General features: G+C 45.7%; 1 non-coding gene and 2 pseudogenes across 1 annotated transcript; all 3 read left to right on the plus strand.

Moving 5' to 3' along the window:
* The first annotated feature begins 4,646 nt into the window (after nt 1-4,646).
* On the plus strand, nt 4,647-10,454 carry LOC127755672 (uncharacterized; annotated as a pseudogene).
* A 6,705-nt stretch (nt 10,455-17,159) lies between these two features.
* On the plus strand, nt 17,160-48,707 carry LOC127755673 (uncharacterized; annotated as a pseudogene).
* Nucleotides 48,708-61,764: 13,057 nt separating this feature from the next.
* LOC127756092 (small nucleolar RNA R71) lies at nt 61,765-61,871 on the plus strand. Its single transcript, XR_008013134.1, has one exon. It is a non-coding gene; the product is annotated as a small nucleolar RNA R71 (small nucleolar RNA).
* The last annotated feature ends 10,218 nt before the right edge of the window (nt 61,872-72,089 follow it).

The following is a 72,089-nucleotide window of genomic DNA, read 5'->3' on the forward strand; positions in this document are numbered from 1 at the left end:
AAAGATCATAAATGTCCGTCCTGAAAATTCTATTGAATTGATATTTTACTATTTTCCCCTCCACTCCCCATCCACCAGTGTTAAACGGCTCCTCTTCTCCTGCCTTCGCTGCTCTCTCCACACCGCCGCTTTTGCATCCCCTCGCCGCCTGCAGCCGCCGCCTCTGACTCCTATCCATCGCGCCTTGGCAGCAGGCTCCTCGTCTCCCTAGCCGTACTGCATCCCCATCCAAACCGCACCGCGTCCCCCGTCGGACCCAGACGCGCGGAGCTCAAGGGCGCTAGACTCGACTAGGCTCACAACGTCTCACCGCCTCAGCCCACTCGCCCACAAGCTCCGACGCTGCCTCCTCCCCATCTGAACCGCAGCTATCTCATCTCATCTTACACCTACAGCCTCTCTCCTCATTGACATCAATGGCACTGCTTCGCGATCCGGACGATTTCTCATCCTAATGATTACTATGCAAGAGGGTTTCTTGAAGAGACCGAGGAATTAGTGCATACTAGTCACCAACCCGTGCGTTGCACGGGCTATTATTATTAATATTATAATATTTTAGATTCTACTTATAGAAAATTTACTAGTTATTTTTTAATTATATCGGTTTAAACTTAAAGATATATAAATCAGATGTCAATTACAACATGGATAGTATAAACTGAAGAATCGAAAGTATTTTCAGTAGTCTGTTATTAACTACAATAGCCTATTGTTAATTAGGGCATTGTCATTTAATTTTTAATCGTACCTATGGTCATGATAATACGATCCAAGTAAGTACTGACCAGATTTATAATTAATGTGGGAGCTCCCAACGAGTGCTCTATTAGTTTGGTACACTACTACGAAAACCATCTTTCGTGGTGGTCATTTTGGGTTTCCACAGGCAGAAATCTCAGCCGCCCCAAAGCAAAGGCTAGTAAAAATGTCGATCTTAGCTAGCGGTTATTTATTGCTAGCCAAAATGCATCTTCGCTGGCGGCCGAGAAAGGAACGCCCGCCAGCAAACAGAACTCTTCGCTGGCGGTAGCCTTAGGACGGCCGCCAGCGAAGCGAGCGAAGACAGGTCTTTGCTGGCGGCGAACATAACGCAACCGCTAGCAAAGAATATCTCCACTTGCGGTAGCCTTAGGTCGGCCGCCAGCGAACATAATTCTTTGCTGGCGGCTCACAGTATTTTAGGACACGTGGCACGCTAGGAAAAATGAACTAAGGCTTTTGTGGATGAACACGTGGCCCGATAGCGAAGATATGGACCGTCCTAGTTCTGACACGTGGCCCGCCAGTGAAGATGCAATTTTTTTAAATAAAAATTTAAAACATTATTATATATACTATTTTTTCTTTTGTTTGTGCGCGTATTTCAGAGTCACACGTGGTTGATATAACTAATTGAGCTATCGATAGAGTATGTTCTCTTTCGCGTATTTTAGAACCACGCATTGAATATGAAGCAGAATAATATGCATATATATAATTCAGAAGCACCTATATATATCTACATTGACAAATTAAATTTGACCGACATCATAACATTTACAAGTATTTTGAATGAATAACAAAACCCTAGCTATATTATACGCATAGTCCAGTTAAACAGGGATTCGTTCTCCGGCAGGGCTAAGACTCTTTCGTTGTTGAAAAACTGCCCAAGCTGATGTGCGCACTCACGGTGGACGAAGTAGCACATGTCCGCCTGAATGTTCTGAATGGAAGTATCATCGAGCTCTCTTTCAGACTTGGGGAATTTTGGAAGCTGCATTAGATCATGACAGAATTAAGGAAATTAATTATTCACAATAATACAAGTTAGCGACTAATTTAACAAGTGTGTATTACTTACCTCGTCGTAATTCGCACAATATTTTCCATTAACCCTTAGGAACTCACAACAGTAATATCCGCATAGTACTGTTCCCATCGGTTGCTTGTGAAACTTTCAACATCAAAATAATTATAAGGTATATTAGGTTATTAAATGGAAACACACAAGCATTTATGAAAATTAAGTAGTACTGTTTGGCATCCATATGTACTTACCGGCCACTTATTGCGGACAGATATGCGTTCTCTTGAGTTTTTGCGTTGTCCGCCTCGCTCGTAAAACCTTTTAAATGCACTATTTGCATATATAATTAATCTACATTCGTCAGAGGTTAAAACACGTCATGCTAATATATAACTTACATATCGATAATTCTTAGAAATTCCTGATAGGTGTCGCTATCATTGTCGAGAGAATCCAAGACGATGACATCATTGTACTTTGGATAGAGAAGAAAAATTATCCAATGGTCGCTGCAAATGAAATTGTTAGTCGAGCCATAATTATAAGTATATACTTTTAGTGCATATTAGAACTTACTTGTTACGCCCAGAAATTCACAAGTCATTTCCAAACTAATTTGTGCATTAAATCCTCGTCCAGGAATCAGCTGAGGTATACAAATTGACAATTTAATATACAGATTCATCATAATAATAACGTTACATACTTACAAAAGAAAAGAGAAAAACAGCAGCGGAATTACGGTCTAGCGAAGCTCCGGCTCCACTCCCACAGGCAGCTCAACTGGGGTATAAGCCAAACGTCTTCTCCTCCTGGATCCTTCTCTTTAACTGAGGTTTGATTGATTATTGCAGGTGAGCATATGACATACTCAGCAAGCCACACAGCAAATATGCAAGTGCACAAGGATACCAAAAGGATGGCATAATATAGGGCTCATTTGCAAAAGCAGCATTTAGCAAACATTTGAGAATTGTAAAACAGTAGAGTAATTAATCATTAATTTTAATCAACACTGAACAGCACACCCATGCTGCTCAGGCCCAACCATCCTGACCTACCATACCCGGCTGCACAGATCTATCTCCAAACCAGGAATGTACCATTCCAAACCAGGAGCTAAATTAATTACCATCAATTACCACATTATTATTAATGAGTAGTGTGGGACTAATCACGAAAGACATTATTCGACCCGCCCATAACCGCGGACACGGCTATTCGAATAGTTTTACTCTGGCCAAAGGTGTACCACTGTACCCACAAGACACAACCCACCGTCATGTCACCGCGTCCGCGCAGACACGTCACCATGGCGAGTGATTGTGACAAGACCCCTCGCATAACTCAACTCAAAGCAGTGCGCGGTTCCTGGATCATAGTCACCCCCTCAAAAAACCAGAGGCATGGACTCCCCAGTGACCCCCGTGGGCTTATCTCTGCCACTTCTCAGTCTGGCACTCCACAATGAGCCTTGCTATACAAAGTGTCCAGCCGTTGCCCATTCTGGCTTGTGGTTGGCACGGTTAATGTTTCACAACCGAATCTCGCGAACCGGTCCTTAATTGTCATGAGCACTACCATCAAAACCATGTGCTCACAACCCACCATTATCAAGTTTTAGTTGGCACATTAATTAATTAACCAATCACGATTAACCATCGTGAGCTATGATTAAATATCCAGCATTAAGTAATAGTGAAACATTAGTTATCCCCAATTGTGTGCTAATGTTTCTAAGCATGGCTAAGCAATTATGTCTAACATCTAGCTGAACCAATATATAAAGCTCAACTAGTCAAATTATAATAACCCAAGGTAATCAAGAAATAGAGTAATCAATGCAAATTGGCCATAACAAAGGAATAAGTTCACACCACCCGGTGATATTCAGAAATAAATGCACAGTTGAAATAAATAGAGAATTTAAATATAGGATCAACATGCTCAAAGGAATTGTGTTTGGGATCTGTGTGACTTGCCATGCAATAATCGATCTTCAATTAATCTTCTTGAACACTTCCAACGCACTCACGAACCTTCGAAACGACGGAAACAACAAGCTAACACACAAAACGAGGAAAAATACTAATAAAAACCAAATAAACAATACATATAAAGTAAACAAACATGTAGATCATGATTTTAGATAAATTATGAGACTTGAACGGCCTCATTCTGACTTCATATGAATTAATTACGAATTTTACAAGATTTAATCTAACTAAAGCCCATTTAAAACGAATTAAATAAATTTAATTCAATTTATGGATAATTTTAATATGTAGACCTTTATTTTATACAACTTTTGCAACTTGAACCACATTAAACCGAGTTACCATGAATTAGTTAAGAATTTTTAAAGATTAAACCGGATTAAAGCATTTATATGGATTTTAATTGAATTATGACGCAATAAAGAATTATTTTTGAAAGGAAAAAGGGATTTATTGCGTCATCGAAGACGGTCCACGGTAGACCGGGTGCACAGAGGCGGTCTACGAAACCAACGGCCGAGATCTAATCTAACCAAAACGGACGGCCGAGATCGATCTAAACCACCACGGGTCTACGGCTGACGTGGCGCTGACGTCGACGATGATGTCATCACCGGCGGCGGCTCTGGCACCCCATGCTCGACGGCGAACGGTGGCGAGGCAGCGCAAACGGAGGGCACCAACGGGAAGAGGGCAACGCGGTGAACTTACCGAGCACTAGGACGACGGCAAACGACGACGGATGACGACGGCGGCGAGGTTGAAGCGGCGGCGGTCTTCGGGTCGGCGGTGATGGCGGTGCTCCGGTGATCTGCGGCGGTGGCGAAGCGGTGGACGAGAACGGCGACGACCTCGCGATGCTGATGAAGGAGACGGTGTTCGACGGCGATGACCGAAGCGACGGCGGCACCCGACTGGACACCCGCCGGCGGCGGCGACGCAAAGAAGCACGCGGCGGTGGTGCTAGAGAAGGCGACAAGCTAGGGCGAAGGTGGCGGCGAAAAGAGGAGGTCCCAGGGGTCCTTTTATAAGGGCTAGGAGTCGGCGATGGAGGCCCATGGCCGGCGGCAAGGAGATGGAAAGCTCTAGGGTTAGAGGAGAGAGATGATCCGAATCGAGATCGAATCCACCGATTTCCAAACAAAATTAGCTCGGTATTCCTAAAGAGAAAAGGAAGAGGAGATCGAGGAGATTATTTCCCCTCAATCAATTTGATCGGAGAAGGAAAGGGGCGGCCGGATTTTGGAAGGATATTGGCGGCGCGCGGCAAGGCTGGGGCGGCTGGAGGTTGAAGACAACTGATAGGTGGAACCGTTCCACCTGTCAGTGACTGAGAGAGAGTGGAGGGAGGGGTGACGGACTGGGCCGGCTTGGGCCGGGCGCGAGCAAGCTGAGGAGAGGGAGAGAGAGAGAGACTTGGCCGACTTTCGGCCCAAAGCCAAAAGGGAGATTTTAAAACCTTTTTCTATTTGAATTATTCATGAAATGATATTCCATTGATTAAAAATACTTCCTTGGCTCAAATAAATCCTAGAAAATTCTAGGAACTATAGAAACAAGAGAAGTATTTAACACAATTTTATCTAGCCCACTTTTATATTGAGATTTAGCAAATTAAAATTAGATCTTCTCTTTTAGGCTTTTAAGATCATTTCTAATAATTCCTTTTAAACAACAATTTATAATTTAAGGATTTTTAAACAAGAAAAGCACTTAACATTATAATTAGATCATTAATTGATTAACTAATTACTGAACTGTTCTTTGTATCATTTAGGAATTGAGCTCTGAAAAATCCGAGAAAATTTCAGAGAGTATAATTAATCATGGAGAATTTAATTAAATCCATCCATGCTTTAAATTTAGGAAATTTTATTTCCCACATTTAACTTCACTTGTAAATTAATGAACATTTAATATAAATTCTATTAATAATTTATAAATCCTAAAACGAAAATCAGGCTGTGACATTACTCAAAGGCATATGGGACATAAACACACTCCTTGTCCTGCGTAGATTCAAGCGCCATAGCTACGTATGTAGCGACATCGAGCACCTTTTGTAACACCCCAGGTAACCACGTACCTAGAGTGCCACACCAAAATACACTCAAGCCACTAACTCCAAAATTATTAGAAATTTCGGCAAAGTCTCCCCTATAATATGAACATCCACAACAGGAAATTATAGATTAAACTAATAATAACATCATTCCCACAGTGCTATCCATCCGTATAATCCATGAAAAGATATCTAAAAGATTATTATAAGGCTGGACCATGATATAGTTTAAGTGTCATTATGGACCTAGACAATATAGTTTGATATTGTGCAGATAAATGTGTATATAAGGGAGCTACTTCCTGCCCATGCATGTCAGTCTCAATGCGTACCTAAAACCAAATAAAACGCAAGAGTGAGTATAAAAATACTCAGCAAGTACAATATGGAACAAGAAAACACATATAAACAACATTGGCAATAAAGCATGAAGAGAAGGCTTTCTTTCTTTGATAGGAAACACATTTTCAAACACCAAGTCAAAGAAGATAGCAGTTCCCATATCGGGCATGCATGAATTAAAATAGTGGTTTCTATCCTGGACAATAGTGAATACATCCTAGCATTTGCCGGCAAAACCGAGTAAGTGTGATCAGCGCTTACCCACAGGAACATGAATAAAGATCCAAATTGCACTCCCATGACTACGCATGGTCCTTGAATAATTGAAAACCAAAATCAAAGAACCAAGTTGAAACCATATTGCACATCCATGGCAAGCATGGAACTTGAATTATTTACCCAGAACCAGAATCCGGAATATTGAAACAAGAATAATGTCATAAACATAGGATAAACATGAAAACCTAAATGGCGTGAACAACAATATGAATATAAGCGGTCACATGTCACATAGAAATATATCGGAAATAAATAGATAGAGCAAACAATTCATGAATCACACAATTAGTTCGTTATGCACTTGCTTCCAATCAAGGGTTGGTATCATGCACGATCTGAAGGACCTTGAATACATATTATAATTAGTGAAATGGGTCCCCTCTGTCTTTTGTGATTATTTTGCTCGTTTTTGGATTCTTCATGCATCCGTCATTTCATTCATATGCATTAAAACTAGCTTGGAATAATTTTAATAATTAATTTGTGTGTGCAAAAATCCTGGAAAAATTCACAAAATTAGCATACATTATTGAACACACTCAGTTAAATTGGCACTATTTTATCAGCTCATTTGGTACCTCAAATTATTTAGTCAAACCAGTCAAAAACTGGAATTAAAACATATCACTTAGTCCTCTTTCAAAATCTACCACAGTAAAACCATAACTCTTCTTCCCTTGCTTTTCTGCCATATAGATCATCATGAGCTCCTCTACTGACAGTATTTTTGCCAAAATTTTCACCTCAGTGTATCCGACTAAAAACGACCGGTCAAAGAGGCAATGTGAGTATGTGATTTAAATGTGAGAAAATTCAACTTGACCTTCTCTCACCCTACCCTATTTCACTTCCACTGGATCCAGCCTTCCTTGGCCCCGCTAACCAGCCAGTAGGGAAGCCTAGGTCAGCACCCAGCCTTCCCACCTTCTCTTCCTCTCTCCCTGTCCTTGTAGGCATTTCGTCGAACACGTGGCATGCGTCTTCTTTTGGAGTGGAGAACAACACCACCCAGCTTTCCTCCACGCCAAGCCGATCCTTCTCCGTGAAGCCTAGCCGTTAGAAGTCGCTGCAGGTGGGCCTAGACACCGTGTCTCCGTACCCATCGTCCACCTCGCGCCATCCTCCCCAATCGACGCGTGAGTACGCCGCCATTGAGAGTAGACGAAGTCGTTCCAGCCAAATCTCCGCGCCCCGACCAAATCTCCTCCTCCATTACTCTTTCTGGACAGGAAGCAAAGCTCCTAACACGCCCAGCTGACCCGTTCCATCGCCGCGCTGCTCAAGAACGGAGAGACAGAGACAAGGCCATAGACCAAGCTCACGAGCACCGCGTCCCAACTCCACCTTTAAGCCTACCCTTGCGCCAACACTCTCTCCAAGCTCGCCTCTTCACGTTCCAAGCAAACCCAGGGAAGGAAGTCCCTTAGGACAGCCGTAACACGAGCGCCCGCGTTGGCCCCGGCGAGCCCACGACGCTACTGACTTCCCTCTGGTGAGCCTCGCGAGAAACCGTTCGCGTCATCTTTCTTAGCATCCCTCACTGAACCCATTTTACCCTTCTCCTCAGACAAAACGCCGCCGGACAGAGACGCCTCTCCGTGGTCCTTCGCGTCGGCCAGAATACCGCTGCCGCTGCCCTCACCATCGATCCGCTGCCTTGGTGAGCTATAGCTCTATCCCTCGCGCCACCACACTCCTAGGACTACCATAAGACTTTCCCCCTCAACTTTCCACAGGTTCCATCGTTGGAGAAGCCCCGCCGATGACGCCACTCGCCGTCGGAGCAGAACACCGTCCCCGGAGCTCCCCTCACTGCTTCCACCCAAACCATGCCCGGGGCGAGCTTTCTCATCTGCTATAGGCTCCATTCAGAGGATTGGTTAAGGACGAAGTCGCTGCAGCCGCTTCGCCCGCTGCATGTGAGACCTCCCATGCCAGCCATGTTTCTTGTACCGATCTGTTTGTAGGAAGAAGACGATGACCTATTTGTAATTCTTAAAACACGCAGGGATACCAATGCATATTTGCTGTGAGGAGATTTGATCTGAAAAGGACCCATCCGTTAATAGCTCTAACTGGGGGGCCTTTCTGCATTATGCATATCTCACACGTTAAGCTCCACCCGACATGTAGGCCCCACTGTCAAATAAAGGAAAAACCTGAAAAATGATTTTCGAGATTTATTTTTACACAGTAAGATGCTGAATCTTTGAAAAATCATAGGGAACTCATTTTAACTCCGATTTGAATGAACCAAATTTCAGTATGATCCCCATGTTATTGTCTTTAAATGGTTAGTAAAATACTGCACAAATATCACGCAGATGTACAGCTAAATTCGAGTTTTCAAACAGTGAGTAGTCTTTGCAATTTCAGGATTTTGAACTTTGAAAGCTTATATCTAAGGCATACGAACTCGGATTTAAATAATTCTTTCACCTAAATTCATATAAAATCATCCCCCATCTACTGTACCAGAACCATGCATATTTGAGCATTTTTATGTTTTGGTGATTATTTGGTGTTCATTCGAATTTCGTTTAAATTTGAATAGACAACGAAGTTGCAGTCATAGAGGAGTGTGAGCAGTAACCTGAGACTTGTGAGGAGTTCACTGAGAAAGGCAAGTCCTATTTAATTCCTCCTTCGAACATGTTGAACCCTTTATTTTTGCAAATGCTATATTGTTTATAAGTTGCATGCGACATTGCAAAATGTGGGATCTTGATAGAAACTCCTATTTGCTGCACTTATCCTCCTTGATTATTGATTACCTTACTGTTGATACATCTAGGAATGGCTGTGGTACTGTCCAAATGCCAATTTGGGTATATTCGCGCTACTAATATAGCTATTGCTTAGCCATGCTTAGAGTTTCGTATGTTTCAAACGGTGGATCATTCACTCTTCAAAATTTGGGCAGAGGTGTCGCCTCTGTTATTTGTGAAGTTAAAAACTGAAAAGTGATGATTTTAGACTTGGGCGGCAAATGGTGTGCATATGGTGGTAGTTGCATACCGATAGGGGGAGTGTTCGCCCGAGTCGATTAAGGACCGAGCTATGTGTCACCAACTAAGATTTACAGTGCAACCACATGTGTTATTTATGGGGTAACCTTAGTTATGAAGTTGCTTAATGTCTAACCTTGCATTGGGAGGCCGTAGTAGTATGGACTAGTCGGAATGATGGTTTATAGGAGCTACCTAGTACGGTTTGTGCCTAGGCGTCTAAGCGTATCCAATATAATGGTTAAGTGCCTCGTTGAGGGAACAGATGATTCGCTTCACGGCGCTAGGACCAGCGAGGGCCCCCTAGACTAGCGGCACTAGGGTTGCTCCTAGTGTGGGTAAACACTTGGCGTGCTCATGCAAGGTTAGGCTTGAGTAACGTAGTAACTTCGTCATATGCTAGCAAATCGGGTACTGTTTGGTATCGCGTGACATGTTGCTAGTTTGTGTCATGTGGGTACAGAGCACAGCCTTTGCAGGGTGTTGAACTAATCGATTAGCCGTGCCCACGGTCATGAGCGACTTGGTGAAATGATACAAGTATAGTGTTGGTGGTTTAATAAATGTTTTGTGAAATTGGCATGGTGGGAAATTGGTGATGACTTTGCCCGGTGTGGGCTGAAAGTAAAATGGTTACTTGCTGCCATGGAGGGCACAAGGATGATATTAATATGATGCTTATGTTACTACTACTATTGTTTACTTATTGCTTTACAAATTTTGTTGCAATCTATTTACTACTTACTATTGTGAATCAAAATTTGCTTTATGCTGAAATTTAGTCCACAAACATAGCCTCATTTGATCTCAGCTTGCAATAGACATAGGCTTCCCAAGGTTTGGGTAAGACTTGCAATACGTTTGTATTGACCCACCTCTTGTTGTTGTTTTTAGACATTGATGCAGGAAATGAGATGCCTAGTGATGAGTACTTTGCACCGGGTACCGGAGGTTTTGAGGATGGTTCTTTCTAGGGTGATTCCTAGTCGGTTGCTTGTGGTGGTTTGGTAGATAGGCATACCGAAGAACTTATATATTTTTCTACTCTTATTACGCTACGTTTAAACTCTTTTATTTGGCCGGTCGGCCCTATCTATGTTGTATGACTTGTGCACTCGCTAAGTTATGTGAACCATGTTATCTATTTGTATGTGTATATTGTATGGATGTGATGACAAGGTTGTGGATGTGATGAGGACATTACTAGCTCGGATATAACCATACTTACTTATGTATTAATCAACCAAAGGTGCATATGTTCTATATTAGATTTACTTGTAATATATTTGAACAAACGTTTCGTGTGTTTTTGTTTGTAGAGGTACTTGCTTGGGCGAAGGAAAAGAGACCGAGCATAACGAATGCATAGATGATCAAAGAAGTTGATTGGGGACCAAACTACGACCTTCTCCAAGTCTACTTATACTTCACCACGTCACTTTTGGGCCATAGAAGACAAGCGATAAAGTTCTACACGTTTTGGGTTCGGATTCGGGCCATCTGACAGCATTAAATTCAAATGAACCTAGCCACTGATCTAGAAGGAATATCAGGGCCCATGAGTACTTGTTGGAAAGCTTATGGAGTCTACTTTCAGTTAGTTTTGGTCCAACCTTAAAATTCCTACCGAGCTGCCGGGAATCTGCAAAACAAGCCACGTATCTCATCCAGTCCGAATCTGATTTATATTTTGGGCCTTGTAATTGTGTCGTGGGCTTAGAACAAGGGGGTGTGCGCCCTAGGGCAACCCTAGAACGTCCCTAATCGTACTAACTCAGTAGCCGTCATCGTTTAGAGTCGGGTTTTGCTTAGATTATTCTGTCAAGAATAGTTTTGCCGCTAGATCGGTTCGTGGAAACCCCAAATTCGAGTGCTTAATCATTCATATGCAATTTGGTTACAATCTATCTTGTTCTTGCTTGTGTTCTTCGATTCGCATGTAGGGATTAGCCTTCTCGGTGAGGTCAATCGGGTTTCGTCACGGTTGATAACCAGAGGAGACGTGGTGCTGCGATTGCGGGGCTCAATAGCGTGTTCATTCAGAAGCCGGATCGAGTTGTGTCACGACTCCGCCCAAATTGTTGTTTATCAATACCTATCGGAAGATCGGGACCTAACATCCCTCATTAGTTGGTATCAGAGCACGGTTGCCTGTTAGGTAATTTATCTTCCTATAACCAGAAAATTACCACACAAAAATATTTATTCTTTACCTAGACAATTTGAGCCGTTGCATTTTTCTATCAGATTTTGCTTTGTTGAATTCTAGATTGCATCGTCGTGTCGAGTGCTGGTTTAGTTTTAGATTTAATTTTTAGTTTTGAGTATTGCATCTGTTCATCACTTAGGTCTAGGGTTTGTCACTCAAGTGTGTGAGTTGTATGTCAGTTTTGGGTCCAGTTTTTTATCTCGTCACTTGTTGCCGGGACCTTGAAAAATTGAATCGTCTCGTCGTCGGGTTTCCGTTTTTGTGATTTGGAGTAATTTTTATCAAATGGTTTTGGAGTTGCCGTACTGTGCACGTGTACTGTGCGCATGAGGGGAGTACTGTGTGCGCGCGAGGAGAGACTCTATATCAGATCAGATCTATCGGTGACTATCCATATTTTCCTCTTTATAGAATTGTTAAGTAGCGGATTTGACATATTTTTATAAAAACGGAACCTACATGACATGAGCAATCCATTTTTGAGATGATCCAATTTTAGTTTTGCACTTTGTGTTTGAGTCCCTGTAATATTCATATTTACATTTGAGTCCCTATTGGAGATCAGTGGTTAGTTTTTGTTGAAAAAAAAGTAAAAAGAAGAATAAAGAAAGAAAGAAAAGGCAGAAACGTGCAAAGAAAAAAAAGAAAAAAGCCGCACCTAAAAAAAGAAAAAAAAGGCAGAAAGGTGCTTAAAAAAAAGCTGCACCAAGAAAGAAAAAAATCATTCATCTTTTGAGTATGTTTTCAGAGTGCAGAGTCGTGCATTGATTCATATCTAGTCCTTAGTGTTGTCGGGTGCTTGCTTGAGCTAGAGTTGAGTCTAAGCTAGGCCAGCACATTGACTAGAACTTTGAACTATTATTCAACTTTGCATTTTCTGATTAGCATAATTGCGTTCCTTTGCTACTATATATTGTGCCTCCCAAGCTCCACATATATACTTCTGGTCAGCACCGCTTTGATCCTTGCAATTGCCACATCACATCCTTCAAGGTGTCACGAACCAGCCACCGGTTATACCGTCCTTAGCATTGCTGGTACGACACTTGTAAGAGCTTGGTAAGGTGCTCCATTTGGCTGAGTTGTGGAGGGGCACCACTACACCGTGTAGCAGATTATTAGGGATAACCTTCATTATTTGTTGTTGTTTTTGTGTTTGCAATGACAGGTATGAGTGGCGCTCAAAATCAGCGATACCAACAAGGTGCACGTGATGACAGTACTTTGGTGCAACGAGTGCTACGTTCTCAAATGGAGAAAGCGGAGCAATGGCAGTACCACAAATTATTTGAAACAAAGTTTGTGGTTAAGGATAGAGCATGTCGTACTATAATCGATAGTGAGAGTTGTAATAACTTGGTGAGTTCAGATTTGGTTAAGAAACTTGAGTTGCCTACACAACCGCATCCTCATCCATATTACATCAAATGGTTCAACTCTTGTGGTAAGTTCAAGGTAAATAGAATTGTGAGAATAAACTTTTCGATTGGAAATTACCATGATACTGCCAATCTGATCTTGTCCCTATGCAAGCATGTTCTTTGTTGTTTGGTCAACCATGGGTATATCATAATAATGGTTCGGATAATTTCGTTGCTAACACATACACATTTAGACATAATGGTCAGAAAATGAAATTGTTTCCCATGAGTTTTACTGAAATTTTCGAAGATAATCTTCAAAGGATGAAGAATGGAATCGATGCGATTTTCAGAGATACCAAGAAAGATGCTATTGTGATATCTTCAACTAAGTCTGAATTACAAAACAAACGTAATGTTGTGCCTATTGTTTTGGATACTAATATTTTGCAGGCATCTGAGAACAACCAAGGTAATGAGGAAGAGAAGAAAGACGAAGAGGAAAAAGATCTATATATAGCTCCATGTATGCTTGAAGAATGTTCAATTGACCAAACGACTATAATTTCTGAAGATGAGAAAAAAGGTAATGATAATGGTGCTACAGCTACTCAAGGTATGCATATTTATGATATGCCAACTATGTCCACTACTTATGCTACATTAGAGTAACCCATAGTGGAAACAATTGCTGAAATACATTTGTCACAAAATAATTTGTTTGATATTTCTTATGATAAAGAAGAGTTGTGCGATGCTTCACTTATATCCATGCCACAACTAGTGAATGAACATGTTAGTTCCATAGTACAGCCACTATGTGTTGAGTTTAAACATGTTATTCACATTGCTAGCGAGAATGAAGATCTTAAATTGCTATCTTCCTTAAATACTTGAGGGTTATATTCAATTTGATGATCTTTGTCCACTCAACTCGGTAGGAATTTTAATGTGGGACCAAAACCTACTGAAAGTAGACTCCATAAGCTTTCCAACAAGTACTCATGGGCCCCAAAATTCCTTCTAGATCAGCGGCTAGGTTCGTTTGAATTTGATGCTGTCAGGAGGCCCGAATCCGAACCCAAAACGTTTAGAACTTTATCGCTTGTCTTCTATGGCCCAAAAGTGATGTGGTGAAGTATAAGTAGACTTGGAGAAGGTCTTAGTTTGGTCCCCAGTCAACTTCTTTTATCATCCATGCATTCGTTACGCTCGGACTCTTTTCTTCGTCCAAGCAAGTACCTCTACAAACAAAAACACACGAAACTCATTGTGTAGTAACGTTTGTTCAAATATATAACAAGTAAGTCTAGTATAGAACATATGCACCCTTGATTAATTAATACATAAGGAAGTCATAGTTATATCCGAGCTAGTAATGTCGTCATCAGGATGCGTGTACTAGCCACTGATCATGGGACTAGTACGGTGTACGCTTCAGGTATCCAGGAATTCCATCCCCAGGTGCCAACAGCTTTGGTATCAGAGCCATACTGACTGTAGGAAGCCCTAGATAGAATGGTCATTAGAATAAGGTCTCGATTGTGAAACCTTCCATTTTCAGTTATCAAATGTATTTGTGAAAATAAAATAGCTTGCTGTTACTCTTTCCTCCTCTTAGGAATTTGCTTTCACCAAAAATCATTCCTTCGATTTAAAATTTACTTCCAGTCTTCAAAATGATTGTTAGCCTTTGCAAATGAACTTTCCTGTAAGTGAACAATTGAATACTCTCTTTTCTACTCCAAAATCGTACCAAAATTATTTAATTTGATTTGGAAAACCATCTGTGAAAGCTTCCCAAATACCAACAAAAACCATTGCAAAAACATATTTCTATAGCTAGCCAGAAGCAAGGTTTTGAAAATCCTTTCATAAACCAAATTTCTTGAAAATATTAATCTCAACCCTTAACCTTACCTCTGATGCATCATAATTTGAATAGTGATCCTCAGTTTCAAATTTTTAAACCTTCAAACGAAATAGTTGTCGCGTAGGCGAAACAACGGTAGTTTGGGGCAGGAGCCGGGTTGTGATTTTATTGTTGGTGCTCTGTTGCTGTGAAAATTCCACCAAAATTTGGGTAGCTTCTAGACTTAACTTAGAATACTCTGGTAATTTTTCGTGAATTTAGCATCCCTGCAGCATGATCTAAAAATTCACATAACCCCAGCCTTATGCATTGACAAATCTGGTTCAGTCGTATTGAATAATTTCTCTAGAAAAAAAAAGTTGTTCATATAAAAGTTGTGAAATGCTTACAGTAGCTAATAAACATCATTAGATATCTAAATATAAGAATTTTAATGTGATTGTGTACCTCTTGCTTGCTCGTTGGGTTCTGTTCTTGGGTGGGAAACGTGTAAGGCAGATTTCGGTAGTCCCAGTAGTTTCTTAATTCTAGTGCATTCTAAATCCCAATTAAGGTCACTAACTAGATCATCTTCCTCACTTTGTAGATGGTCAATTGGGTACCTTCCTGCTACACCGGTGGCTATGTTCCACACACGTTTTCGCACTCTCTATGGTTGATGATGCGCCAGGTCAACTTCACCCAACCAGCTGAATACAACATTTTCACGTGCCAAGAAAGCTCCCCTCTCACGGCCTTTTTCGCTGAGGTTCTCATTCGAGGAAGGACCGAGAATGAGGCTCCAATCCGTTGTCTTGGTCAGGGATGGAATGCTCTCTCAGCTACCGATGAAGCCGCTTACCAAGCTATCACTCTTCTCCGTCATCAGCTACCAGAGATGGTAATTCATTTCCGTTACTTCCCTGCTCGACTGCCACATGCCACCCATAGGAATTACCCTGGGTTTCCAAATCATGTGCACAGAGAGCCCAATATTCCACTCCTTCATCTTACAGAGTTGGTGATGTCCTTGGACAAGCACCTTGCACTTCTCCATGAGCAGCTCTTTCTAGCACGTGGGAGGATTGTCATGCTTGATCAAGTTATGGCGTCACTAGCTCCCATGGTGCATTTTTCTCCTGAGATACTCTATGGGGGGATTCCATGCTCGCCCCCGTGGAGGACCTACCACACCCTACAGGTCGCTATGAGCGTGTGGAGTCCATGCCACCCGCAAGAGTGGGATCTCGTCGCCACCGTCGCATGATGGCTGCTCCTGCTCGCATTGGTGATGCTGTGATGTATGGACCAGCACATGAATACTTTTGGGGGGGATTCTACTATCACTTGGTCATGGCTACACCGGAGCCCTCCCCACGTGCATCCGCTACACCTTCGCCCAATCAATCCGGTGATGCCAAGATTCAGCAACTATTAGTGGGAGCGGAAGTGCTCACTTGTAGGCTGGTTAGTGTGAGCTATATTTATGTACTTTTGATGCGCTCCTAAGTATGAGAACGTTGTGATGTAATGCTTGGATATTGGCTCTTATGGTTCTTTTGCTTGTATGACTTTGTGGGTTGATGGATTATGCAAACTATGTTTATTTAACGCCTTTCGTTATAATTTTCATGCTTGCTATCCTTGTGGGAATTAAAATGCACAAACTCAGTTTCAGATCATTGTCTAGACATATTATATCACGTCCAATAGCTGGGATATCCATCTTATGCTAACCTTCATCATCTCACGTTACCCCATCAAAATCTTTTGATGTCATGGCAGGATACCTAACACCCGTTCCATGAACGCAAACACCACAAGAGGTACCGGTACAAGCCAACATGGAGCTGCACATGAGGAGTCACGTGAGGAACCTACCATGGCTCAAGTTCTCGCCGTGCAAAATCGTCTTTTTGAAAGGACGGCTCAGAACACCGAGAATCTTGGTGCCGCTCTCCTCAACAACGCGGGTCAGGCCCAACCAAAGTTGGGGGAAGTGCAGCGCACACACCATCCAAACTTCTCTTCGGCGGCTGATCCTTCGGACGCCGATGATTGGCTCCGTGACATCGAAGGCAAGCTGAACCTTTGTCGCTGCAATGACGAAGAAAAGGCGGCCTATGCTGCCTAATACCTCCAAGGTGCAGCAGCGGCATGGTGGGAAAGCTACAAATCTGTCCTTCCACAAGGTGTACCCGTCACTTGGAATGTTTTCAAGGAGGCGTTCCGCACTGCTCACATCCTGGAGGGTATCATGGAGATCAAGAGGAAGGAGTTCCGCAACTTGCAGCAAAACAACATGTCATTCATGGACTTTCTCAACAAGTTCAACTATCTTTCTCGATATGTGCCCGAGGAGATGACAACCGAAGCTAGGAAAGTGAATCTTTGCCGGGAGATCCTGAACCTTAAAATAAAGCATCAACTCTCAGCTCATGACATCCCCACCATGAAGTCCCTCGTGGACAGAGGAAAGTGCTAAAGAGGTGATCGTAGATCGCAAACGCAAGTGGGTTGCACAAAATTCTACAAGCAGTGGTTCGTCTCGACCACGTACTTGGCAGCCGACGGGCGCTCGTCCTTTAGCACCATCTCCTGCTAGGCCACAAGTGCAAGCCCCACGTCCTCGCCAAGCTGCAGTTCAGCCATATAACCGCATGGCACAGCCGTCCGGTGCTCAGGACCGGGCTACAAACATCGAATGCTTCAATTGCGGCTTGTTTGGCCACTACTCCAATAAATGCCCATATCCGAAGAAAATGGCACCACCACCACAAGCACAAGTTGCTCAGCAGCAACCACGTGGTCCTGTTCGTGGCCGTGTGGTGCAGCAAGGAAACCACGTGGTCCCAAGCTAAGGCATGGTTTTGGTCGTGGTCGTCTTAATCATGCCACCGCGGAGGAGGCCGACAACGCACCCGATGTGGTGTTGGGTATTTTTATCGTTCACTCGGCCCCTACATTGGTTTTATTTGATTCTGGAGCATCTCATTCCTTCTTATCCACTAGGTTTGCTGAACAACAAAATCTTAGAGCTCACTTGTTAGATAAGGCCATGTTAATTCAATCACCGGGATCTACAATTAAAACTGAGCGAATATGCCTAGGAGTTGGGATTGTTATCAATGGGGTAAAATTCAAAGCTGACCTTATCCAAATAAATTCCCTAGGTTTAGATATTATTCTTGGTATGGATTGGCTGTCCAAACATAGAGTTAATATTGATTGTGCCAATAGAGCCATCTCTCTAGTCAATACCGATGGAAAGGTTGTCAACTTCACTTCCGACCGTGCCTCCACTTCAAAGCAGCCCTCACTCCAATCCCTCTCTGTTCCGGAGCTAAATTTAGTGCCCATTGTGTATGAATATCCAGATGTGTTCCCCGATGAATTACCAGGCATGCCACCTGATCGTGATATTGAATTTGTGATCAATCTAGTACCCGGAACATCACCTATCGCTAAACGGCCATACCGTATGACATCTGAGAATCTAGTAGAACTTAAGAAACAAATCGATGAACAATCAGAAAAGGGATTCATCCGTCCTAGCTCATCACCTTGGGGTTGTCCGATGCTGTTCGCGCCCAAGAGAGACGGTACCATGCGTATGTGTGTGGATTACCGGCCTTTAAATGAAGCCACTATTAAAAACAAGTATCCACTTCCTAGAATAGATGACCTCTTTGATCAGCTAACCGGTGCTCGAATCTTTTCTAAGATTGATTTAAGGCTAGGCTACTTCCAGCTCAAAATTCGACAGGAGGACATACCAAAAACTGCATTCACCACCCGCTACGGTTTGTATGAATACACCGTGGTTTCTTTTGGACTAACCAATGCTCCTGCAACTTTTATGAACTTGATGAACAAGGTATTCATGGAGTATTTGGATCAGTTCGTGGTGGTATTTATCGATGATATCCTGATATATTCCAACAGTGAAGGAGAGCACGCGCAGCACTTGCCTATGGTGCTTGACAAGTTTCGTGAACACCGCTTGTATGCGAAGTTTTCCAAATGTGAGTTTTGGTTGAAGGAAGTCGCCTTCCTAGGCCATGTACTCTCTGAAGGAGGAATTTCCGTTGACTCAAGCAAGGTGAAAGATGTGCTCAACTGGAAGCAACCCCGATTTGTCCCGGAGATTCAAAGTTTTCTCGGTCTAGCCGGTTACTATCGGTGGTTCATTGATAATTTCTCCAAAATTGCTAGACCAATGACCCAACTTCTGAAGAAAGAGCAAAAGTTTGTGTGGTCAGCAGCCTGTGAGGCGAGTTTCCAAGAGTTGAAGAAAAGGCTCACAACAGCCCCAGTGCTTGTGATGCCCGATACTCGCAAAAGCTTTGATATCTATTGCGATGCATCACACCATGGCCTCGGATGTGTGCTAATACAAGAGGGCAAAGTTGTGGCTTATGCCTCACATCAGCTACGGCATCATGAAGTCAATTATCCTACACATGACTTGGAATTGGCAGCCGTGGTTCATGCTCTGAAAATTTGGCGCCATTACTTGATCGGTAACCGGTGTGAAATTTACACTGACAATAAAAGTTTGAAATATTTCTTCACTCAACCTGATCTGAACTTGAGGCAAAGATGATGGCTTGAGCTCATCAAAGATTATGATCTTGGCATCCATTACCACCCGGGTAAAGCCAACATTGTAGCTGATGGTCTCAGCCGGAAGCTTCATCATATCATTGTTTCTTTCTTGGCCAACCAACCGGCGTTATACGAAGAATTTCAGAAGCTGAACCTAGAAGTGGTTAAGGATGGTTTTCTCGCAGCCCTAGCGCTGCAACCAACCCTCAAATCTCATATTAAGGCTGCTCAACTCACTGACAAACGAGTGGCTGAAATTAAGGCTCAAATAAGAGAAGGTCTTACTTCTAGTTTCTCTGAGAATCCCGATGGAATCATCATGCACAGGCAGCAGCTCTATGTCCCAAATGATCCAAGAATTAGAAAGCTCATCCTTAAAGAGGCACATGAATCTCCACTTTCCATCCACCCCGGCTGCACCAAAATGTATCAAGATCTCTGCACTTGTTATTGGTGGCCTAGCATGAGGCGCGACATCGCCGCCTATGTTGCTATATGTGATGTGTGCCAACGCATCAAGGCGGAACACCAGCGACTAGCGGGATTACTCCAACCTTTGAAAGTCCACGAGTGGAAGTTTTATGAGGTTGGGATGGATTTCATCACTGGTCTTCCAAGAACACCGAACGTGCATGACTCTATATGGGTTATTGTCGACCGTTTAACCAAGGTGGCTCATTTTATTCCTGTGCGTGTGTCCTACAGTGGAGCAAAGCTCGATGAGCTCTACATGACTCGCATTGTTCGCTTGCACGGAGTGCCAAAGATCATTGTTTCAGATCGTGGCCCTCAATTCACTTCACGGTTTTTGGAAAGTTTGCATGAGCTACTTGGAACCGAGCTATTTCTTAGCACCGCTTTTCACCCTCAAACCGGAGGCCAAACTGAACGTACAAATCAGATTTTGGAGGATATGCTTAGAGCTTATGTGCTGTCCTACACCACCAATTGGGAGAAATGCTTGGCATTTGCTGAGTTTTCCTATAATAATAGCAAGCCTCCAAATGTCTCCTTTTGAAGCTCTTTATGGGAGAAGGTGTAGAACACCTTTGTACTGGTCTAAAGTAGGCGAAAGGCAATTCTTTGGACTAGCCCTTATCAAAGAAGCGGAAGAAAATGTTGAATTGATTCGCAAACGGCTCAAAGAAGCGCAATTGCGTCAAAAGAGCTATGCTGATCATCGCCGCTGCGAACTGAGCTTTGAGGTGGGTGACTTTGTCTATCTCAAGGTCTCGCCGCTGCGAGGCACTCGCCGCCTCCAAGTGCATGGCAAGTTGGCTCCCCAATACATCGGTTCATACCGTATTCTTGCTCGACGGGGCGAAGTAGCATATCAATTGGGATTATTTTGCTCGTTTTTGGATTTTTCATGCATCCGTCATTTCATTCATATGAATTAAAACTAGATTGGAATAATTTTAATAATTAATTTGTGTGTGCAAAAATCCTGGAAAAATTCAAAAAATTAGTATACATTATGGAACACACTCAGTTAAATTGGCACTATTTTATCAGCTCATTTGGTACCTCAAATTATTTAGTCAAACCAGTCAAAAACTGGAATTAAAACATATCACTTAGTCCTCTTTCAAAATCTACCACAGTAAAACCATAACTCCTCTGCCCTTGCTTTTCTGCCATATAGATCATCATGAGCTCCTCTATTCACAGTATTTTTGCCAAAATTTTCACCTCAGTGTAACCCACTAAAAACGACCGGTCAAAGAGGCAATATGAGTATGTGATTTAAATGTGAGAAAATTCAACTTAACCTCTCACCCTACCCTGTTTCACTTCCACTAGGTCCTGCCTTCCTTGGCCCTGCTAACCAGCCAGTAGGGAAACCAAGGCAGCACCCAGCCTTCCCACCTTCTCTTCCTCTCTCCATGTCCTTGTAGGCATTTCGTCGAACACGTGGCATGCGTCTTCTTTTGGAGTGGAGAATAACACCACCTAGCTTTCCTCCATACCAAGCCGAGCCTTCTCCGCGAAGCCTAGCCGTTAGAAGTCACTGCAGGTGGGCCTAGACACCGTGTCTCCGTTCCCATCGTCCACCTCGCGCCATCCTTCCCAATCGTTGCGTGAGTACGCCTCCATTGAGAGTAGACGAAGTCGTTCCGGCCAAATCTCCGTGCCCCGACCAAATCTCCTCCTCCATTACTCTTTCTGGACAGGAAGCAAAGCTCCTGACACGCCTAGCTGACCCGTTCCATCGCCGCGCTGCTCGAGAACGGAGAGACAGAGACAAGGCCATAGACCGAGCTCACGAGCACCGCGTCCCAACTCCACCTTTAGGCCTACCCTTGCGTCAACACTCTCTCCTAGCTCGCCTCTTCACGTTCCAAGCAAACCCAGGGAAGGTAGTTCCTTGGGACAGCCAGAACGTGAGCGCTCGCGTCGGCGCCGGCGAGCCCACGACGCTACCGACTTCCCTCTGGTGAGCCTCGCGAGAAACCGTCCGCGTCATCTTTCTTAGCATCCCTCACTGAACCCATTTTACCCTTCTCCTCAAATGAAACGCCGCCGCCCTCACCATCGATACGCTGCCTTGGTGAGCTATAGCTCTATCCCTCGCGCCACCACACTCCTAGGACTACCATAAGACTTTCCCCCTCAACTTTCCACAGGTTCCATTGTTGGAGAAGCCCCGCCGCTGACGCCACTCGCCGTCGGAGCATAACACTGTCCCCGGAGCTCCCCTCACTGCTTCCACCCAAACCGTGTCCGGGGTGAGCTTTCTCATCTGCTATAGGCTCCATTAAGAGGATTGGTTAAGGACGTAGTCGCTGCAGCCGCTTCGCCCGCTGCATGTGAGACCTCCCATGGCAGCCATGTTTCCTGTATCGATCTGTTTGTAGGAAGAAGACGATGACCTATTTGTAATTCTTAAAACATACAGGGATACCAATGCATATTTGTTGTGAGGAGATTTGATCTGAAAAGGACCCATCCGTTAATAGCTATAACTGGGGGGCCTTTCTGCATAATGCATATCTCACACGTTAAGCTCTACCCGACATGTAGGCCCCACTGTCAAATAAAGGAAAAACCTGAAAAATGATTTTCGAGATTTATTTTTACACAGTAAGATGCTGAATCTTTGAAAAATCATAGAGAACTCATTTTAACTCCGATTTGAATGAAACAAATTTCAGTATGATTCCCAAGTTAGTGTCTTTAAATGGTTAGAACAAATATTGCACAAATATCACGCAGATGTACAGCTAAATTCGAGTTTTCAAACAGTGAGCAGTAGTCTTTGCAATTTCAGGATTTTAAACTTTGAAAGCTTATATCTAAGGCATACGAACTCGGATTTAAATGATTCTTTCACCTAAATTCATATAAAATTATCCCCCGTCTACTGTACCTGAACCATGCATATTTGAGCATTTTTAATTTTTGGTGATTATTTGGTGTTCATTCGAATTTCGTTTAAATTTGAATAGACAAGGAAGTTGCAGCCATAGAGGAGTGTGAGCAGGAACCTGAGACTTGTGAGGAGTTCACTGAGCAAGGCAAGTCCTATTCAATTCCTCCTTCGAACATGTTGAACCCTATATTTTTGCAAATGCTATATTGTTTATAAGTTTCATGCGACATTGCAAAATGTGGGATCTTGGTAGAAACTCCTATTTGCTGCACTTATCCTCCTTGATTATTGATTACTGTTGTCGAAACGACAACTGCATATGTCGAAAGACATGGTTACTCAACAGTGGTTGGAAAAGAAGTAAAGTGTATCAAAATGAGAATTTTTTCCTCGGATCCCTCCGTTACATGGCCCTAGGAGGCTATTTATAGCCTCATTACAGGTTCTTACTACTAGGGTTTAGGTTATACAGGAGAATTTACATGGTTGCCCTTATGAAAGAGACATTTACATGGGTATACAGTGTAATTGAGGTACATGGACTCCTAATGGGCCGCCAGGCGATCGCTGGCCCAATAGCCACTGGGCTTGATAGGCTAGGATGGCCTTATGGGCCTTCGTGAGGCCGAACTTGCTATGGCGAAGTCGTCTCCCTTCGACATACACCCTTCACCTTACATCCTTCGCCCAAGAGGCCTTTGGCTTTGCGAGGTACCCGTGCGATTCTCCGCCCTTCACCGTCTTTGCTCCATAGTCTTCGCCATGGGGGCTTCGCCCCAACTAATCTTGACGTCTCAGGCTTGGATCCTCACCGGTCGCATGGTTTCGGCAGGTTTGGTCGAAGGGCCTCATGCCATACCACCAACAAGCCCCTCATGGGCAAGGGTGAGATAGGAGCTTCAGCCGAGACCGTGCAAACCATGTGAAACCTACACTATTCCTGCAAAGAAAGTGTGTTGTGTTTTTCCGGTTAGTATCGTTTTGTAGCTTTCGCCTCTTGCGGATGGTGGAGTTAATATTTTTTATTTTTCCCGGGCCGAAAGGAACAGTAACGGGCTTTCCCTTCGTGGGCTTGTCACTGTGCAGCTCGGTCAATGGGAATTTACCGTTTCGCCTACCCTCGCGACATGTGGCGCTTTATTACTGGTGGGTAGGCGAACCGTTGCCTGGGTGGGCTATATATTCTCCCCCCCTTTTCCCTTTTCACCGCCACACTTGCCATTTTCACTGCGCGCTCTCTTCCACCATTCTTTTCCTTTCACGGCGCCTCTTGACCCCTCATATCTTTCGCCCGTTCCCTTTGTTTGCTACTGCACACACCCTTCACCATGGCTCCTCGCAAGCCAAACCCCGCTGCGGCGAAAGGGCCCGATCCCGGCCGGATTGACGATGACACCACCGCCTTTTTGGGGATTTCTCTCATAGTTGACGGCGAGGTGGCGAAGTTGGTTAGTTCGGGGCGTTGGTTGAGGGGCAGGCTTTCGCCCTTGGGAAGGCCGTGGTGCCGAAGCCCGTCGATAACTTGACGGTGGTGTTCGCCGTCTTTTTTGAGGCGGGGCTTCGGTTTCCGTGCAACGTGTTGTTGCCAGAGATCCTTCGCCTTTTCCAGGTAGAGATCCCGCAGTTGAGCCCGTCGGCGCTAGTCCAGATCGCCATCTTCGACTGTGCGTGCCGGACCTCCAGGTTTGAACCCAACGCCGAACTCTTCGGCGCCATATTCTTTGCCACCATGAATTCGAAGACGGTGGTGACCCCAGCCGGAATGAAGACGGTGTTCGGGAGCGTGAACTTCAACGTTCGCCCTGAACGCTCCGACCTCTGGCCGGTGAATGCCGCCATGTCGAAGTAGGATCGCCACTAGATGGCGAGGTGGTTCTATCACACCATCCCCTTCGAGGCTGGGTCCGAGTCGGCGAAGGCCCTCTGGTGTCGGTGCAGGGCGATTGCGCTGAACCGGAAACCCAAGATCACCGTCGACGGCACCATGGAGGCACGGTTCGCCTTGCTACGCAAGGTCTGCTCCCGCCTCAGCTGCCGCGACTTGGTGGTGGAGTTCTGTATGCTTCGCATTTTTCCCCTCTCCCAGTCGTGGCAAGTCACGGCTGACCAAGACGAAGAGGTCGACGGTTTGCCGAAGCTGGTTCTTCCCGAGGGGACGAACAGTGGGGTTATGCTTTCGCTATGCGCTTCCTTTTTCGCTGTTTTTCCCGGTTCGACACTTAATATGGTTACACCTTTTATTTTCACAGTGTTGACTCTCGATCAGGCCAACGCCGAAGCCTAGAAGATGATCGGCGACGTGTCAGTCGTCGAGTAAAGCCAGCTGCTCACTCGACAAGCGGCCGGCTGGGCGAACCGAGTTTATGACGGCGAACTGCCTCCCCGTGCGAACCCCCCCAAGGCTGACGATGATGCAGGACCTTCGCTAAAACGGACGCGCGGACAAGTGAAGCTGGCCCCTAGGAAGCGAAGGGTCCCTGCTTCCTCTGATTCCGACACCAATGACGAGGACGACGTCGAAGAGCGTGACGGCGAGGAGGAAGGGGAGGAAGAAGAGGGGGCGGAGGTTGCGGCCGGGAAGGCCGCGGATGAGGCGGTCGAAAACCGCACCGAGACTCCTGGCTACACTCCAACCCCAAGTCCAGGACACAACGTGTCGAAACATGAATTCAGCAATAATAAAAGGGGGTAGCGCACGAGACCGAAAAGTGGATGGATGCGGAGACAATGATTTAGACAGGTTCAGGCCCTCTCAATAAGAGGTAATACCCTACTCCTGTTTGGGGATTTGAATCCACCGGGTGTGTATTGATCTGACGATCTAGTTGTGTCATGCCCCCTAGAGGGCCTCCTGCCCACCTTATAAAGGATGGGGGGTAGGATTACATGATAGAAACCTTAACCAATACGGTATCGGTTTCCTAAATCTACTTTACAATATTACCAAACCAGGACTTTAGGCCGTTCCATAATATATAAGGAAACGTAATATCCAAGTCATGATCTGTTACATATTTCATAGATATGAGTTATCCCCTATAACTAGTCGGATAACCATGCCGTGTTGGTATGGGCTACCCATAATCTCCACAGTAGCCCCTGAGACCTTCACAGTCAAAAAGATAATCTTCTCTCGAACTAGATTACTCCAAAGCCGAGTGCTTTAATCATCTTTGCCATGGTCCCCCGAGTACTTTTACCAAATCTGAAGACTGTGGAGGGCTGAACAATAATTGAATGTAGACGTAGGTGCATCGACTAGATACACCTAATAGGTATAGCCCCCGACTATATGGATAGTTGAACAAACTAAACATATAGTCAAGGAGTAAATAATCCAACCAACCGAGTGGTTTTGATAATTGTAGTCAACCAATTGACTTGATATTAATATATAGCATATGCAGTGTGAATCCCCGAATAATATGATCCAAGTGATATACCGACTGCTTCGTAAAATATAATGTGTGCAATCTAAGTTGACTTCATCATTGAAAATTCACATAGCAAAATAGCTATAAAAAAGCTTGAATGCTCTGAATAAAGGAATTTCCAAAGTATTGGGCATATGCCATGTGCACATTGCTTTAACAGATATGCTTAAGTCCCTAAAAGGCACATGGTTTTACCACACCCGGAAATATACGGCATATGTGGTGTAAAATCCGAGTAAATAAACTCATAAAGGATTTACCAACCGCCTGGAAAATGACCAAGATATATAATCAGCCTAAGCCATAATATCAGTCGATAAAAATGCACACTTACGTGGCAAAATGCAACGATATTGTATCCAATCAATTGCTTAAAAACCTAAACAACACCTTGACTTATATAAAAAAGTCAGCGGGGCAGCCATATAAAGCTTTGCTGATTGACACTTTTTAAGATGCGTTGTACCAACTCCTAAAAAGTTGAGTAACTGCAGTATAAAAGGATTTTAAGGTATTGGGCACTTGATCACGCGCACTTTGGCCTAAGCAAAAAGTGCCTAAGTCCCTAAAAGAATGTGACAGACCACACCTGAAAATATGGGCTGCAGACATATTAGGCCTAGGGCAAAAAATATGCCTTCGACACCCTTTAAAGGATGGCGCATTTAACATGCTCCCGAGTAATAAATCTTCCGGATGATATAAACCAAGTGTAGCGCATATGAATAGCTTCTGATCTGAATGATTATCCCTTATGGGATACCCCAAAATAGATATAAAAATTGAATCCCGACTGGCGCAAGTATTCGGTTGATAGCTCTCACGAGGAATAATAAATAGTCCAGTCTTGTTGCATAGAAAGTAGACCCATGATCATGAATTCATGTTGCATGTATCCGGAACAAGTCCAAATTGAAGGTATAATACTTGTGTTTGAGCTAGTAAGCCCCTGAGCATATAGCTTGTCCTTCTGTCATAGTCAAAATTGTCTATTGGCAATAGCTGATGCAGTCGACATGGAGACAAGATGACGAACATGGGGATGATATCGTCCGTTAGAGGTGACGAAAATGTTGGTGGTAGTAAAAACAGTGACACCAATCAAAGGTGATGAAGTCGCATAGACATGGAGGCGAAGAAACCAGTTGGCAGCTGACAAGTCAGCCAGCAATGAAGACGAAGACGCCCAGCAACGGCGACAGAGTTGTATAGCCATGGCAGCGAAATAATCAGTTGATAACAGACGAGGCGCCCAGTGAAGAAGACGAAGACGCCCATCAATAGAGGCATAATAAGCCAGTCGTGAAAGCAAAGACACCATGGGCGGCGGCGGAGGCAAGCCGGTGGTGAAGACGTAGACGCTCATCAATGGCAATGGCGAAATCCATCAATCATAAAGATGAAGAAAATAGTAGGCGACGGTAAACACAACCGACAGTAATGACGATTAGCAGCAGCAGAGATGATCGACTCTGATGACAAAGTTGCCCATCGATAATAGTAGAGTAAGCTATGTTGAAGAAGCTTCACAGGATGTTGATGAAGATGGCGATGTCGGTGATCCAGTCAATAGCGGTGCAGCAACCGATGATAATGACGAAGACGCTCATCAGCGTTTGCATAGTAGGTCAACCATGAAGGTGAAATAATAAGTCGACGAAGACATAGTCATCCATTAGCAACAGCGGAGATGTCTGGGCCGATGAAGCAGAGGTGCTAGTGATGATGTCAGTGACAATAGTCCATCAAACTGTTGAGAAGATATCAAAGCTCGAGTAGTTTCCTTGAGGTTAGTGTGTGCATAACTGAGATTGATGCAACGCCTCTTGATTTATGACGATAGCAGTAGAACTTGGCCTTGTAGCTGTTGCAGATGCTTCATTTGGAGGAAAATAGATGATGTTGTCCAACTCGTGGAATCTGAGTTAATTGGTTGATAACTCCAAACTCCCGAACATGTAGATTAAATCTCAAACTTGATATTTTGGAGTAGATTGTGACGGCGTGGAGAAGCCAAAATTGCTGGTGTAATAATTGGAGTCGCTGAAATTAAATGTTGGCTCTGAAGCGAAGACAAAGATAATAACTCCCAGAGTTGACTCGTTGATTGATTGATTGCTTTATCTTGACATAAAGCTTGTCGAATTTTGAGAGTCTTGTATTTGTGTTGCCCCCGACTCTTTGGTTAGTTGAGAAACAACTGAACATAGAGTCGAGAACTGTAGCTTCTTGTCGTCGAGTACTTATTGCTTGAGTGAAGATAAATATTGAAGATGTCCGAATAGAAATCTTGAAAATTGTAGAACCACTTGCTGTAGTAAAATAACACGGCATCGAATCTGGAAGTGCATGCCGAGATGTCAAAGCTCTTGGAGACGTCGTGGTTGGTGAAGTAGCAGAACTTGCGAAGTAGCGGCAATAGTGTTTGCCGGTGTAGAAGACAATGAAGATAAAATCGCTCCACCATGGTGACAAAGTTGCATAGCCGTGATGACATGAATAGGAGTCAGCAGCAACAGAAGCAAACCGGTGGCAAAGATGCGAAGTCATGAAGATAAAAACACCAGTCGGCGACAGCATAACCAGTCGGCGACGGAAGAAGTAGAATGATGACGAAAACGAAGACGTCCTTGAATGGTGGCAAAATAGGCTAGCCGTGAAAGTGAAGGCTCCATGGACAGCGCCGAAGGCAAACCGGCGATGACGATGACACCAGTCAATGATTACGAAGACGCGCAGCCATGGAGGTGAAAAAGCCAGTCGGCGTCAGACAAGGCGGCCAGCAATGAAAACGATGACGTCCATCAGTAGTGGTAGCAGTATAAACCAGCCATAGAGGCTAGGGCACTAGTCGGCGACGTCCATCAGTAGTCGAAGACGTAAACGCCCAACTACGGCGGCATAATAGGCTAGCCGTGCAGGCGGAGAAACCAGTCGGCGGCGGCGAAGGCAAGCCGGCGCTGAAGACGTAGACGCCCAACAATGGCGGCATAATAGGCCAGCCGTGCAGGCAAAGACACCAGTCGGCGGCAGACGAGGCGACCGGTCGGTGAAGATGTAGACGCCCAGCAACGGCGGCATAATAAGCCAGCCGTGCAGGCGAAAACACCAATCGGCGGCGGAAGAGGCAGCCGGTCGGTGAAGACAACAACGCCCAACAATAGCGGCTTAATAGGCCTGCCGTGCAGGCAAAGACACCAGTCGGCGGCGGACGAGGCGGTTGGTCAGTGAAGATGTAGACGCCCAACAACGGTAGTGTGACCAACCAACCGTGTAGGTGGAAACACCAGTCAGCAGGACGACGGCAAGCCAGTGGTGATGTTCTGACTGATCCATTCCTGGAGCGTAGGAGATAAGCTTAAAGCGTGAATCCCCTTTTATGCATATCTGGATCTGGATCCTGCAGAACAAACAAATAGGATGAGTAGTGTCTGATGTAAATATATTACTTGAGGAAATTCAAGTACTTTAAAATATTTATAAATATGTATTTCTCCTCTTGTCAATTTTAATTTCCCCGAGCGGATGATTCCTTACGTTTAAACACTCTGCCCGACTAGTCATAGCCCCCAAGCACTGGGAGTCGGCCTAGGCACTTCCCAAACATGCATATGAGTGACATGAGTTCGTCTTTAATGGAACAAAATTTCACGAATCAGAATTTACTACTCGGGTACTTTTGCAATTGTTAAGAGTAGAAAATAAATTTATCTTATCTCTATGCTTTTGATTTATTCCGAATAATACTTAGCACCTTGCGTTACTCGGTCCATCCAACGAGCCCCCGGGTGCTAGGAATCGGCCTAAAGGTAACTATCTATCGACAAACCAAACGGAAAGCATAGTAAGATAGAACTCCATAACTCGATAGGCACTTGTGTACTCAGATTATGTCGCAAGCAATCAAGATAAATATTATGAAAATTGTTGAAAAAATATGACATAACATTTGTAGCCCCCGACTCACTAGTCAACGGTGAACCAGTTGATGTAGTGAGGTAGAGGAAAAGGAAAATATCATATAAAGAAAATTAATGATGACTTAGCTTTGTAATATTCCCCTTGGTGATGACAGAGGTGGCCAATGTGGGAACAAAGTCGTTCATCAATAACAATGAAGACACTAGCCATAGAGGCAGCTTGAGGCGACTGACGATGAAAGTGAAGACGCCCATCAACGGCGGCATAATAGGCAGCCGTATAGGCAGAAACGCCAGTCGGCGGCAATGAAGGTGAGCCAGCAGTGAAGATGTAGACGCCCATCAACGGTGGCATAATAGGCCAGCCGTGCAGGCGGAAACACCAGTCGACGGCGGCGAAGGCAGGCCGGCGTTGAAGTCATAGACACCCAACAACGGCGGTATAATAGGCCAGCCATATAGGCGGAAACACCAGTCGGCGGCGGCGAAGGCCAGCCGGTCGGTGAAGTCGTGGACGCCCATGAACGGTGGTGTGACCAACCAACCGTATAGGCGAGGACACCAGTCGGTGGCGACGGAGGCAGGCCGGCGGTGAAGTCATAGACGCCCAACAACGACAGCATAATAGGCCAGTTATGCAGGCGGAAACACTAGTCGATGGCGGCGAAGGCAGGCCGGCGGTGAAGTCGTAGACACCCAACAACGGCGGCATAATAGGCCAGCCGTACAGGCGGAAACACCAGTCGGCGGCGGTGAAGGCCAGCCGGTCGGTGAAGTCGTGGACGCCCATGAACGGTGGTGTGACCAACCAACCGTATAGGCGACGACACCAGTCGGTGGAGACAGAGGCAGGCCGGCGGTGAAGTCGTAGACTCCCAACAACGGCGGCATAATAGGCCATCCAACCGTGATGGCGAGTACACCAGTCGGCAGCAGCGAAGGCAAGCTGACGGTGATGACGAAGACATCTATCAGCAGTGGCGGAGTCATGCAGCCGTGGAGGCAAAAGAAAAACCAGTCGGCGACGACGAAGGCAAGCTGGCGGCAATATTAAGAATTGTCTCGATGGTGTACATGCAAGAAAAATAGCCACAAAACAGTTGTTGGTTAGCATCAATCAATAAACAAATTAACTCTGTGAGGTGCATGTTTTTATCAATATAATGTCATGGACGCTAGATCCATTGACTAATGCGTGACACGGCAATTAGTACGGATCACGACGACACACACGCTAACGTGACTGCCGTGTGGTTTAAACATGACGTCCAGAGTTGCGTGGGTCGAGCCAGGCATTTGGTGAGCATCCTATATGCTGCTTCGGCCCGTGGTACTGCGACGACCGGATGACACAGCCACTCAGCAGTACATGCAAAGAAAAATCAGACAAAGATAAATCTGTGTTAGTCTATTGTATAGGAACCAAGGAAAAATAAAAATCGGGAAGCAGCATAGGCAAATCCCAGCAGCGTAATTTGACCAATATGCAGACGACCACCACTCGTGAAAATATTCCAACGTGAACGTAACCGTTCTCCGACTAGAACTTCCACCGAATCGGTGGAGCGCTTTGCCTTGCATGGCGCCGGCAATCCGTAGTATATGTATAAAGGAAAAGAACATCAATCTGTGATTAGAAAATTAATCCAATCTAATCTAGTTAGCAATCACTAGAAAATTAATTAGATGATTAGGTAGATCGTGCATGTATGTTGATCTGTTGAATCAACACATGCATGCATGAAATTTCTCCGGGCAAGCTATAGGCGGCTGCTCCCATGTGCCCGTGGTGGCGTGGTGGCCGCAAGGCATCCGTCGGCGTTGCTCCTGGCGATCGCCGTCAACAGCTCCGTTTTGACCTCAGCCGACCAGCCCATGGAAAGCAAGGAAACACCAGCAGAGCAAATCGCAATTAAAAATTAATCTAATAAAAGTTAGATCAAACCGCCGAACCCGACTGAAGATTTGAGCCATCGAAACCGGTGAGATTGATCTCGCCGTTTCTTCTCTAGTTGATTCCATCGCACTTTTCGACAGGTAATTCGACGCATACCCCTACCTGGCGCGCCAACTGTCGAAACATGAATTCGGCAATAATAAAAGGGGGTAGCGCACGAGACCTAAAAGTGGATCGATGCGGAGACAAAGATTTAGATAGGTTTAGGCCCTCTCAGTGAGAGGTAATACCCTACTCCTGTTTGGGGATTTAAATCCACCGGGTGTGTATTGATCTGACGATCTAGTTGTGTCATGCCGACTAGAGGGCCTCCTGGCCACCTTATATAGGATGGGGGGCAGGATTACATGATAGAAATCTTAACCAATACGGTATCGGTTTTCTAAATCCACTTTACAATATTACCAAACCAGGACTTTAGGTCGTTCCATAATATATAAGGAAATGTAATACCCAAGTCATGATCTGTTACATATTTCATAGATATGAGTTATTCCCTATAACTAGTCGGATAACCATGCCCTGTGGGTATAAGGTACCCATAATCTCCACACAACGAGACTGGGGTGTCGAATAGCTCCCCCCTTCATCAGAAGGATTTGGAGGGGGCGAAGGCGCTAGTTGCGTTTTCGGCGGGCAAGGTGGCAAAGGGGGGTCCGGTTAAGAAGATCGTCAGGAAGAAAGGACTCATCAATGTTGCTCGTGTTTTCAGCGACGACGAGTCTTCTGACGAAACCCTGACTTCGCCCGCTGGTCGTAGCTTGGATCTTTCGACCGCCCCCGTTCTTTCGATCGACGCTGGCGGAGCGGGTGGTAGTGCCGCCGCCGGGGCCTCAGCCTCCGCTGATCAGGTCGTGAAGGCTGCGGCTAGGGTTTTCGGAAGCCCTTTGCGTCAGCCGATTGTTTTCCCGCTAGTCAAGCCGAAGGGGTAGGGGGTGGCCGTCGAAACATCTGCCTCGGAGTATTCCCTCGCGGCACCCCACTTCGCCCCTGGCGATTTCGAGACCCGGGCGGAGCTTATTCCCTTCGTCGAGGGAGTAAGCAACCTTGTCTTACCTGCCGGCACCCCGAGCCTACTCACCGAGCTGAATGAGTTCGATGAAGGGTGTTCCGCTATTAAAAGCTTGGCGGTTCGGGTATGCTTTTCGCTCTCTTTTTTGTTTTTCTCCCCCCCCTTTTTTCACAGATCCCAAAACCAACATTTGCTCTCTTCATCCGCTCTACCTTGCATACAGATTCTTGTGGCTCACTATTCGACAAAGCGAACCGTGCGGGCCCGTCTTGACGGATTTAGGAACCGTCTTCGGGCCAAAGATGACAAAATAGGCCGCAAGGGCTTGGAGATGGAGGGCCTCGCCAACACCCCCAAGGAGGCGAAGGCAGAAAACAAGCGACTCCAATCCGAACTGGAGAAGGGAAGAGAGGCCAGAGCTGAGGTCGATCGCCTCAATGCCGAACTGGAGAAGGAAAAAGCCCATTCCGCTGCGCTGACCGACTATTACAACCTTACTGAGCCGAAGATGGAGGCTCTTCGCTTGGAGGTCAGCAAGGCTGAGGCGAGCGCTGCGGAGGAGTCGCAGCGGTTTTTGCGGGAGATGGCGAAAGCCACCGAGTCCGCAAAAACAACATGCCAAACGCTCCGCCTTGCCCTTTCTGACATGGGTGCGAGGGTGCGAGGAGTCCCTGCTGAAGATGCCTCTGCCTTTGACTTCTCGGAGTGGACTCAGCAGGCTAGTGGTGTGGTTTCGGACTGCGCCACTGCGTACAGCGATTGCTGTGCGCGTGGATCGGCGGCCTTCATTATGGGCCTTCTGCAACAGTTCGACTTTGAGCACGTTGCCGAGTTCCCTAACTATGCGAAGGGGGACTGGGAGGTTAGTGCGCAGAACATTTCGCCTGCGCTTCACGTGTGGCGGAAACAGTTCTGGCAGAAGGATGGCCGATCCACTGCCAAGGCGCGCCTTTTAGAGCAACTGGCGAAGGCAGAGGCGGCAGACTAGTGCGAAGAGGAGGATGCAGCGGTTGGAGGGGGTGAAGGTGATGCCCAGGATCACCCAGAGGTGTGAGGCCCTCCGCCCTTTCCTTAGATTTTTGTAGTTTTTTTCTTTTTGCGTTTGCCGCGAAAGACGAACAATGTATATTTGGCTGGTGGTCCCATACCCTTCTTATTGTAGCCGAAAATGGCCTTTTGAATATTTGGAATGTATGACTCAATCTTAGCCACTTTTTATGGTCGATGCCTTTGGCGTATGTGCTTGTGCCATTTTCGCATTATCTAACATTTGCTCTTTTCGCCCATTCTTACTATGCAATTCGCCTTTTGCCTTTCTGCACTGTTTGTCACAGCCTGATTTTCCGTTTCAGGATTTATAAATTATTTAATAAATTATTAATAGAATTTATATTGAATGTTCATTAATTTACAAGTGAAGTTAAATGTGGGAAATAAAATTTCCTAAATTTAAAGCATGGATGGATTTAATTAAATTCTCCATGATTAATTATACTCTGAAATTTTCTCAGATTTTTTCAGAGCTCAATTCCTGAATGATACAAAGAACAGTTCAGTAATTAGTTAATCAATTGATGATCTAATTATAATGTTAAGTGCTTTTCTTGTTTAAAAATCCTTAAATTATAAATTGTTGTCTAAAAGGAATTATCAGAAATGATCTTAAAAGCCTAAAAGAGAAGATCTAATTTTAATTTGTTAAATCTCAATATAAAAGTGGGCTAGATAAAATTTTGTTAAATACTTCTCTTGTTTCTATAGTTCCTAGATTTTTCTGGGATTTATTTGAGCCAAGGAAGTATTTTTAATAAATGGAATATCATGTTATGAATAATTTAAATAGAAAAAGGTTTTAAAATCTCTCTTTTGGCTTCGGGCCAAAAGTCGGCCCAGGTCTCTCTCTCTCCCTCTCCCCGGCCTGCGCGTGCCCGGCCCGTTCGGCCCAGTCCGCTGCCCCTCTCTCTCTCGGTGCCGCTGACAGGTGGGGCCCACATGTCAGTCGTCTTCTACCTCCAGCCGCCCTAGCCGCGCCGCAAGCCGCCAATCCCCTTCCAAAATCCGCCCGCTCCTTTCCTTCTCCGGCCAAATCAATTGAGGGGAAATAATCTCCTCGATCTCCTCTTCCTTTTCTCTTTAGGAAACCCGATCTAATTCGTTTGGAAATCGTCGGATTCAATGCCGATTTGGTTAGCTTCTCTTTCCAAACCCTAAAACCTTCCATCTCGCCGCCGGTCACCATGGGCCTCCATCTCCGCCGCTTAGCCCCTATAAAAGGATCCCCGGGACCTCCTCTATCCGCCACCACCCTCGCTTTAGCTTGCCGCCGCTTGTAGCGTCGCCTCCGCATTAGCTCGTGCGCCGCCGTCGTCGCCGTGAGTCCGCCGCCGTCAGTCCAGCCGCGTCGCGCCGCCGTTGCAGCCGCTACCTTTGGTCATCGTCGCCACCGTCGGGATCGTGAGGAGGAGCAGCACCTCGTCCACCTCTCCGTTGCCGCCATTTTCCACCGGAGCACCGCTGACTCCGCCGACCCGAAGACCACCGCCGCCTCAACCTTGCCGCCGTCGCCATCCGTTGTCGTTTGCCGTCGTCCTAGTGCTCGGTGAGTTCGCCGCGTCGCCCTCTTCCCGTAGGTGCTCTCTGTTTGCGCCGCCACGCCGTCATTCACTGGCGAGCATGCGAGGTGCCGAGCCGCCGGCGGCGATGACGTCAGCGCCGTGTCACCCGTAGACCCGCGGTGGATCGCTTAGATCTCGGTCGTCCGTTTTGGATAAGATTCGATCTCGGCCGTTCGTTCCGTAGACCGTTTCCGTGCACCCGGTCCACCTTGTACCCGAGCCCGCTGACACAATAAATCCTTTTTCCTTTTCAAAAATAATTCTTTATTGCGTCATAATTCAATTAAAATCCATATAAATGCTTTAATCCGGTTTAATCTTTAAAAATTCATAACTAATTCATTGTAACTCGGTTTAATGTGGTTCAAGTTGCAAAAGTTGTATAAAAGAAAGATCTATATAACAAAATTATCCATAAATTGAATTAAATTTATTTAATTCTTTTTAAATGGGCTTTAATTAGATTAAATCTTGTAAAATTCGTAATAAATTCATATAAAGTCAGAATGAGGCCGTTCAAGTCTCATAATTCATCTAAAATCATGATCTACATGTTTGTTTACTTTTTATGTATTGTTTATTTGGAGTTTCTTAGTCTTTTTCCTTGTTTTGCGTTTTAGCTTGTCGTTTCCGTCGTTTCGAAGGTTCGTGAGTGCGCCGGAAGTGTTCAAGAAGATTAATTGGAGACCGATTGTTGCAAGGCAAGTCACACAGATCCCACACACAATTCCTTTGAGCATGTTGATCCTATATTTAAATTCTCTATTTATTTCAACTGTGCATTTATTTTCGAATGTCACTGGGTGGTGTGAACTTATTCCTTTGTTATGGCCAATTTGCATTGATTACTCTATTCCTTGATGTCGCGTCCCAAATCGACCCTAAAATACATCCTCTAAATTATGCCTAGAATAATTAAAATGCTTGTGAAAGCCTTCAAAAATTAAAATGTGCAAAGTTAAAAGTCAAATAGGGCTTGGAGGATTTTTGTATATTTCCTAAAAGCCTAAAATGTATAAATAAATTTTAGTGGAATTTTCAGAGCACAAATAATAATTATTAAGAAATAAACAAAGTTAAAAAGGTTTTATGAAAAGAAAACCCTAAAAATCACCCTCTCCCCTCTAATGGGCCGAATTCGGCCCATCTCCCTCCCCCTCTCTCCTCTCCCCCGCGGCCCACTCGGCCCTCCCCGCGTGCGCGCCGCTGACGGGCGGGCCCGCCCGCCACCCTCGCTGACGGGTGGGGCCCACCCGTCATCCCCTTCTTCCCGCCGCTCCCGTCGCCTCCCCCGCGCCCTAGCGCCGCCGCCGCCGCGGATCCCGCCGCCTCCCGCCGTCCCCGCATGCAATAAAGTGGGGGGAATCACTCCCCGTGATCCCCTCTCCCTTTCCCCCATTTTTCCCTCTCTCTCTCGCGTTCAAACGGGCGGATTTGCCCCCGCAAATCTCGCTGGCGCCATTGATGGCGGCCAGACCTCCCGCGCCGGTTTCCTTCCCCTCCGGCCGCCCTCTCTCACTCCCAACCCTATATAAACCCTCCCCGAGCTCCCCACCACCGTTTCCGCCACTCACCACCCTCTCTCCTCGCCGGAATCGAGCTCGCGCCGTCGCTCTCTCTCTCCGCCGTCGCCGCCGAGCTCCGGTCCGCCGCCGTCGTCGCCCCGGACCACCTCCCACCTCGGCGCCGCCTCCTTCGGCTTCGCCGCATCCTCGCCGACCTCGTCCACCCCTCCGTTTCGCTCGCCGACCGCCGGAGCGCCGTCGACCCCGTCCACCCGAGCCGCGCCACCGCCTTCCTCCGCTCCGGTTGCCGTTTCCGTCGTCGCCGTCGACCCGGGGTGAGCCATGGACCGCCGCTTCGTTTCCCCCTTTCCCTCCCCTCTCTCGGCCGCCGCTCCGCCATGCCTATGGCCGCCGCCGGCGACCATAGGGGCGCGGGCGCGCCGCCTCCCGCCGGCCGTGCCGACGTGGCCGCCTCCGGGCGCGCCTAGCGGCTGCCGCGTGGGGCCCGGCCGTCAGCCGCCCGCGCCCTCGGGTACGGCTGACGCGTGGGGCCCACGGCGCCGGCCGGTGTGAGCCGGGTGCACCCGGTCCACCGTGGACCGTGAGGCTGCCGCGTGGGTCCCACTCCCATGGACCCAGTCCGCGCGCCCTCTCTCCCGGCTGACGCAATAAATATATTTTTAAATTAAAATTTAAATGAAGAAATTCGTAAATATTCATTTAAAGAGCATATAAACTTCAAATGGCCATAACTTGGCCATTTGAACTCGGAATTGGACCGTTCAAGTCTCTAATTTTTCCTTAAGAAGTCAAGAACCCATTTTTGTGCTTTGTTTCTGCTTGTTATATGGAGTTTATTAGAGTAAAAGCCCTTTTCTTTTCCGTTGGTCGTGTAGACGCTGCAGCTTCGGAAGATCCGCTCTTCGTGGAGGTTGAAACCGACGTTTGGGAAAGCGAGCAAGGCAAGTCACATCATTCTTCGAACATATTGGATCCCACTTTGTGAAATTACTTTGATTTAAATTATTGCATTATCGCTTTATTTAAATTCCCGCGTTATCACTGTTTTATTTAGCCATGCCTATTTACCTTTGTTATGACCTTATTATTGTTGTTATTGTTATTATTACCTTGTTCACCGTAGAATAAACAAAACCCCAACTAGTGGGCACTCTATTCATGGTTCCACTAGTAAGAATTTAGGTAGATGCTTCGCTGATTAATTAGGTAACATTAGGTGGTTTTATAACTCTAGACTTTGGGAATATTCATATCACCTGGACATACTGGAATGGTTGGATTATTGTGGAATTGGATGCACACCTCCCCCTCTATTCAAAACCCCCAAAATGGTTTTGGGCTGGGCTCGGGGTGCATGGTTTTGATAGTAGCACCTCGGCCACATAAGGACCGGTCTTCGGGCCTCTGTTGCAAAGCACTACCGTACTTCCACATGTCTAGTGGGTAAGGCTTAGTTTGTGGCTCAGTCTGGTTATAAACAAAAGTACACGGATGGAGATGGACGAAGTCGGGGGTCGATGGACATCTCTAGGACAAATGAAGGCTACACGGGCTGCGGCCCGGTAGTCGAGATGTCATAGCACAGGGCTGGTATCCTGCTGCTAGGGGCTCAATTCTGCCTGCCTGTCCGGGGGTTCCGGCCGTAGGTGGGGTTGGGTCGGTACTCTTGTCTATGGCTAGGATGGGTTGGAAACTATGTCACGTCTTCCGTCCGTATACCGTGGTGGTATGTGGCACGTGGTTACGCGTGAGGAAGATGTGTCTTGTGGGTAAAGATGTACACCTCTGATCAGAGTAAAACCTATTCGAATAGCCGCGCCCTCGGTTATGGGCAAGCCGAGCAATGTACCCAAGTTAGTGTTTTAATTCTTAAAACCTGCTTAACAACTAAAATGTGGAATGGTTGGCCTGGGTTGGCTTGGGACGAGCTGGGACCCAGGGTCGGGTTGCCAGTTCGGTCTGAATCATCGTAGGCCTTGGGTTAAGGCAGGTTCGTGTGGGTTCACTGCCTTGGTTAATAATATTGTACAGCTCTAGAATCGTGTTTACAAAATAGCTTTGAGCAACTAAGTGTCTTTTAATGCTGCTTACTGCAAACCCTAACCCCCCCTATATTATAACTCCATTGTACTCCTTTGCATTTATGCTGCACTTGTGGGTGTGTCTTGTTGAGTACGGTGGTTGTACTCAGTCTTGCTCAATTTTTCCCAAACCCAGAAGAGGAGCCCCTGGATGATGAAGGCTTTGGTGTCTAGCTCGTGCCTGTCGTCAAGCGCCTGTGGTCGTCGCCTTAGTCTTCCGCTGTTTTCCGTTGTCTTTGAGTGTGCTGGGCCGTCGCTGCCCATGTAATAATTAACTATTTACGCTTCCGCTTATTAAACTCTGAATTGTATCAACTTCTGGTGTACCTTGCCTCCTGGGACAAGGAATAATACACGCACGTAAGGAACGCCCGTTGGGTTATTTCCGGTCGTGACACTTGATTACCTCGGGTTATAATTTGACTAGTTGGATTTATATATTGGTTCAACTAGATATATTAGATATAATTGCTTAGCCATGCTTAGAAATATTAGCACACGATTGGGATAACTAATGTTTCACTATTACTTAATGATGATATTTAATGATAGCTCACGATGGTTTATTGTGATTGGTTAATTTATTAATGTACCAACTAAAACTTGATAATGGTGTGTTGTGAGCACATGGTTTTGATGGTCGTGCTCATGATAATTAAGGACCGGTTCACGAGTTTCAGTTGTGAAACATTAACAGTGCCAACCACAAGCCAGAATGGGCAATGGCTGGACACTTTGTATAGTAAGGTTCATTGTGGTGTGCCAGACTGAGAAGTGGCGGAGATAAGGCCACGGGGGTCGCTGGGGAGTCCATGCCTCTGGTTTTTGAGGGTGTGACTACGATCCAGGAAAGGTGCGCTGCTTTGAGTTGAGCTATGCGAGGGGTCTTGTCACAACTACACAAATGGCGACATGTTCAGCATGGGCACATGATGATATGGTGACATAATGTGGAGTTGTGTCTTGTGGGTACAGTGGTACACCTCTGGCCAGAGTAAAACTATTCGAATAGCCGTGCCCGCGGTTATGGGCGGGTCGAACAATGTCTTTCGTGATTAGTCCCACACTACTCATTAATAATAATGTGGTAATTGATGGTAATTACTTTAGCTCCTGGTTTGGAATGGTATATTCCTGGTATGGAGATAGATCTGTACAGCCGGGTATGGTTGTTCAGGATGGTTGGGCCTATGCAGCATGGGTGTGCTGTTCAGTGTTGATTAATATTGATGATTAATTACTCTACTGTTTTATTTCTCTTAAATGTTTGCTAAATGCTACTTTTGCAAATGAGCCTATACTATGCCATCCTTTGGTATCCTTGTGCACTTGCATATTTGCTGTGTGGCTTACTGAGTATGTCATATGCTCACCTTGCAATAATCAATCAAACCTCAGTTGAAGACAAGTTGTGAAGGAGAAGACGTTTGGCTTATACCCCAGTTGAGGTGCCTGTGGGAGTGGAGCCGGAGCTTCGCTAGACCGTAATTCCGCTGCTGTTTTCTCTTTTCTTTTGTAAGTATGTAACGTTATTATTATGATGAATCTGTATATTAAATTGTTAGTTTGTGTACCTCGGTTGATTCCTGGACTAGGATTTAATGCACAAATAAGTTCGGAAATTACTAGTGAATTTCTGGGCGTGACACTGTTTTAGCAGGGTGTTCGCCGAAAATTTTGCATTTGGGCCCCTTATGGGAATTGGCGAAGCAAAAACGAGAAGTTTGTGGCGTTGAAGGGTCTGCCAAAGGTGCGATGCCCATTTCGGCCCGTTTATCGTGAAATGGTAATAAACGGCCACAGCTATAAGGTTTTTAAGGTTGCTGGCTGGATGCGGGCGCACCCCGAGCGAACCTTGGAAGATTACGACCGTGTTCATACAAAACATTTGGAGGATATGGTTCGCCTTTGGTGAAACCATCAGAAGACCGATCGGTAAGAGGCGATTTTTCAGCGTCGTTACAATCTAGTTTGTGTTTCACCCCGTTCTCCTCTCAGGATCGTGTATGATATTGGTAGTGATGACGAACCTAGTTTGCCCGACCATTCCTTAGAGAGTGAGGACGATTGTGGGGGCGAAGATCTAATTTATCTGTAAGCTAGGCTGTAGAGCCATCGCTTTTCTTTACTTGTACCATGTTGTACGGTTTGTATTCTTCGATATATTTTTTCTTCGAAGTTAATAAAGATGTGTTTTATTTCCTTTTCGCTATTTTTGCATTGTCACTTCTCGTGCTTTCGTTGGGTCGGAACGTGTCGGCCCCTTTCAGCTTCCGTTTTCGATCTGTTTTATTCTGCACTGAAGGAAGCACTTGTGCTTTCGCTTTGATCGAATGTAACGGTGTTCGGTTAGTTGTTTCCCGAAACAAGCTGTTGCGGTTTCAACGTTCGGCGAGCGGTGCTTCGGCCGATTCGTTTCGCCCCCTTGGCATTTTCGCTGATCAGGCATTTGCCTTAGGGTTTTTCCACAAATTATCAATCACACCAATAAAAATACGAAAGACACAGAGATTTTATACTGGTTCGGGCCTCCGGGATGGATAATAGCCCTATAGCCAGTTTTTTTGTCTTTTTTCATTTTCCTCTTTATTTTTGCATTTTTGTGCCGAAGGGCTTACATAGTGCCGAAAGGCTTACATAACAATATATGTACATTTTTACAAGTTGGCAATTCGGGTGCCACCCGTTCTACACATAGAAATGCTTGAGAGAGGCAGTGTTCCAAGAATGGTCGAACTCTTCGCTAGTGTCGCTAGGCGAAAGGAGCCCGTCCTGGACTTGTGCTTGATGAGGTACGGCCCTTCCCACTTCGATTCAAGCTTGCCGACCGCCACCGGGTTCGCTTTCTTAGGACGAGATGGCCAGGCAACAGCTCTGTCGGTCGAACTTTTTTGTTGTAAGCTGCCGAAGTGCCTGTGGCATATTTGCGCATGTGTTCAAGTGCTTCGACTCTCACCCCCTCCAGGAATTCGAGTGACACCTCACGCCCCTCTTCGCCCCCAGAGAACATCACCTTTGGCGAATTAGCCCCTAGCTCTGTTGGGGTCATTGCTTCGTCACCATAGAGAAGCATGAACGGACTAGACTTGGTTGGCCTTGTGGGGGTCGTCCGAAGGGCCTAGAGAACAGATAGCATTTCATCTGGCCATTTACCATTCGCTGCCCCCTCAAGCCTTTTCTTTAGTGCTTCTAGGATCTTACCATTTGTGCGTTCGGCCGCCCCATTTGACTGCAAGTGCGCGACCGACGCGAACCTGGTTTCCAGGTTTAGCCCCTCGCACATCTCTCTGAACTTGTCAGAGTCAAATTGCTTGCCATTGTCAGTGATGAACTCTTTTGTCACTGCTGCCAAAATGATCGTGCCAAGTGGTTCGGCCTCGATCCATCGGGACAAGTATTCATTGGCCACAATTGCGAACTTGTACCCGTTTCGCGCCACTAGGAACGGCCCAATGATGTCCAATCCCCACCTGGCGAAAGGCCAAATTGGTGCGATAGGCTGCAGCTCGTATTGGGGCGCAGTTTGGCTTTGGCCATGGCGCTGACAGCTTTCGCATTTCTTGACTTGCTCAACACAGACTTTCAACACGGTGGGCCAGTACAAACCTTGTCGAAACACTTTGGAGACAACTGTTCTTGCAGCCTGGTGTGCGCCATAGAGCCCCTTGTGTATTTCCTTCGCCATTTCCCCCCTTCGGCAAAGGAGACGCATCGAAGCAAAGGTTGGAGCACCCCGGAGCGATATAGTTGGCCCGACAACATCTTGTACTTTGCGGCTTTGTGCTATAGGTGCTTTGCTTCTGCTTCGTTCTCCGGAAGCCAGCCGCTCTTGAGGTACCTTACAAACGGGGTTCGCCAGTCTTCTAGATCTTTGCCCAGTTCTGTCTGGTCGATTGCCATAATGTCCAGGCTCTCTATGGTCACACTTGGTGCGTATAGGACTTCAAAAAAGATGCTAGGCGAATGTGGGCCCCCACAAGCTGCAGATTTCGCCAAGGCGTCTGCTTCCTCGTTCTGGCCTCTAGGTGAATGTTCGATCGTTATGCCGGTGAAGCACTTTTCCATAGACCAAACGGCCTCCAAGTACCTCTTCATTCCTTCTTCTTTCGCCTCAAAGGACTTATCAACATGACTTGCCACCAACTTGGAGTCGGTTCGGATGAGCAAGCGCCGAACCCCCAATGCTTTCGCCTTTTTTAGGCCCAGAAGAATGGCTTTGTATTCTGCCACATTGTTGGTTGTGTCGAACCGCAGCCTTGCGGCATACCGAATCGGCACGCCCCCGAGCGAAGTGAGTGCTGCCACAGCGCCCGCCCCCTTGTGTAACCACGAACCGTCGGAGTACATCACCCAGGGTTGTTCGACGGGCTCGGGCTCAGGGGCGAACGCCGGTGTCCATTCGGCCACGAAGTTAGCTAGGACTTGGGACTTGATAGCAGTGCCGGTGACAAAACGCAGGTTGAAAGGAGATAGCTCTACCGTACACTTGCTGAGCTGGCCGGTAACTTCCTTGCCCCGGAGTACTTCGCCCAAAGGGTACTGTGATGGCACCGTGACTTTGTGGGCCTGAAAGTAGTGTTTAAGTTTGCGCGAAGCCATCACTAGGGTGTAAGCAAGCTTCTCCATTTCGATGTATCTTATCTTCGCTCCTTGCAAGGCTTCGGAGACGAAATAAACTGGTTTCTGGCCTGACTTTGTCTCTTGGACAAGGGCAGCACTAACTGCCACTGGTGAAACCGCCAGGTATAGTAGTAGTTCGCTTCCTGGTGCTGGGCTGATCAAAGCGGGCGGGCTTTGCAGATATTGCTTCAGCTCGTCGAACGCTTCTTGGCATTCGGGTGTCCAGGTAAACTTTCCCGCGCCCCGGAGGGTCTTGAAGAATGGCAAACCTCTTTCGGCTGCCTTTGAGAGGAATCGACTGAGTGCCGCAATTCGGCCTGCGAGCTTTTGTACTTGGCGTATGCTCGACGGGGGCTTCATTTGCTGAATGGCATCGATTTTCTCAGGGTTTGCCTTGATACCCCTTTCAGAAACAAGGAAACCCAACAACTTGCCCGCGTGAACACCAAAAACACACTTCTCAGAATTTAGTTTCATACCCGCCGCGCGTAAGTTGTCGAAGGTCTCTTGCAGGTCGGACGCATGGTCGAAAGCCTTGCGGCTTTTTACAACGATATCATCGACATAAGCCTCCACATTTCGCCCCAACTGCTTGTAAAGGACCTTGTACACCAGCCTGGCGAAGGTTGCCCCGGTATTCCTCAGGCCGAAAGGCATCCTGAGGTGGCAAAAGGTGCCGAATGGTGTGATGAAGGCTGTCTTGGGGATGTCGGCCGGGTTCATGTGGATCTGGTGCACATCTTCGCGCTGTTCGGCCGGGGGCGCTTGTTCTTGAATGGCTTCACGAGGTGCTTCGACAGCTGCTCCTTGTTGCGGCCTTAGATCTTGCGCGTTGCCGCGATGTCGAATGTTTCGGCATTGCTCGGTAGTGTGCGAAGAGCGGCCGCGGAAGGTGCAGTAAAGGTCCTTTCGGACCTTCTTGCAAACGGGCTGCTGATGGTTGCTCGCTTGCTGGGCATCGAACTCCTAGCGGAGGGCTTGAACTTCTTCGACAGCCATCACAGCTTTGCCCGCACGGTGGGTTCTGAATTTCCTCCAAGTCATGGGAGCTTGGCCTTGCCTTGGCGGTTGTCCTTGGTTCATCGGCTGAGGCTGGCGAATAGAGAGAGGAGGTGGTTCGGCGACCTTAGCTTGTACTTGGGCTTGGGCAGCGGCGACGGAGGCTTTATCATACTCAGCCTGGATTGCTTGCAGTCGCTTGGAATCCTCTTCGCCCCATGCGTACCGTCAATGATGCAAAGTAGGTGTTCAAGCGTCTGCGGCTCTTTGTTGGCGATTTTTCTTGTGAGTTCGCCCTCGAGTAGCCCGGCCAAAGCGGCGTTGATGATAGACACTTCGGTTATGTCTTGCACTTGACACCGGGCTTGCGAGAAGCGACGCATGTACTCCTTTATCGATTCCCCGGGCCTCTGGCGAATGCCGAGTAGATGCTGCTACGACTTCGGCTTCTCGTAGGTGCCTCGAAAGTTAAGGACAAAGACATCACGCAATTGCTCCCATGAGTAAATGATGTTAGCTGGTAAATTGAAGTACCAGGAACAGGCGATGCGGTCTAGAGCGAGATGTATTACCTTTGGCTTGGTATTTTCGTCGCCATGAGCCGCTTCGATCGCGGACTCGTAGATGGAGAGGAATTCCTTTGGGTCTGTTTCGCCTGAATAGCGTGGGACGGGTGGGAACTTGAACTGGTGTGGGATTGGACGGATCTTGATTCCCCCACTCAGTGGTAGCCCCTTTTCGCCCCCTGCCCTATTCACGGTACCTTGCTGCTGATACGACGTGGCGAAAGGCGAGGTCATGGCCTACGCGTGAGGTTGGGCCACTGTATTCGGCTGCTCGGCTCTGATTGGTGATGCTTGATGAGCCGCCATGGATGGGCCGAACGTTGGCTGGGGCCATGCCATGGCGGCCTGGTTTGGTGCTTGGTTTGCCTCGAAGCTTGGTGTTGGTGCTTGCGGCCGAACGGTTGCTGCCCGAGCAGCATTGATGAAGTCAAACTGCGATCCTTGACTCCAAGGCGAAGCCCCCAGACCCGGCTGATTCGACGACAACCAACTGGGCACACCTTGACTTGTCTTCCCCTCTGGCTGGGCCGAAGGAGCTGTGCCTGCAGAGTCGAATCCCCTTCTGCCATTGCTTGTGACACTTGGCCGGGCGGCTGTGGGCGTACTTGGGCAGCGATCGGCTGAGCTTGCAGCTGCACGTGAGGGGCCGGATGTACCGCTACGGTCGAAGGCTGCCCGGCGAAGTATACTAGCGCTTGTGTGGCTTGTGGATAGACTTGTGGTGGGACGTAGCATGCCGAATACTGGAGGATTAGGCTGAAGCGGCCCTGGCCCGTCTCGCTGCCTCGTATGCCTGCTGCTGTTCTTGCATCTGTCAAAGCATGTCTTGGAGTCGTGTCATATTCTGTCGCATGGCTTCCATGTCGGCTTCGGCTTGTGTTTCGGGGTCAAGGTTGACCTGTGCGGCGTCGAGCGCAGTCGAGGCGGTTGCCGGCTGCAACGGAGCGGCGTGGGGCACCCATAGATGGCTTGTCGAAAGGGCGTCCGCCTTGGTTTGGAGTGCCCTTGCCACGCGGCCGCCTGCGCCGCGTCAGCCGTGTTCGGCACCTGCCCCAACGAGGCGATAGGAGCCGAAGATGGCAGTAGTGGCGCGGGTGCCGAAGTTGGTGGTGCTCCGCCATCTTCGGCGATGGGCGCCGAAGGCCCTACACCCTCTTCGGCGGCCATTTCTCCTCCGGCTTCGCTTTCCTTTCGCCTTGTAACCTTCTCCTTCACAACCCTCTTCGGTGGCGTTCGCTCTCAGTAGTTTCGCTCGGAGGTCTCCACGGTCGGCGCCAGCTGTTGTCGAAACAACAACTGCATACATCGAAAGACGTGGTTACTCAACAGTGGTTGGAAAAGAAGTAAAGTGTATCAAAATAAGAATTTTTTCCTCAGATCCCCCCGTTACATGGCTCTAGGAGGCTAATTATAGCCTCATTACAGGTTCTTGCTACTAGGGTTTAGGTTATACAGGGGAATTTATATGGTTGCCCTTATGAAAGGGACATTTACATGGGTACACAATGTAATTGAGGTACATGGACTCTTAATGGGCTGCCAGGCGATCGCTGGCCCAATTGCCACTGGGCTTGATAGGCAAGGATGGCCTCATGTGCCTTCGTGAGGCTGAACTTGCTTTGGCGAAGTCGTCTCCCTTCGACAAACACCCTTCGCCTTACATCCTTCGCCCAACAGGCCTTTGGCTTTGCGAGGTACCAGCGCGATTCTCTGCCCTTCGCCGTCTTTGCTCCATAGTCTTCGCCATGGGGTCTTCGCCCCAACTAATCTTGACGTCTCAAGCTTGAATCCTCACTGGTCGCATGGTTTCGACAGGTTTGGTCGAAGGGCCTCATGCCATACCGCCAACAATTACCTTACTGTTGATACATCTAGGAATGGCTGTGGTACTGTCCAAGTGCCAATTTGGGTATATTCGCGCTACTAATATAGCTATTGCTTAGCCATGCTTAGAGTTTCGTATGTTTCAAATGGTGGATCATTCACTGTTCAAAATTTGGGCTATTTGAAAATGTTGGACAGAGGTGTCGCCTCTATTATTTGTGAAGTTAAAAACTGAAAAGTGATAATTTTAGACTTGGGTGGCAAGTGGTGTGCATATGGTGGTAGTTGCATACCAATAGGGGGAGTGTTCGCCTGAGTCGATTAAGGACCGAGCTATGTGTCACCAACTAAGATTTACAGTGCAACCACATGTGTTATTTATGGGGTAACCTTAGTTATGAAGTTGCTTAATGTCTAACCTTACATTGGGAGGCCGTAGTAGTATGGACTAGTCGGAATGATGGTTTATAGGAGCTACCTAGTGCGATTTGTGCCTAGGCGTCTAAGCGTATCCAATATAACGGTTAAGTGCCTCGTTGAGGGAACGGATGATTCGCTTCATGGCGCTAGGTCCAGCGAGGGCCCCCTGGACTAGCGGCACTAGGGTTGCTCCTAGTGTGGGTAAACACTTGCCGTGCTCATGCAAGGTTAGGCTTGAATAATGTAGTAACTTCGTCATATGCTAGCAAATCGGGTACCGTTTGGTATCGCGTGACATGATTTACATGGTTGCTAGTTTGTGTCATGTGGGTACAGTGCACAGCCTCTGCAGGGTGTTGAACTAATCGATTAGCCGTGCTCACGGTCATGAGGTACTTGGTGAAATGATACAAGTATAGTGTTTGTTGTTTAATAAATGTTTTGTGAAATTGGCATGGTGAGAAATTGGTGATGACTTTGCCCGGTGTGGGCTGAAAGTAAAATGGTTACTTGCTGCCATGGATGGCACAAGGATGATATTAATATGATGCTTATGTTACTACTACTATTGTTTACTTATTGCTTTACAAATTTTGTTGTAATCTATTAATACTTTTGTCAATCAAAATTTGCTTTATGCTGAAATTTTGTCCACAAACATAGCCTCATTTGATCTCAGCTTGCAAATTGCAATAGACATAGGCTTCCCAAGGTTTGGGTAGGACTTGCCAATACGTTTGTATTGACACACCTCTTAATGTTGTTTTTAGACATTGATATAGGAAATGAGATGCCTAGTGATGAGTACTTTGCACCGGGTACCGGAGGTTTTGAGGATGGCTCTTTCTAGGGTGATTCCTAGTCGGTTGCCTGTGGTGGTTTGGTAGATAGGCATACCGTATAACTTATATATTTTGCTACTCTTATTCCGCTGCGTTTAAACTCTTTCGTTAAGCCGGTCGGCCCTATCTATGTTGTATGACTTGTGCACTCGCTAAGTTATGTGAGCCATGTTACCTATTTGTATGTGTATATTGTATGGATGTGATGACAAGGTTGTGGAAGCGTGTACTAGCCACTGATCATGGGACTAGTACGGTGTACGCTCTAGGTATCCGGGAATTCCATCCCCGGGTGCCGACAGACCACTACCTAATCACAAACAAAACCTCAGCAAACATATTCAAACATGCATCTAAAACAATGAAAAAAGTGAACCTACTGTCCCGTCCCATCAAAATGTAATAACAAAGAATGCCGCTTAGACTATAAACAAGACTGCTGCTTCAAACCTTTATATCTTGAAATATGAAAAGGCTACGACTGCAAATAAATTCATTTTGCAAATATGAAAATGCTATCCCAATAAAATGGTCTAATTTGCGCTTGAAAGCAGGCTTCACAATCTGTCTAGAATTTCAGACTGTCCGCGCCAAAACAATTATAACTAGAGTTCAACTCGCCCAATCAGGGTGTACCTTACCAATATTGAAAGCTAAGTTAAACCTCTACAACTTTGTCTATAGGCGGCTTGGCTGATTCCACTGTTTAACCCGTCCAAAAACAGTTCAATCTACTACTATCCAGATTATGACATAAAAACAATAGTTATACTAAAAAATTCATATCGTCTAAACCAGTTGAGATAAAACCGCTCCCTTTGGTCAGAAGATAGACATAAATATTATCTACAACTTCCTAGTTATACACTTTCACAGAAAATATCATTTAGTCCTCCGAAACTTCGAAAAACCGAAACACTTTAAATCTGCCAACGTGCAGAACAGCCAATTCGAACCACAACAACAAAACTCCTTCTCTAACCTTCTTTATCCAGGAATTAAACCACTAAAACTACCATAGAACAACTGATACAACAAGGGGATAAGCCTCACCTAGGGTTTTCCTTTTATATCCCATGGGAAACGACGGGGAAACTCCGATCTAACCCCTCCTCCTTCTCTTCTCTCCTCCTCCTCATTCCGTTTTTCCACTTTGCTTCTTGATCCAAGCTATGAAGATGGAGATCTAGGGAGGGCAATTTGCTGTAGAGGGGAGAGATGTGAACACAGGAGGAACAAGAGGAAGGAGGCGCCGGCCAGGGAGAGGGGTGGCGGCACCATGAGGGAAGGTGGAATTCGGTTCCCTCTCTCTAGGTTTTAAGGGAGAACTAATGGGCTGGGTTTATGAGCCTTCTCATGTTGGCCCACTTGTAAAGATATTTTTCTTTTATTTATTTCTATTAGCATCTTTATTTTATCAAGTCAACCCAAACTAAAAAAATAAATATATTTTTTTAATATACGGGGTATTACACCTTTTCATGATGCCTTTGTGCTATGTAAGCTTTCCTCTCTTCGGGACTCATCACCTTTGTCGGTGATATGGGCCTAGGGTCTCAAGACCAGAGGGAGGAGGCCGCCCCCCAACACCACATGGCCCTCCCCGAGGGGAGTCAGGCTCGAGGTGGGGTGGCGGCCACTCCTTCCTAGAGACTAGACGGAGGAGGCTGCCCCCCAATGCCACGTGGCCCTCCCTTGAGGGAGTCAGGCCCGAGGTGGGGTGGCGGCCACTCCTTCCTAGAGACTAGACGGAGGAGTCTGCCCCCCACCCAATGCCACGTGGCCCTCCCCCGAGGGGGGTAGGGCCCGAGGCAGGGCGGTGGCCACTCTCTCATGTGACTAGGGGTCGGGTTCCCCCGACCCCCTCCGCGAGTTGCCACGTGCGGTGGGTTAGGTGGCCACCTTCGACCGCTCACCTACCAGCATTAATGGTGACCTGAGCAGGGGCGCCACGCCGCATTTAATGTGGCGTGTAGCGTGCCTAAATTGGTCTGTGACCGGTCGAACGACCGACGGGACCCAGGGTGTCGGGCGCACTATCGCATGTGTGAGGAGGCGCACATCCCGTCGTGTCCCGTCAGTGATGATGACGAGAGGTCTTAGCCTGCCATCCCGGCCAGAGTCGGTTCATTCGCTCTGGTGGCTGACAGGGGCACCCCCCGTGTCAGGCGGCAAGATTTGACAGGCCTCATCGTCAAGATGGCGTGCGCTTGCTTCCCAAGTCAAGAGACAAGACCGGCATTTAATGCAAAGATTGTAATCCTTCTCCACTAAGTTATGTTTTTGGGCCCATGGGGTAACCCCTTGAGGTATAAAAGGAGGTCCAGGCCTAGTAAGAGAGAGAGAGCTTCTGCCCTTGATGATTAACACCTTCTACCCCAACAAGGAGATCTTGTAATTTCTCACATGATCAGCTAAGCACAGGAGTAGGGTATTACGCTTCTCAAAGGCCCGAACCTGTATAAACCCCTTGGGTCAAATCTTTTCTGGGGGTTCAACCCCATCTTCACACATCTACATAGGAATCTCGAATCTCACCCGCTGCCCCTGGCCGAAGAAAAAAGGGGGACCTCACGGTTCCCTGGTGGAGGAGTTCACCCTTCGACAGCTGTTGGTATTTCTTAACGACATTACTAAAAATATAATTCCCAATAATGGCGCAGAAACACTTCTGGTATATTATGGTTATAGAGTTCATCCGCAAGCGCACGGATATACCATTGTAGAATTTCACCCAAGAGTATTCCAAGGGTATCGTATTTATTTTATCCCGTGGGAAGATCATGTAGATTGAACTCAACTAATAATTTATATATTACTTGTGATAATCATATTCTAAGCAGGGGTTAATATATTCCAAGGGTAGAGTGACACACAAGCATTACTACTCATCCTCATAATAAATAATTTAAGCTAGGTGGAAAGAAAATAGAAAGAGAATCTATTCCTATACTTCTAATATACATAGTATACACACAATCTAGTTAACTGATATATTAGCTAATACCCTCTATCCGATGCCCTCCTGGTACTTCGAGAAGCCACCCCTGACTGTCGAGTTCCTTACGACAACCCGTCATGACCATCCAACCGAGGCTAAATACGGAGGAATACCCTCCGCAAGAAATTAACTTAGGATTATATATAGGCGCGGAGGAATACCCGTGCTGAGCTGTCACCATCAGCGGCCCACCTCTCATCCGCAATATATAACCCCAAATAATGATATCCCGTAATCTAGACACCACGTCTAAACTACCAGATACTACTCTAGTATCATCGTCATGACATAGAGTAATTGCATAAGCAAACACTATACCCGCACCAAAGCCGTATACTCAGTATGACAAGAACATAATTTAAAATAGGGACTCATATACTCGGAAAGTATTTCAATACCATAAATGTATATAGAACAGTATTCTAATAAAAGTACAAAGCTTACAAAAGAGGAAAGGAAAGATAGTAGAGCCATACCCGAACTCTTCCAAAGGCTTTCAGACTCCTGATTCCTATTCTAATTCTATTCCACCAGCTAGATACTACTAAACTAAACTTGAGAGGAATGAGAGAGCTCTTGCTTGAGGTGTGTGTGTGAAGTGAGAATGGCAACTCCTTTTATAGCCTCCTAATGACGGTTGTGGCGGTTGGAATGGTCGGAAATGCCCTCCAACCGTTATTGGGGGCTAATCCACACTGTCCAGGCGAGGCCCTTGATCGGATGGCGCTAAGGAGGGTTCGGCCGAACCCCCTGGCTCGGCCAAACCTGGGGCCGGCCCGTTCCAGCCCAATTTGTCATGTCAATTCTGAGTTCTTGGCCCATTCATGCATAAGTCTGGTTCTCGACATCATCCGATTGATTTATCGTTGGTGTTGATGTCGATTCTCCTTCACTTTATTGTCATTCCCTGCAAAAGGTTAGTAAACCTAATACTAGTGGAATATTATTGTTCTAACATATTTATGCATTGCAAGCATCACTAGTTCTCTCCTGTTTTAGTAATATTGACGGTCGAAGCTGATCAATAATGACCGTCAACAAAACCCCCCAAGCTTGAACCTTTGCTCGTCCTGAGTGAAGGACGAAAGGAAACAAAGACTTGGTTGTTGATCAGGAGTTGCTACTATGCTGCATATCTCAAAGATACAAGTGCAAGGTATATGTACTCTCTCTCAGATTAAATAATCTTTGGCCTCTCAGATTAAATAATCTTTGGCACGATGGCTTACCCTTACCCCTGATTCTCACGAGACACTGCTTCTCCTTGCCTTGGGCGGTTGGAAGACAGAACAGCAAATAGAGCACCAATCACTCGATCTTTATTCAACTCTTATTCCGGAAGTTTTCAAATGATTTTGAAAAAGAAAGCCAAGTTCCTCAATTGATTCACTCAGTCTCTCTAAGTGTATCAACATGAATTCCTCACCAAATGTTGCCTTGTTGATTCCTACTCTAAGGTTTATGTGTGGAGCTCGGTAGGGATCAAACATGGCATACTTGCATTCACATTTGTTACTAAATCAAAAACTTGGACTAAAGCAGATAACTAAACATACTCAAGATCAAGATCATGCATAATGTGTGTGGTATATAGTGGAAATGGTGTATGAGGAAAAATAAAAGAAAAATGCTTCTCCTTTGTGCTTACTTTCTTCTCCCAAAAATCCTTCTTTTATTTATTAGGAGAGGGCATGATCACATTTTGTTTTTCAATATCATGCTCATGCTTGATGGAGCATAACTTTATTTTTTTTTTCATAACCATGCCTTTCTCTCCCCTTTCTTTTTTTTCAAAAGGATTTTTCTTTTTAAGAGAAGAAAGCACATAAAAGCATGGAGAATTTATTTTGGTGGTAATATGGAAATGGAATGGAATATTGCTTAGCTCCCAGTGTAGGAGTTTAGCATGTGCATATACGTGGGTGTATGATCTTGATCATATAGCATGAGAAGTATCTACACAGGTCACAACAGTTTGACAAGCATCCAAAATATATATGGTCTAATCAGGATAGCACATTTTTGGCTCTGGTAGGAATTTAAATCAAATGAGGAACTTTCAATTTATCATTTTGAAAAACAAAACATCCGGAATTCAAGTCAAACTAGTATCAGGATCATAGCAACTCATATTTACTATCTTATATCTCGCAACAGCTTAGACTTAGATCAGCAAGTGCAGCCCATTTACCTCAGGTTCCCAGATAATTGTTGGCTACTTTTATTCAATCTTTGAGAGAGCATTTACCAAGAACCCATATATCAGAGATATAAAATAGAGCAACTATTCATCATTTCAACAAAGACAAACTAGCTTGTCTTACCTAGCATGACTCAAACATATCCTATCTTTTTGGTATTTTTCTGTTTTGCAAATTTTTATGTTGTTTTTAAGTTTTATAAGATGCAATTAGAAAGGGAAATATGCAATGTGATACAAGTTACCTCAGAGGGGGTTGCGAAGTCTCCCCCAAGCTTGGCTTTCGCTCAGGGTCCTTGATAAGGATTGAATCCCTGTAATCGAAAGTACGTCTTGAAGGTCATCATGCTGTTGCTACATCATGTTGTTGATGTTGGTGAACTGAGCATCAGTAGATTGTTGCCATTTTTGCGTTCGAGCTATCTGTTCCGCGAGATCATACTGGATCTCTTTCGTCTGCACATCTGTCGCGACCGAGAAAATTTGCATTTTCCCGAACGCTAGTGTATTAATCCCCGTCCCAGGAAAAGCCGGGGTACACCACACAAACATGATACAAAAAGCACATCTTTATTATATCGATAATATTTATATTATTACAAAGGCACTTAAGGCCTGACAATAAAAAATAAACAGCAGCGGATTAGCGGGCCTACGGCTCCATCTTCACAGGCGCTCAACTGGGGTATAAGCCAGGACTCCACCTAAGAATTCTTCTCCAAAGCTTCTCTTACTGAAGGGGGGGAAAGATTGAGCAAGAATGAGTACAACCACAGTACTCAGCAAGCCACACCGGCAGATGCTAATGCAAGGGGGTACAAGGGGTAATAATATAGGGGTTAAGTTTTGCAGAAAACAACATTTAAAAGTCACTTAGTTTCCCAAAGCCATTTTATAAAGATGATCCTAGAGCTACATAGTGTTATTAATTAAGGCCATGAACCCTCACGAACCTGCCTTCACCCAAGGCCTACGATGATTCAGACCGAACTGGCAACCCGACTCTGGGTCCCAGCTCGTCCCAAGCCAACCCAGGCCAACCATTCCACATTTTAGTTGTTAAGCAGGTTTTAAGAATTAAAACACTAACTTGGGTACATTGCTAGGCTTGCCCATAACCGAGGGCGCGGCTATTCGAATAGATTATACTCTGATCAGAGGTGTACATCTTTACCCACAAGACACATCTTCCTCACGTGTAACCACGTGCCACATACCATCACGGCATACGGACGAAAGACGTGACATAGTTCCCAACCCATCCTAGCCATAAACAAGAGTACCAACCCAACCCCACCTACGGCCGGAACCTCTGGGACAGGCAGGCAGGATTGAGCCCCTAGCAGCAGGACACCAATCCTGTGCCATGACATCTCGACTACCGGGCCGCAGCTCGTGTAGCCTTTATTTGTCCTAGAGATGTCCATCGACCCCCGACTTCGTCCATCTCCATCCGTGTACTTTTGTTTATGACCAGACTGAGCCACAAACTAAGCCTTACCCACTAGACATGTGGAAGTACGGTAGTGCTTTAACTAATGGGCATGGCATGGCTAAATAAAACAATGATAACGCGGGAATTTAACTAATGCGATAATGCATTAATTTAAATCAAAATAATTTTATAAACTGGGATTCAATATGTTCAAGGATAATGTGACTTGCCTTGCTCAGAGAGAACGGCCTTCCGAACCTTCGGCGACGACCACGAACCACGCTTCGGGAACCTCCGGAACGACAGAAGCTACGTGAAGCACACAAGCAAAGCTACAAGCCTATAAAGAAGCAATAACAATACATAAAAAAGAAAGCACACGGTTCTTTAGGTTATAACAAACATTAGGAGACTTGAACGGGTCAATTCAGAGTTCGTATGACCAAGATATGATTATCCGAAGTTTAATGCTGTTACATGGAGATTTACGGATTATTGTGATTAGGTTTTGCAATTATAAAACATGTGTAAGCGCTAGCCTGAAAAAGACAGGAAGGCTGTACCATTGACATGCGGACCCCACATGTCAACCTAAAGGACCGCAGTAGACCGAGTACATAGAGACGGTCCACGGGTCGACGGAAGCGGACCCCGTGTGTCAACCGAGGCGAGTGGCCGACAAACGGACTCCACTAGACACCACGCGGGCTGCACACGTGAAACCACGCGGCTACTGAGCGGGCACACTAACACGGTCACCACATGCACAAGCGAACGACTACCGACACCGGTACACGGGTACCAGGGTCGACAACCGCACAATGCGTACGGGGCGACACCGAAAGGACGAGGACGGGGCAGTGAGAGGAGAGATCCTTACCACCACGCGACAAGGCGAGGGAACGACAACGACGAACGGGCGCGGCGGAGACGGCCGGGAACGACGGAGACGAAAGGCGAGGGGACGACATCGGCGGCGATCCTTGGACGAAGGCGAGACGCGGCCGGCGCGAGGCTTGACGACGCGGAGCCGACGACGAAGACGATGACGGGGCTGCAGCGGCTCACTTGACGGAACGCGGACGACGAACGCGAACGGCTTGACGGAGGGACGAACGCCACGACGATGAGGACGACGACCGGGACCGGCGAGGAGGCAACGAGGGCAGCCGGCGGCAGCTGCACGGAGACGAGGACGGCGTGGAACACACCGCTGCGAATCCGACGACGGAGGCGGCGCAGCGAGACAACGAGCCGGCAAGGAGGAACGATGACGACGACAACGAACACCGGCGGGGTTCGGTCGAAGGGGAGGCGAGGCCGAGGGCGACCTTGCCGCTGCGATGCCGGAGGTGGTGGTGGCGCAGCGAGCCGACGAGCCGGGGAGGAGGAAGGGGCGGCCGAAGGGACGCCGGCGACGAAGAGGATGGAGAGGCCGGCGCGGGCGACGGCGGTCTCCGGACGAGTCAGAGGGCAGGCCGGGGTGGAGGTCGACGCGGCGACGCCGAGGGAGGAGACGGCGCGGCCGGCCCGCACGTGAGCAGCACGGTAGGGGCGGCTGGAGGCAGTGGGTGGCGGCAATGCCACCGGTTGCCGGCGGGGACGCGCCTCCGGTGGTTTCCCCGTGAAACGGAGGGCTGACCGGGGGAGACGAGGCGGCTGCGAGGCCGAGGGCGGCGACGGCGCAGGCGGACGGCGCACGGGCGAGGCGGGAGGTGCGGCTGGAGGTCGGCCGGCGCCGGAGAGAGAGAAGGAGAAGGCGGGGAGAGGCGGGGCGGCCACGGGAGAGCGCGGGAGGGGGCTAAAACTAGAGAACGGAAGGAGGGGGTTCCATTTTATAGGCGTGGGGATGGAGCCGGCAACGAGAGAGGCCGGAACGGAGGCGGGAATGGCGGCCGGCGGCCATGGAAAGCGGCCAGGGTTGGCGTGTCCGTTCCCGGCGATTGGGGGCACGATTCAAGGGGGAAAACGGGGGAAATCAAAGAGGAATCAATGGGGATTAATTCCTCCTATTTAATTTAGAAAGAGCCGGCTTGAATAGGGTGGATTTGGAGGAGGAACAACGCTAGGGTTCACGGGAGAGAGAGGAAGGAGGCCGGCGGCTGGAGGTCGGGGACGCGCCTGACAGGCGGGACCCACGCGAGAGGCGCGCGGTCAACGCGCGGCAATGGCGCGCACGCGCGCGCACGTGCGCGGCACGGGTAGGAGGCGCGGCTCGGGTTGGGCCGGGCGAAGCCGAGGCGGCCCAGGAGGAGAAGAGGAGGGAGTGGGCCGGGAGGGGAAGGGGAGGCCCAAGAGAAGGAGGGAGAGAAGGAGAGGGAGAGAAGGAGAGGGAGGAAGAGAGGACTTTGGCCGCGGGCCGAGGGAGAGAGAGAGGGAGGACTTTGGGCCAGACTTAGCCCATAGGGAGGAGGGGGATTAATTTTAGGTTTTTCTTTTTAGTAAAGTTTGATCATAGTTGTTGTTGCTTAATAAATATTTCCGGTGCTCTGAAAATTTATGTAAAATTTGAGGGCTCTTTTTAGACCACGAAGAATTTAACAAAAATTCTCCGGGCCACATTCGAAATTTTCTTGTACGCATTTTAATGTTTGCCAATTTCTTTTCGAATTTTAATTAATTCTATTATTCCTTTTAGAGAATGATTTTTATTTCGGGATGAATTTATCAGGACATGACAACATCAAGGGTGTCCATTCTCCTAGTGATTTCACCCAAGTCCCAACGAGAGGAACTCCGGCGCCATTCACTTGGGGATGGAGGTACACCACTTGATCTGGAGGGTTGGTTGTCCCCCCATTGGACGTCATGAGGCGCCTGCTACCGGTCCTCACTGGCGCTTGACCAGGTTGAGACTCCAATGCTATGGCGTGGAGCTTGGGTCCATCCGGGTGCATCCCCAGTTGGTGCCCAACCTGCCTCATACATCTGCACGGGTGTCGAGGATGTTAAACTTCCTTGTTCGTTCCTTGTCATGTTGCGCATCTCCTTGTATGTTCTACCTGCACGGGATTCTTCTATGGTCTGCAGGGGAATCATTAGTTCATGGCAGTTGTACAAATGATACCCCGCATTTGGCAACGGGATTTCATTTGTACAACCGGGGAAAAAGTATATCAAAGATCCATCTGCTCCATGTTTCAAAATATGCCCTTGCACTAGATAGGCCTCATCAATACGCGGACGAGCAGCTGAGATAAAAGCAATTTGGTCGCTAACGACCCCTAGCCCTTTTGCTATCCGACTAATCAGAGAAGTGCACTCAACAGGAGCAGAGAACTTTATACTTTCTAACCATTGCCTTATCATACATTTCACAGGAGAAATTTTGATCTTTCTAACCATGGCAAACATGATAATTAATTCATCTCCCCTAATGGATCTCAGATCACTTCTAGGAAACAAAGTGGTAGCAATCCATTTGTGCATGAGCCTAAGTGTAGGATTATGGATATAATTCATTCTAGGTTTCTTGCAAATTGGAGCACCAGAAATATCTTCCCAAAACCTATTTTTCTCGAACTCAGAAATTCCTTTCTGGAGATCGATTTTACAGGAATCGTGAAAACCAAGAAGTGTACTCAAGCCCTTCCATGGGAGTGTGAACTCCTTACGGAAAAAGCGAAAAAAAATACCATCTTCTATTTCTTTCAAAGTGCACAGAAATTGCAAAGCAAACAAACGAGAACCAGGCTCATCTACCACAGCAAATCTCTGCCAACCAACAGCTTTCAAAATAAAACGAAATTCAATTCCGGTGAGTATTCTCGCATGTGAGCATACTCCCGGTCGCTTAGCATGTAGTAGGCTTGTCTCTCCCGATCACTGACAAGGTTGAGGTCGGCGTCGCTCAGGAGTTGTTGTGGAGCTTCAGCGTCTTCCATCGAGACATCTGCTGATGAACGAGTACTAGACTCGTCATGACGACTTGATGGAGAGCCTGACTCCTTGAATAGACGAGACAGTCGCCTCCTCATAATGCACAATGGAGCAAGAACGAGCTAACTCGGCGGAGGTTAGAAATGACAAGAGTTTCACCCGCCAATTAGTTTCACCGAAGCAACTTGTATATATGCAACTAAATGATTTGAACTTGAGGAAAACTATCAAAGCATGAATGAACTTGAGAGCAAACTTTGGAGAGGGAATGAAAATGTGTTGAAATGGGGTGCAATTCCCTCTCTCGGCCGGCTGGCTTAAGTAGTGCACCCACAACGGTCAAAATTGACCTGTGGGGCCCACTAGCCGTTGCCTCGAAAGAGTAGGCATCCGATCATTGCCTGGCTGGTTCGGCCGAACCAGGGTGTTCGGCCGAACCCCTGCTGAGCCCAATCGGCCCCACTTTCGGCCGTTGGATTCCAACGGTCAGTGTGGTCGTGGCACAGTGAATTTTCATTGAAAATTTTATTTTGGTTTGCTCTGAAAAATTCATTTCAAGAATTTCCTCTAAATTCAAAAATCCTAAATGCAATTTTGGAATTCAAACATGTGATAATGCAAAAATTCAAATTGTTGAAAACAAATATGCGGATACATACCAATTTACCTGTTGGCGAAGGTCGCGTGATTTAAAGTCCGACGTGCAAGACCGTACCTCCTTCTGATTTAGTTCACGGATTTTCCACCCGTCTCCGAAGGTGATGGAGTGGGCGTCTTTAGCTTTTCCCTCCACACCTTTTTTGATTTCGGTACGGAAAACAGCTTCTTCTGAGCCGGCTGCTCTGACTTCTTGGCTGGTACAGGTGATTTTACCGGCGTCCTCCAATAACGATTCCTAGGCATTGTTTTTTCCTTTTCCAGGAAGTTCTGCATGAATTTTACCAGGCTATCCGTCTTGGGTGGCTCCACTTCGACCACTTGGATATTCTATGGGTTTGGCCCGTACTTTATCCTAACCATGGAGCATTGTTCTGTCCTTGGTTGAAACTCAAACTTTTCCTCCTTCCCGTTGATATGGAAACGGATAGTCCCTGTTCCCACATCAATGTTGGCTCCTGCGGTGCTAAGGAACGGACGGCCCTGGATGAGTGGCGTCTCCTTCCCTGTGTCCATGTCCAGCACTATGAAATCAACCGGGATGAAGAAATCCCGTATCTTGACTGGCATGTCCTCTGCTATCCCAGTCGGGTAACAGACTGTCGAGTCATCCAGTTGGAGGCGCATCGGTGTTGGTACCAACACCGTGAAGTTGAGCTTGTCAAAGACGTCTTTTGGCATGACGCTGACGCTAGCTCCAAGGTCGCACAAGGCCTGGTCGAATTGTTGTGCCCCGATCGAGCGGGTGATCATAGGACACCCCGGATCTTTCTTCTTTTCCAGGAGCTTGTGGAGTATCAGGTTGCTCCAGTGTTCCATCAGCTTGACCACCTCCATTGTTGGGAGCGGTCTTTTGTTGTTGAGTATGTCCTTGAGATAACGGGCGTATGTCGGCACTTGCATAGCGTCTAACAACGGCCGTTGATATGGATCTTCTGGATCACTTCAACAAAACGAGCGAACTGCTCGTCCACTGACGGTTTCCTACTCCGTTGAGGAAATGGCAGCAGCCTCGTGTCGCAGTATTCCGGCGGCATGGTCTTCTCTGGCTGAATCTCCTTATCAACTGAGTCAGTAGATGGTGTCTCTTTTGACATCCCATTAGTTCCTACAGGGTTAGGATATGGCGGATCTCGAGTGGACTTATCTCCCCTCGTGGTGATCGTCTTAACATTTTCAATGGAGGAGTCGGGTTGCCCCGGAATCCTCCCAGTTTCATTTGCAGGGACTAAAGAGGCCAACTGAGCTAACTGGGTTTCTATCATATTATTAAAGCTCACCTGGTTTTGAAATGCGGAAGCAAAGTCATCTAGCTTAACATTTATGTTCACTAAGATCTTATCATTGGCAGCAAGCTTTTTGCTTAGCACATCAGTGGTTTTAGCTTGCGCAAAAACAAGATCCTTCGAGGAGGGATGGTTAGAGAAGTCACCGTTATTGTTATCTCCTTGATAATATGGGCGTGGTTGATACCACCCCTGACCTCCTTGTGGACGATAACTGTTGTTGTTGTTGCCCATGTACATCGCTTCCTCACGGGTTTCTGGGCAGTCATTCCCAGAACGACCCGTGCTGCCGCAGACCACACACGTGACATGTGAGTCCAAGGCTTTGACGGTGCCTTGTGGCCATTTCTCGTGGTCGTCCAAGCGTTTCATGAGGAGGTCCAGCTTAGCAACAAGTAACTCCGTCTCCTTGACGGTGTGCATGCCTCGTTGACGGGTCTGGAGCCGTTCCTCGCTCCATCCCATATTGGAGACCATCTTCTCTATGAGTTCAACAGCTCCTTGAACCGTTTTAGAGAAGAACGCTCCTCCAGCTGCCGCGTCCAGGTGATCACGGGACATTAGGGTGAGCCCATTGTAAAAGTTCTACAGGATCAGCCAGTCGTCCATCCCATGATGAGGACAAGCGGCCACATACTCCTGCAGTCGTTCCCATGCCTCTAGAATGGACTCGTCCCTTGTTTGCTGGAAACTGGAAATTCGTCCACGAAGGGCGTTGGTTTTGCCTATCGGGAATAACTTCGAGAGGAATGCCGTAGAACATTTATCCCAGGTGTTGATAGCAGCATGGTTGGCATAGAACCACTGCTTCGCTCTCCCGAGGAGGGAGAACGGAAACAGTCACAGCCTGACGGCGTCAGGACTGACTCCCTTGATAGTGTACGTGCTATATATCTCCAGGAATTGTTGCAGATGAGCGTTGGCATCCTCATTAGGCTTGCCACAGAACGGGCTAGCCTGCGCCATCGTAATGAGGCTGGACTTCAAGTCGAAATCCACATCTCCTATGTTGACTTGCGGCCCGACGACCACATTGTCAACAGAGGGAGCAGTGAAGTCGCGAAGAGTCTTGCTGGCCACAATCTTGAAGGTTGGTGGCGCTGGTACGGTTGGTTTCCCTGTCGGTAGAGTGTTCTGCGAAGCAACGACTCGCGGCCTGACGCTCCGGAAGAAAGCTTCTGGATTTTCTTTGAAGTTTTCTGGCAGGTTGAAACCATTCATGCACTACCCTGTTTTCACGACAAAAAGTGAAAACAACCAAGGTTAGCCTGCAAAGGAAAATGACTATACAGAGGTAAATATAAAGTATTAGTTTAAGTAATCTCTATTATGAATCTTCCCCGGCAACGGCGCCAGAAATTCTTGTTGGTATTTCTTAACTACATTACTAGAAATATAATTCCCAGCAATGGCGCAGATACCATTGTAGCATTTCACCCGAGAGTATTCCAAGGGTATCGTATTTATTTTATCCCGTGGGAAGATCATGTAGAGAGAACTCAACTAATAATTTATATATTCCTTGTGATAATCATATTCTAAGCAGGAGTTAATATATTCCAAGGGTAGAGGGACACAAAAGCATTACTACTCATCCTCATAATAAATAATTTAAGCATTAGAATGTATGTATACTATGTATACTTCTAATATACATAGTATACATACATTCTAGTTAATTGATATACTAGCTAATACCCTCTATCCGATGCCCTCTTAGTACTTCGAGAAGCCACCCTTGACTGTCGAGTTCCTTACGACAGCCCGTCATGACCATCCAACTGGGGCTAAATACGGAGGAATACCCTCCCCAGAAAATTAACTTAGGATTATATATAGGCACGGATGAATACTCGTGCTGAGCTGTCACCATCTGCGGCCCACCTCTCATCCACAATATATAACCCTAAATAATGATATCCCATAATCTAGATACCACATCTAAACCACCAGATACTACTCTAATATCATCGTCATGACATAGAGTAAGTGCATAAGCAAACACTATAACCGTACCAAAGCATCTCCCAGATAAGTTAGCCGTATACTCAGTATGACAAGAACATAATGTAAAGTAGGCACTCATATACTCGGAAAGTATTTCAATACCATAAATGTATATAGAAGAGTATTCTAATAAAAGTACAAATCTTACAAAAGAGGAAAGGTAAGCTACTAGAGCCATACCCGAACTCTTCCGAAGGCATCCGGACTCCTGATTCTTATTCTAATTCTATTCCACCAGCTAGATACTACTAAACTAAACTTGAGAGGAATGAGAGAGCTCTTGCTTGAGGTGTGTGTGTGAAGTGAGAATGGCAACACCTTTTATAGCCTCCTAATGACGGTTGTGGCGGTTGGAATGGTCGGAAATACCCTCCAACCATCATTGGGGGCTAATCCACACCTTCTAGGCGAAGCCCTGGATTTTATGACGCTAAGGAGGGTTCGGCTGAACCTGGGGCCGGCCCGATCCAGCCCAATTTCGGCTGGCTGCCTCCTCTGTTGCTTCTCTTCGCAGACTTGTGAATTTTGGCCCAGTTTGTCATGTCAATTCTGAGTTCTTGACCCATTCATGCATAAGTCTGGTTCTCGACATCGTCCGATTGATTTATCGTTGGTGTTGATGTCGATTCTCCTTCACTTTATTGTCATTCCCTGCAAAAGGTTAGTAAACCTAATACTAGTGGAATATTAATGTTCTAACATATTTATGCATTGACAGCATCACTAGTTCTCTCCTGTTTTAGTAATATTGACGGTCGAAAATGATCAATAATGACCGTCAACAACAGCCTCGGTAGCTTCTTCTCGTCTAGCGTGTATGTGTGGTTCGGCTTACTTATCCTGCACGGGTTTAGGTAGGCAACAGGCTTTTTCATCGCTTCGGCTTCCACGTAATTCATCCTGTCAACAATGGATGATCAAATGAGCTACGCATATAGGTGTGGTGATCTATTAACACGCTCAAGTCTAGCACTTACAGACACCAGATGGCAATCAAATTGGCGTCCAGCCTCTTCCTACGGTAGAGGGAATGCATATTAGAGAAATGGACTTGGAGTAGACAAGGACCGCTCCAGAAGATGTTCTCCCCCATGGCAACTGTGAATGATGAAATGCATTTCATGGTTCTTGCCCTAATGTACCAATCGTGCCACCTTCTTAATTGCCATGGTCCTTCTCTTAGTTGCTAGTCGTAAATGAATGGTTTGCCACTCTCAAACTCGTGTGGCTCATCTAGAGAATTGATATAGTTGAGATAGTCATCAAAGGTATGTTTGAACCCTTTTAATTTTCTTTTATCAAATTCGGCATTTATGATATCTTTCTCCCTTCCTCGGAATGCCGTTACCATATACTGCTTCTTGGACACACTTCCTTGGATAGAGCCTTTTTAGTCCCGGTTGGTGTTACCAACCGGGACTAAAGATAGAGCTAGGCTAGCTAGATCCGGTTGCTCTATTAGTTTTTTCTTTTCTTCATTGTGTTTTTAATATATTGATTTCACTCCATCCCCATCCCATAATCCCAAATAAATTATCCCCAAATCCTCAAATCCCCAAATCGGCCATATCCAAATACATCACAAAATCTTAAAAAAAAATTACATCACAACTTCTACAAAATTCATCACAAATACATCACATATTCATATCACACACAAATCAAACACACAGATCCAAATCAGAAATTCTAAAAAAAAAAGAAAAAAAAACACCTGCTGTTGCTGCCACGCCGGCCGCCGGCGCGAGGCCGCCGGCCGCCTGACCCTCCGCGCTGCCCGGCCACCCGACTCATCCATCAGTGGGGATGATGGGGGAGGGAAGGAGAGGAGTTAGAGAAGAGGAATTAGAGAGGAGGAGGAGGAAGAGGAAGAGATGGGATGAAGAGATAAGGTCAGGCCGTCAGGGAGGAAGAGTCAAAGAGATAAGGCCGCCCGTCTCCTCCTCCTCGATCTCGCAGATGCCTCGTACTCTCCGCTGCGATCTTTTGTTCTGGTTAGTATTACCAACCGGGACTAAATATAGATCTTACACCAACCGGGACTAAAGATAAAAAAGCAGCTCTAAACTTTTGAACCTGTTTTTATTGCAACCGGGACTATTGTGGATTTTGGCCGACAGACCAGAGATGGTTTCTCCACCAGTGTACGTGACAGTAGCATACGCTGGTGCATCGTGTGGCCGGATAGGTTAAAAGACATGTACCTTCCACGTACTCACGTGCATGAGACGTGGCTACTGGTTAAGCACACAATCTGTAAGGCTTGATAATAAGTTATTAGCAACCGGCTGATTGATAGACCTATCAGCAAGAGCTGAAAAATTGAGGTTGCACAACTGTTCCATAATGATTGGTCTACTTGGTCGTAGAATATACTTGAGTGAATTATTCCAATGGTTAATTATGTTTATTGATGGCTAGTTCAGCCCATTATTAAGTATTAAGTAAGTATAGTCGTTCAGAAAATAATTGGGGGTTGGAATTAGACCCGACACTGAGAAGGGTAGTAGGTAACCCAATAAATAAGAGAAGAGAAATATGTGGGTCTACATATAGAAATAGACCAAAATTTGTATAAATTTGCTCTTCCATACAATAAATCATCCCTCCCAATTTCAGTCAAAATTTTTAAGTTACTTAATATGAACGCGAGTTTAAAAATTTTATGTCCAAGTTTTACGCATAGCAAATGGGTATGGACAAAGTGGATAAAATGGCACTAGTACATATCCTTCTATCTGTGACGGCCCTAACATGTCTAGAAATAACGGGCCGTCACAAGGAAGTCATCTCAATCGGGCCGAAAAAGTGCCTGATTGAGATATGGTCACACAGACATGTTAGATGTGCATAAAACTTAAGCCCGTCACGGATGACACCTATCAGTGACGGGCCGTAGTTTAGGCCCGATTGAGATAACATTCCATATCTCAAACGGGCCTAAAGTTACGGCCCGTCACAGATGACCATCACCTGTGACGGGCACCAATTTTAGGCCCGATTGAGACAACATTGCATATCTCAAACGGGCCTCAAGTTGGGGCCCGTCACAAATGACTACCATCCGTGACATGCACCAACTTGAGGCACGTTTGAGATAACAACTAGACCCGTCACAGGTGACTCATCAGTGACAGGCTATACACTAATGCTCGATTGAGATGACTTAATCTCTATCGGGCTTTAGCTAAAGCCCGTCACCGATGAGTATTTTTACATTTTTCATATGAAATGTTTCTATTTGTAAGTTGAACTATAGAAAAATAATCAAGTGCAATATAATAATTCACTTTATGAGTCAAAATAATTTTATGGGTAGTAAATGATTTCAAATGGAAAAAATGTCAGCAACAAAGTTGTACAACTTATCAAGATTTACAACTTTTAGTTTGGTCATTTTTCTATATAATATTTTTTCGACAGTTTGAATTTGAATTTGAAAATATGACAACTTCAAACAACATTTTCAAATACTAAATGATTTCAAATGAAAAAGTCATCATCAACAAGGTTGAATAACTGTTAACGACTAAATTTGGTAATACAAGGATCGGAGATGAAGAAGGAACCGAGATGGAATTCGAGATGAAATCGTCCCGGAAACAAAGTAAGGATCAGCTGATGTCCGAGTCGGCTACGGCTAAGATTGGCAGAGATCGAGTCGAACGGGGTTAGCCGATTGAACCGAATCCGACAATATGACGCGACATACGTTGTTGGATTAGGTTGATGTGCTTCATGATGATTGCCACGCATGGGTAGAGTCCTGAGAAGGCAATTGTATCTATTAATTAGGATATTTTATGTAATTTCCATAGAGATATATTTGGGCAAAAGTCTGCCGCAAAGACTTATGGTATCTTAGAGTTTCTTAGAGATAAGAGTCGTGTCCGATATGGACATATCTTGTAATTCTTGGGTATAAATAGACCCGAACCTCATGTAATCAAACTAACACACGTTCAATAACAATCTCGGCACATCGCCACCCTTTTACTTCCGGGTTGGGCTGCATCGGTTTCGATCTTCAACAAGAGGTAAAACTTGTTATGGCGGCTTGTGTTCTCGGGATTAGTGCTTCCATCTTTATGACACTCTAATCTTGTTTATGTAATTCGTTGAGTTATCATATATCTTACATAATCTCTGGCAATATCGATATCTAACCTATAATCGGCTAACATCTGTCAATAGAAGGTAGCCGATCAGGTTAAATACCGATGTTGACTTAGATTATATAGGATATCCACCACTCTATGACACATCCAATGGCTTGATTGTCTAGATATTGTCCTTCTTTTCATAATTATAGCTGCATCAGTTGAGTTTGATCTTATGAGTCATAATTAAAATCTCAATCTCTAGCCTGTCTTTGGTTGCTGATTAGGGTAGTATCGGGGTTTCGCATTTCTTGTTATAAACCATTAATGTATCATTTTTGCACTCATATTCCCCTGCCAATTGACTGATCACTAGCAAAGAATCTCCTATAATTTCGATAGCATCGGCTTCAACTTCCTTGAGTAACTGCAACCCTTTGAGAACTGCTTCATACTCCGCCTGATTGTTAGTTTCATAAGGTTTAATAGTATAACAAACTGAAAACTTGCCCCCTGAGGAGAAATTATAACCAAGCCGATACCACAACCATGAGTGCATACTGATCCATCAAAGAACAAAGTCCATGGCACAACCTCAACCGAGCCGATTAAATCATCACGATGATCAACAACAAAATCAGCTATAGCTTGCCCCTTAACCGCCTTCGGTGACTCATAACGAAGATCAAATTCTGTCAAAAAAAATATCCACTTTCCACCCCTTCCTTTCAAAATTGGAGCTGATAACATGTACTTGACGACATCGGCTTTGCATATGACAGTGCATTAGTTGGACAATAGATAATGCCTTAACCTTGTATAGGAAAAATACAAGCACAAGCACAACTTCTCCACGGGGGAATATCTTGTTTCTGCATCCAAGAGCCGACGACTCAGATAGAACACAACTCTTTCCTTTCCTTCCAGCTCCTGAATCAAGACTGAGCCGATTGACTTCTCACCGGCCGTTAGATATAATGTAAAAGGTATCCCCTTCTGTGGAGGAATTAAAACCGGAGGAGAGCTAAGATACTCCTTAATACTATCCAAAGCTTTCTGTTGCTCTGCCCCCCAAGTAAACTCCTGATCGGCTTTCAATCTTAATAATGGTGTAAAAGGCTCTAACCTTCTAGACAAATTAGAAATAAACCTTCTGAGAAAATTTATCTTGCCGACCATCTCCTGCAACTCTGTCTTATTCTCTGGAGGATGAATTTTCTTGATTGCATTAACACTCCTTTGAGTTATCTCAATCCCCCTCTTATGAACAAGAAATCTCAAAAACTGGCCAGCCGATACACCAAAAGCACATTTTGTTGGGTTCATCTTCAGGCTATATTTCCTAGTTCTCTCAAAAACTTCCTCAAATCGGCTATGTGGTCCTCTATCTCTTTAGACATAACAACCACATCATCAATGTAGACTTCAACCAACCAGCCGATCAGATCATGATATATATAATTCACGGCTCTTTGATATGTAGCCCCAGCACTTTTCAAGCCAAAAGTCATCACAACCCACTCAAACAAGCCGATTGCACCAGCACACCTAAAAGCCGTTTTATGGATATCTTCTTCGGCCATGAAAATCAGATTGTATCCTGCATTTCCATCCGTAAAACTCAATATCTTGTGCCCTGAAGCAGCATCAACCAACTGATCGGCTACTGGCATTGGATACTCATCCTTTGGGGTAGCTTTGTTTAAATCCCTAAAATCAATGCACACCCTAACGTTGCCTTTTTTTTGATAACAGGAACTATACTAGAAACTCACTCAGCATATTGGCAAGGACGAATAAAACCAGCATCATATAAACGTTTAATCTCAGCCTTGACAGGTTCGAGCATATCGGCTTTGCATCTTCTCGGAGGTTGTTGATGTGGTCTAACCCCTGGTTTGATAGGTAGCCGATGTTCAACAATCGATCGGCTGAGTCCTGGCATCTCATAATACTCCCAAGCAAAGCAATCTCTGAATTCCTTTAACAGCTCTATCAACCTGGTTCTAAATTCTAAAGATAAATTCTTACTGATAAATGTCAGCCTCGGTAGATCACCTGGACCTATGTCTATTTCTTCCAAATCATCGGCCGACATGAAACCCTGTCCTTGCTTGTCATCGAGATCATCTACTGTGTCCTTGGTGTAGACGTTTGAACCCTCCACGATACCCTCAAAACAATAACTTGGGCTCTCCATCTTCAATTGGTTGTATATCACAATCGGACACTTTTAGAAAATCTCCTTCCCAAACTTTTCCAGATAAACAATCAAGACCATCCATCTCCCAAAGAGCTAAATCGGCACCAGCAACGTTAACTGATCTGTCGGCTGGCACAATTTCAATCTTGTCACCTTGCCACTGAATCAAGCATTGATGCATGGTTGAAGGAATACAACAATTAGCATTAATCCAATCCTTTCCAAGCAACAAGCTGTTGGAACCCTTCCCATCGATGACAAAAAATATTGTAGGGACGGTTTTACTGCCGACTGTCAACTCTACGTTTAAAACTCCTTTAGTTTCTGATGGATTGCCACCAAAATCTTTGAGCACCATGTTTGTTTTGATGAGACCCTCAGCATTTCTGCCCAGCTTCCTAAATGTAGCACAAGGCATCAAATTCACTGTAGCCCCACCATCGACCACCATCTTAGACATCGGCTTCCAATTGACATAGCCATTTATATACAATGGTTTAAGATGCCGATTTTCTGTCCCTTCCGGCTTCTCAAAAACTGCTTGTTCTGGTGATACGATCAAATTCAACTGATGCAGCTATAAGTATGAAAAGAAGGACAATATCTACACAATCAAGCCGTTGGATGTGTCATAGAGTGGTGGATATCCTATATAATCTAAGTCAACATCGGTATTTAACCTAATCGGCTGCCTTCTATTGATAGATGTTAGCCGATTATAGATTAGATATCGATATTGCCGGAGATTATGTAAGATATATGAAACTCGACGAATTACATAAACAAGATTAGAGTGTCATAAAGATGGAAGCACTAATCCCAAGAACGCAAGCCACCATAACAAGTTTTACCTCTTATTGAAGATCGAAACCGATGAAGCTCAACCAGGAAGCAAGAACTCGTCGAAACAAAACGAAAGTAAAAGGGTGGCGATGCGCCGAGATTGTTATTGAACGTGTATTAGTTTGATTACATGGGGTTCGGGTCTATTTATACCCGAGAATTACAAGATATATCCATATCGGGCACGACTCTTATCTCTAACAAACTCTAAGATACCACAAGTCTTTGCTGCAGACTTTTGCCCAAATATATCTCTAAGGAAATTACATAAAATATCCTAATTAATAGATACAATTGCCTTCTCAGGACTCTATCCATGCGTGGCAATCATCATGAAGCACATCAACCTAATCCGACAACGTATGTCGCGTCATATTGTCGGATTCGGTTCAATCGGCTAACCCCGTTCGACTCGATCTCTGCCAATCTTAGCCGTAGCCGACTCGGACTTCAGCTGATCCTTACTCTGTTTCCGGGACGATTTCATCTCGAATTCCATCTCGGTTCCTTCTTCATCTCCGATCCTTGTATTACCAAATTTGGTCGTTAACAATAACTCATCAAGATCTAAAACTTTTATTTTTGTTATATATTCATCTAACAAAATGTTAGTAACATTATTCACAAATATTACATATATGTGTTATAGTTTATAAAACCAGATAAGAGATATGTCAATTTTGTGAACAATGTTACTATCACTTTATCGTATGAAGAAATGACCAAAATAAAAGTTTTAGATCTTGATGAGTTATTCAACTTTGTTGCTGATGACTTTTTCAGTTGATATCATTTAGTATTTGAAAATGTTGTTTGAAGTTGTCATATTTTCAAATTTAAATTCAAATGGTTCAAAAAATGTTATATAGAAAAATGACCAAAATAAAAGTTATAGATCTTGATGAGTTATACAACTTTATTGTTGATGACTTTTTCAGTTGAGTCGTTCACTGATCAAAAATTCTATTTGAAATTTTCAAACTTTGAATTTCAAATTTCAAATTGTTTAAATAGAGTCAGATGGAGAAATGACCAAAATAAAAATTTTGCACCTCGATGAGTTCTACAACTTTGGTTTAGGTGACTTTTCCATTTGAAAACATTTAATAACCCCAATTTTTGTTCGAAGTTGTCAAATTTTGAAAATTCAAAATTTGATTTGTTCAAATGAATTTATTTGTACAAAGGACCGATACAATAGTTGTAGATCTCGATGAGTTATACAATTTTGTTGTTTATGATTTTTTTCATTTGACACACAAAATTGGCCTATAATTAAATTTAAAGTTCTCATCTGTGATGGGCTTTATTTTTGACATATCTCAATGAGTTCTACAACTTTGTTTTTGACAGCTTTTTCATATGAGTTTATTTAGTATTATAAAATTCAATTCAAAATTCATTTTTTCTAGAAGTCTGATTTGCTTCCTCTTCATGATAATACTTGCTAAATATATATTTGATCCAATTAACTCGGTTTTCCCCTAAAAAAATAACTCGGTTTTGCTAGTGAAATATGTGAATGGATATGAAATATGTGATCAAAATGGATGTTATGTGAATGTGTTGTGTTAAATATATTGATGGTTGTGTATGTGAATGAATGTATATGACTGGGGGGTGTTGGGGTGTGACATTGTCACGTCCCAAAACGACCTTAAAATATACCCTTTAAATTATGCCTAGAATAATTAAAAGCCTTGTGAAAGCCTCCAAAAATTAAAATGTGCAAAGATAAAAGTCAAATAAGGCTTGGACGATTTTCATATATTTCCTAAA

Source organism: Oryza glaberrima, chromosome 11, assembly GCF_000147395.1.
Source record: "Oryza glaberrima chromosome 11, OglaRS2, whole genome shotgun sequence".
Classification (NCBI taxonomy): domain Eukaryota; kingdom Viridiplantae; phylum Streptophyta; class Magnoliopsida; order Poales; family Poaceae; genus Oryza; species Oryza glaberrima.